General features: G+C 49.1%; 4 protein-coding genes and 2 pseudogenes across 6 annotated transcripts; 3 read left to right on the forward strand and 3 right to left on the reverse strand.

The window, feature by feature from the left end:
* The first annotated feature begins 10439 nt into the window (after positions 1 to 10439).
* Positions 10440 to 10742, forward strand: LOC136549033 (uncharacterized). The gene has a single exon (XM_066540348.1). The coding sequence runs from the start codon at positions 10440 to 10442 to the stop codon at positions 10740 to 10742; it is 303 nt and encodes a 100-aa protein (XP_066396445.1).
* Positions 10743 to 24598: 13856 nt separating this feature from the next.
* Positions 24599 to 29255, forward strand: LOC136552500 (uncharacterized). Of its 3 annotated transcripts, XR_010782828.1 has the most exons (3): positions 24599 to 25883; positions 27701 to 27820; positions 28908 to 29255. XR_010782828.1 is itself a non-coding variant. In XM_066544075.1 (2 exons), exon 1 carries the CDS (start codon positions 24675 to 24677, stop codon positions 25869 to 25871), a length of 1197 nt encoding a protein of 398 aa, XP_066400172.1. In that variant the 5' UTR covers positions 24599 to 24674; the 3' UTR covers positions 25872 to 25897; positions 28908 to 29255. The 3 variants fall into 3 exon arrangements, 2 of the variants coding, with proteins under 2 accessions (XP_066400172.1, XP_066400173.1); XM_066544075.1 differs by lacking the exon at positions 27701 to 27820 and having other exon boundaries at positions 24599 to 25897; XM_066544076.1 differs by lacking the exon at positions 27701 to 27820.
* A 2301-nt stretch (positions 29256 to 31556) lies between these two features.
* Positions 31557 to 34950, reverse strand: LOC136552501 (probable mixed-linked glucan synthase 8; annotated as a pseudogene).
* A 1480-nt stretch (positions 34951 to 36430) lies between these two features.
* Positions 36431 to 36898, forward strand: LOC136549034 (peroxidase 45-like). Its single transcript, XM_066540349.1, has one exon. It carries the CDS (start codon positions 36431 to 36433, stop codon positions 36896 to 36898), a length of 468 nt encoding a protein of 155 aa, XP_066396446.1.
* An 8104-nt stretch (positions 36899 to 45002) lies between these two features.
* On the reverse strand, positions 45003 to 45881 carry LOC136549035 (uncharacterized). The gene has a single exon (XM_066540350.1). The coding sequence runs from the start codon at positions 45879 to 45881 to the stop codon at positions 45003 to 45005; it is 879 nt and encodes a 292-aa protein (XP_066396447.1).
* An 18776-nt stretch (positions 45882 to 64657) lies between these two features.
* On the reverse strand, positions 64658 to 69050 carry LOC136552502 (mixed-linked glucan synthase 4-like; annotated as a pseudogene).
* Positions 69051 to 72089: the final 3039 nt, after the last annotated feature.

Here is a 72089-nt window from a genome sequence, read left to right on the forward strand (position 1 = left end):
CAAAAGCACAGGAAGAATTGCTTGACCGAGAAAATAAAACTTATCTTGAACAGACTAAGTCCAGATTCAAAAACCGATCCAAAACTCGGAACAAATCTCAACCAATTAAGCTCAGAAATTAGAGGGGGCTTCACAAGTTCATGTGGCATCCATCTCAAATGAAAACCTCTTCCAGAGAACAAGGATTTGGTGATAATTTTAGACCAACCGACGAACCCTAGAACAAAATGGGTTTGGGGAAAACTTGAAATTAAAGGTGCCTCCTCACATGTCCTAGCACCGTTGTCCTCCAAAAATCCACACAAAAAATCTGATCAAAATGCGACGGACGAATTTCCGAGAAAATCCCAGAAAAAAGGAAAAACGAGGGAGAGGACAAGATGAGCTCGAATTTCTGAAATAAATTGATTAACCAACTATGAATACATTTGTACAAGATAGTAGCCTTCACCCATCTTCCTCCCACTAAGAAATTGAAAAACTAGAGCAAGAGGTGATTACCCTAGCCTCTCTCCCTTCTAAGCATTTGGTTAAATCTAGAGAAATGAAATTAGGGTTGCAAATAAGATGCTTCTAACACCAGCCACATCTAGTATATATATTGTCATGACTAATTACTAAAGTATCCCTACTAGCTAATAATGGATATACACCCCCGAAGGGTAAAACCGTTCAAATCTTTCCTCACGCATCTGACGGTCCCGACGTCTTCACGACCTTGCTTCGCCTTGACGCAAGCTTCATGATGCACTTGTTTGTCGATCTGTTACTCCTCGGTTTTGAGGCCAGATCGGCAGACTTGCTGCCCGCGTTTTTGAGACGAAATCGACAATCCATCTGGAGACACGTAGCCACTACCCCTTCTCCATGATGTCGAGGTGCGTCTCGTTCGTCCTTGGCCGGCTGATCGGCAAGTGCTTGCTCGCCCACCTTGACTTGGTCCAATACCTGTCTTGACTTCGATCACTATTGTTTTCACTATCATCCTCGCATCTCGACACTTGCTTGTCGACGTGTCCAAGTCTAGCCATGGTCCATCCTTCGGCCCTTGGTCCAAGACTTTGTATCTGTCCTTCACCGTTTCCAGTCCATCACGCACAGACTTCTTGTTTGATCCTCTCCGTTGCTGTCAACCGTCTCATGCTCAACACCTGCACATCCACACAAGCTAAGAGACATGTTGCACTGATAACTCATGCATCGGTTAGAGCATCTCCAAGAGTGCCCCATATTTTTCTCCGCAAAACTCAATGTTTTTCAACTCCCAAAAGGGTATTGGGAGAAAAAAGAAGGCCATCTCCAAGAGTGCCCCATATTTCACTTCCAAAAAATCAAAATCTTGGTCCCACACACTTTTTCCTACGTGTTTTTTTCCTCGCGAGGTCGCGAACCCCATCGCATCTAGATCGCGACCGCTTCCCTTCATCTTCCTGCCAATCGACAGCCTTCAGCAGCCGCTGGCAGCCAGCCACGGCAGGCACCCTGCTGGCCGTCGGGCCTTTCTAGCCAGCCGTCGGGACCTACCAGCCGGCCACCAGTCTCAGCAGGCAAGCCACCCTTGGCCAGCTGCACCGGAGAGGCACTGTAGGCCGCACAAGATCGCCTAGCTGTGATCAGTAAGCCACAGCCGGTCGGTATCCTCTCCTGGCCGCCTACAGCCAGCCGACATCCTCTTCCGACCGGCCAGAATAGGCTGGGGGTGTCTCCCCCAAGCCAGTGCTGGCTGCCGTCATTCACAGACAGGCTAGACGCCATGAGTGCTTCCAAATCACTCCTTCAAAGAGAATTGGATGATTCATCTTCAAAAGATGATGATCATTTGATCTTGTCGACTGCTCAAATTATGGAAACATTTTCGAATACTAAAGGAAGACAGGGTGGTTCTATCCTAGGCCATCAAGTTATTTATCGAGATAAAGAAGGCGGCCACCAAAGGATGTTTCAAGATTATTTGGCATCCGGCATACGGCCCTCATTTATTCTGTTGGAGGTAGGCGTGCTCTCACTTGTGATTGCTACACCCTATGTAGTTAATTAATATATGAGTTGTTTAATTTTTTTGTTTGTTTCAGGTGAGTAGGGAGCTTTTCCTACCTATAATGAATGTTGTAAAATCATACGATGACTATTTTGTGTAAAAAAGGAGTGCGACCAATGTACTTGGATTAAGTTGCTTCCAAAAAGTCACTACAACATTTTGTAGCTAACATATGGGGTTCTAGCTGATGCTACGGATGAGTATGTTTGCATTGGAGAAAGTACCGTAATTGAGAGCCTACATAGGTTCATTGCTGCAATAGTTGATATATTTGAATATGAATACCTAAGATTTCCTACTGAGGCTGACACCACACGATTACTGGCACTCGACGAGCAAAATGGTTTTCCTGGTATGTTAGGGTGAAAGGTCCTAATGGCTAGAGGGGGGTGAATAGCCTATTAAAAATTTCTACAACAACACTAAGACAAATGATTAGTCAATAAGATGGCTAAGTGAATTTTGCGCTAGCACTATACTTGGGGTTGCAAACCACCTACCCAATTCTTTTTTCTATGATCTCTAGTTTATCACAACAAAGCTATATCTCGAATTAACACCTAGGTGATCAATCTAGCAAAAGTGATACAACTAAGTACTACACTATCTAGTCTTGACTACCACAAGCTCTATACAAATGAATGTACAATGAAATACAAGAGAGTGGTAGAGAGGTATACCGCCGTGGTAAGTGATCAATCAATGAATACCAATGAATACCAAGGAGACAATCAAGGCACAATGATTTTTCCTCCGAGGTTCACTTGCTTGCCGGCAAGCTAGTCCCCGTTGTGGCGATACACTCACTTGGAGGTTCATGCGCTAATTGGCATCACACGCCAAACCCTCAATAGGGTGCCGCACAACCAACACAAGATGAGGATCACACAAGCCACGAGCAATTTACTAGAGTACCTTTTGGCTCTTTGCTGGGAAAAGGTCAAGAACCCCTCACAATCACCACGATCGAAGCCGGACACAATCGCCAACCTCCGCTCGATGATCCTCACTGCTCCAAGCCGTCTAGGTGGCGGCAACCACCAAGAGTAACAAGCTAAACCTGCAGTGAAACATGAATACCAAGTGCCTCTAGATGCAAACACCCAAGCAATGCACTTGGATTCTCTCCCAATCTCACAAAGATGATGAATCAATGATGGAGATGAGTGGGAGGGCTTTGGCTAAGCTCACAAGGTTGCTATGTCAATGCAAATGGCCAAGAGTATGAGCTTGAGCCGGCCATGGGGCTTAAATAGAGAGCCCCTACGAATAGAGATGTTGTCTCCTCTGTCTAGTGAAACACGGGCTGATCGGACGCGCCGGTCAGGTTGACCGGACGCTGGACCCTAGCGTCTGGTCGCTTGATGCTCGCCATGTGTCATTAGCCTTAAATGCTGAGCATCCGATCTTAACGGCTAGTCTGCTTCACGCCACATGTTAAGTTGCGACCGAACGCACTGCTTAAATTGACTGAATGCTCCATCACTAGAGTCCGATCATTTCCAGTAAGGTTCCAGAGAGGTAAAATCATGACCGGACTCATTCGATCACAGGTGACCGGACATGGCTTAGGGTCCGGTCCTCACTGGCTTGTTCTGATGCTTGCGTCAGCGTACGTCATAGCCTAACCGGATGCACCCCCAATGCGTCTGGTCCTATTTCTTCTCAGCGTCCGATCAAAGAACTTAGAGTGGCCTTCACCGTGCACCACTAACCGGGCGTAGGGTCAGAGTCCGGTCACTGCCCAAGGCAGAGTTTGATCAATACGAAATAGCTCCTTTTGACCCCAAACTTCACCACCCTTGATCAAATGTGCCAACCACTAAGTGTATCACCCTGTGCACATGTGTTAGCATATTTTCACAAATGTTTTCAAGGGTGTTAGCACTCCACTAGATCCTAAATACATATGCAATGAGTTAGAGCATCTAGTGGCACTTTGATAACCACATTTTGATATGAGTTTCACCCCTCTTAATAGTACAGCTATCGATCCTAAATGTGATCACACTTGCTAAGTGTCTCGATGACTAAACCAAAAAGCTCCTATCAATTTCACCTTTGCCTTTAGCTTTTTGTTTTTTCTCTTTCTTCTTTTCCAAGTCCAAGCACTTTATTATCACCATGGCATCACCATCATCATGATCTTCACCACTGCCTCACCACTTGGAATAATGCTACCTATCTCATGATCACTTAGATGAACTAGGTTAGCACTTAGGGTTTCATCAATTCACCAAAACCAAACTAGAGCTTTCAATCTCCCCCTTTTTGGTAATTGAGGACAACCCTTACACAAAGATATGAATTGAAATTTAATTAAATCCATGTTGCTTGCCCAAGCATATTTACCATTTGTAAAAGGATATGGACAAGTTTCATGAACCCCGAATGGTAGCAATTGCTCTCCCTAGATATGTGCTAAGAGTTTGGATTGTAGCTTGCACATATGTTTAGATAGAAAATGTAGGAGTCAATGTCTACCAAATGATGCTAAGGTATAAGAGATGGACCTTTGAAGCATGATACCAATCAGAGTGCACCAATATACCATCCTTAGCACCATTAGTAACAAGACATCCACAAAAAAACTAGAATACCCCGTGAGATAAACATTAGAAGTAAGGGTCTAGTTTTCATAATATGAGCATGAGTCTAGTTACTTAACCTATGCATGCTAGTTTTTTTATTTCATCATTCAAACCTACAACTAGCATACACCACATAAGCATGGATATTGAAATTTAAAACTTGTGTCATGCAAGCAAATATATGAAATGCACATTCAAATGCACCATACAAGTTTATGAGCTTGCTCCCCCTACTTGTGTGCTTAAAATTTTAATTGATCCCCTTACTTTGTCATATCTCTCCTCCTATGTCAAATATTCAATTTCTCCCCCTTTGTTATCTTTTCACTATCTTTGTACACTATTTCTCCCCCTTTGTCATCAATGACCACAAATGTTTAATTTTAAATAGGTTGAGATTATCAATGTCAATTAATGGGGCGATGATCATTTTCTCAAATTTGGTTCAATCTAGAATATTTGTCAAAGATATTTAACTCGGTTTGATCAAGAACAAGCTTCTTCACACCTCCAAATAAGGGTTATCTTGTACCATATTGAGTTAAACACTTAGAGCTTATTTTCTAGATCAAACACTAGGTTTATAAGCCCACAAACATGTCATATGCTACCACTAGATCAAGTCAAACATAGAAGCAATAGTGGTACCATACAATCAGCAAATTCATTTGATTTTCATGAATGAGCCTATTTAATATGAAAAATGACTAGATGCACTAAACATGTCTTTAGCAAAGGATATATGCATGCCAATCAATTCATCAAAACCAAACTGGAGCTTTCATAGAGTCCATTGATTGTATGCATTAGGCATAGAAGAATTGTCCTATACAATCGCAAGGTCAGTACAAGGGGCATATGGAGGATCCCACTATTATTTTAGAGGTTGTTGCTTCGAATGATCTTTGGATATGTCAAGCCTTTTTAGAATGCCTGGGTCTCATAATGATATCAATGTGCTTCATCGGTCTCTGTTATTTGACTGTGTTTGCACAATTTTTTTAAATAAGACGAGTGGTCAAACTTGAGGTAAAAAAAGTCAAATGTCTTATAATTTAGGATGTAGGAAGTAGATGAATAATTTTTAGTCCATATATAAACATCTAAACAGGTGAACTAGTTGTTAGTCCACTAGTCACGGGCTAGTTGTTAGTTCCCTAGTCCATTTATAAGAGCTAATAGGACAAGTTATTAGTCCTAATCCATCGAACGGGCCCTCGGTCCACTAAACAAAAGTTTTTTTAGCAAATGCCACTAAGCCCTTGTTTAGTTCCACCCCCAAAACTCTACACCCTGTCACATCGAATGTGTTGGACACATGCATGGAGTATTAAATATAGACTTAAAAAATAACTATTTGCATAGTTTGTGACTAATTTGCGAGATGAATCTTTTAAGCCTAATTAGTCCATAGTTTGATAATAAAGTGCTACAATAACACATGTGCTAATGATGGATTAATTAGGTGTCGGGTGCCATAGAAAGAGGTCCCCTAAGCAACAACCGAAAAATCGCTTAGACCCCATGAAAATCAATGCCAAGAGATAAACTATTGGCTAACCCCCGGCCTTGATCGAGGCCACCAACTCTCTACCTCGCTCAAGGCCTCGCACGAAAGGCCTCGGATGGCCCACCGAATCTCCGCCTCGCTCTAGGCCTCGCACGAGAGGCCTCGGACGGTCTACCAATTCTCCGTCTCGCCCGAGGCCCCGCGCGTAAAGCCTCGGACGAGATGTCGATTCTCCGTCTCACTCGAGGCCGGCTCGGCAATAACCCCATCGCCTCTGCCTCTACCGATCTCCCCAATAGAGCGTCGCGTCTAATTAATGTGACCAACCACTCCCACGACATCAGACGGACGACGGCTCAACACAACAGAGCAGCCGATGAGACAGGAAGTTGCATCAGCACCATATCATCTAGGACAGGACAGGGCAGGGGTTACCGACCACTGTGCTCGGTACTGTGCCCACGACCGGCGCCCGTACTGCACTGTGCTACCTAACCCCTACTCTAGGAACAACGCGGTGTGCGAAATCAAGTCTAGGTTACTATAGCAACAGAATCAGTGTATAGGACCAACTGCTCCCTCCATGCCTCGGCAATCTACTTCAGGGTCTCGGCAACCTTGGGATTCGCGCCCACCGAGCCCCCCCATGATGGCTTGGCCTCGGCACCAACTGAGCCTCGGCTCTTCACGTGGTCAACACACAGCGACCAACACGTCGCCCGCCAGGCCCTGCGTCAAGCTATCACTAGAGCTCCCATGTCGCACAGGATCAGATGTGACCGGCGCGTTGCTCTAGCACTTCAAGGGCAGGACCACTCCATCAACCATGCCGCCATAGTAACAGGCTACAGGGCTCGGACGTGCCGCCTTTGTTCGCATGACGCCACATAGCTAACACATGTATCACCTCTGTCCCCCCCCCCCTTGACTATAAAAGGGAGGGACCGGGGCCGTTTCTGAGGGAGGCCCAAGCGCACGAGATGGATGAACACGTATAGGAGGATAGACTTACTCTCACGCTCGCACACACCCAGGCATATACAGGTTCACGAGGTAGATGAACACACGCTCAACACTCTGTAACACGCACGCTTCCTCGCTGCCTGAGATCAACATCTCAAGCAATCCATGCCGCTCCACGCAGAGACCTAGGACTAGCTCCCTCTCTCGCTCTGCTTGTAACCCCCTACTACTAGCATTTCGGTGCAAGGAATACAAGATTGATCTCTCAGACTGGACGTAGGGCACCTATTGTCTAAACTAGTATAAACCTTGTGTCTCTTTGCATCACCATCCGGGATTAGGGGCACACAGTACATTTTTACTAGTTGGTTGAGGGTCCGCCGGTCCAAAACACCGACAGTTAGCGTGCCAGGTAGGGGGACTACTGCGTGTCATCTTTGTCATCCCGGCAAGTTCTGGATGGTAGACCCCGTGCGACCACTGTGTCTCGGCATGATAATCTGGTTCAAGAGCCTAGAGTTTATGTCTCTAGGACATGAGTACGATATGGTACTCCTCTCACCTAGAGTCCCGTTGACCATCGATGATGTCACGCCCCAGCAGCCTAGGCATAGACAGCGCCCGGGCGGCCGCTCTCATCATGCTCGCCAAGCACGACGTGAGTGGGGCCACCCCGACACCGCACGAGCTCATGGCGATGCACCGTATTCTGCCGGTATCCCATGCCCAGCTGTTGGCATAAGGTCCCTAGTTGGGGACCTATCTAGCCTAAGCCTAGACATAGGAAAGGCACCGGTGGCACACGGCGGCGCCCCGTCGTCAAGCTCTGCCCCACCACCTCCTGAGGAGTCGACTCTGGTGGAGCAAGGCCCAGCGATGGCACCATCCCCGTACCCCTTTGGGCTAAGGAATGCCGCCGCCACCTATGCTTCCGCCTATGCTTCCACACACATGGAACCCTTAGGACGCCACCGGCACTTTGCCCTTGACCTTGACTGCACAACCTCGACTCACACCTATGCTAACTCCTCGGAGGAGGACGAGGCGTGGGCCGGAGCAGACCTCTTCGGACTCTGAGACCCAGAAGCCATGCGCCGCTTCCTAGCCACAAGCGACTACTGCTTCGGCTACTCCAACTCTGACGATGAAGGCACTTATGATCCTACCCACGAGTGCTTCCACGTCGGACTCGAGATGCCGAGCACATGCGATGAGGACGCGGGGATAGGCAACCGTTCCCCACTTCGCTAGGGAACAGGCGACGCCACACCTCCACGTGTTGTCCCAACGGTAGCATGGAATAAGAACCTTGCCCCCAGACAACTTCGATGCTCAGACCTAGAGCAGCTCTGTGAGCTTCAGGCCAAGGTTGAACAAGACCGACTCCTCCTACAGCAGCTTTGAGACACTCTCGAGCAGGAGCAGCAAGGTCGCGGTGATGGCAGAGGAGCCCGGCAGAGGGCCCGCGACGTCCACCACCGCATCAATGATAATGAAGGGGGTGAGCAACCCCCAATCTTCAATTGTGCTAGCTAGAACGTCACGGCTGTGGTGATGCTAGTCCGAACGATGCCCGAGCCCTCTACCACGAGGGGTGACGGGTCTACGACGAGCTCTAGGATCTCCTCGAGACCGTCGTGGTGCAGTAGGCCAAGAGTTCCGCCTCCCGACAGCATGGAGGCACCTCGAACCTTCCCATAGCACCACCTTGGCAGGATAGAGAGGCCTCAATTTGTCCTGAGCCCGCTCGGGCACCGACAATCAATAGGGCCCCCTTGCTGCACGACCGCCTCGGCAACCGACGCGAGGCAGAGGGCGACCATGAGGTGGTCAGCAGGCGATGGCGCCACGATAATGAGGGGCCTACCTAGGGCTACCATCCACACCGAGGTGGCCACTATGACAGTGGGGAGGACCACAGTCCTTCACCGGAGCCGCCTGGCCCTTGAGTTTTTAGCAGAGCCATCCGCGCTGCTCATTTTTTGGCTCGGTTTCGGCAACCGGCCAACCTCATGAAGTACAGCGGTGAGACCATTCCTGAACTTTGGCTGGCCAATTACCGCCTGGCTTGTCAGCTAGGTGGCGTGGATGATGACCTGCTCATCATCTACAACCTCCCGTTATTCCTATCAGACTCGGCGCGAGCCTGGCTCGAAGACCTCCCTCCCTCATAGATCCACGACTGGTGCAACTTGATAAGGGTCTTCATCGGGAACTTTTAGGGCACATACGTGCGCCCTAGGAACTCCTAGGATCTCAAAAGTTGTCGCCAAGGCTCGGACGAGTCTCTCCAAGACTTTATCTGGCGCTTCTCCAAGAAATGCGCTGAGTTGCCAAGCGTTGGTGACTCAGAAATCATCCAGGCTTTCCTCTCTGGCACTACCTGTCGAGACCTGGTCCAAGAGTTGGGCTAGAATGTGCCAACCTCGATGGCTGCACTCCTCGACATCGCCACCAACTTCGCCTCGGGTGAAGAGGCCATTGGGGCCATCTTCCCCGACAACGACGCCAAGGGGAAGCGGAGGGATGAGGCCCCTAGGGCCTTGGCTCCCCACCTCCCCAAGAAAAAAAGAAGGGTCGCTAGGGGAAGCAGGAGGTCCTTGAGGCCGGCCTAGTCATGACCGCAGAGCGCAAGAATCCTCGAGGCCCTAGAGGCCCTGGGTTCTTTGACGACATGCTTAAGAAACCATGCCCTTACCACTAGGGCCTGATGAAGCATGCCCTCGAGGAGTGCACCATGCTCCGGTGTTACTACGCCAAGCTTGAGCTCCCTGACGACGATGCCAAGAGGAAGGGCACCGGCGACAGGGACGACGACAAGGACAACGGGTTCTCCAAGGTGCACAACGCCTTCATGATCTTCGGTGGGCCTTCAGTGTGCCTCACGGCACACCAACGGATGAGGGAGCGTCGGGAGATCTTCTTGGTGAAGGTGGCCACTCCCCAATACCTCAACTGGTCTCGGGAGGCGATCACCTTTGACCAGGATGACCATCCCGATTATGTCCCAAACCCTAAGCAGTACCCACTTGTCGTCGACCCCATCATCGGCAACACCCGGCTCACTAAGGTATTGATGGATGGAAGCAGCGGCCCCAACATCCTCTACGCCAACACCCTGAAGCTCCTAGAGCTCTACCAGTCGTAGCTCTAGGGTGACGCCGCGCCTTTCCATGGCATTGTGTCAGGGAAACGCACACGGACCCTCGGGCACATCGACCTGCCCATCTGCTTCGGTACTCCTTCCAACTACCGCAAGGAGGTCCTCACCTTTGAGGTGGTTGGGTTTAAGAGAATGTACCATGCCATTCTGGGGTAGCCATGCTATGCCAAGTTCATGGCGGTCCCCAACTACACCTACCTCAAGCTCAAGATGCCAGGCCCCAACAACATCATCACTATCGTGTCCACATACGAGCATGCATATGACTACGACGTCGAGTACATTGAGTACGCCGAGGCTATCATAGAGGCCAAGACCCTCATCGTTAACCTCGACCGACTCGGTAGCGAGGCGCCCAACTCCAAGCATCGCGCCAGGACTTTTGAGCCTACAAAGGCCATCAAGCTCGTCCTGGTCGACCCTACCTGTCCCGACGACCAGGCGCTGAGGATCAGCGCCACCCTCGATATCAAATAGGAAGCCGTGCTCATCGACTTTCTTCAGCACGAATGTCAATGTGTTCGTGTGGAGTCCCTTGGACATGCCGGGCGTACCGAGCGAGGTCACCGAGCATGCCTTAGACATTCGGGCCGGCTCTAGGCCGATGAAGTAGCGCCTACGCCGATTCGACGAGGAAAAGCGCAGGGCCATCGGTGAGGAGGTGCAGAAGCTTTTGGCGGCTGGATTCATGAAAGAAGTGTCCCATCTGGAGTGGTTAGCTAATCCTGTATTAGTTAAGAAGAAAAATGGGAAGTGGAGAATATGTGTAGACTACACCGGTCTAAACAAAGCATGTCCAAAAGTCCCTTTCCCATTACCTCGAATTGACCAAATCATTAACTCCACTATGGGATGTGAAACCCTATCCTTCCATGATGCATATTCCGGTTACCATCAAATCATCCGACTAGCTCGCAACTTCTTTCATCACACCATTTGGCATGTACTGCTATGTGACTATGCCGTTCGGCCTCAGAAACACAGGGGGCACGTACCAACAATGCATGACCCATGTCTTTGGTGAGCACATAGAGCAGACCATCGAGGCCTACATGGACGACATCGTGGTCAAGTCCAGGAAGGCTAGTGATCTCATCAGTGACTTGGAAATAGCCTTCAGATGCCTCAGGGAAAGGGGCATCAAGCTCAACCCCGATAAGTGTGTCTTCGGGGTCTCCCGAGGCATGCTCTTAGGATTCATAGTCTCGGAACACGGCATCGAAGCCAACCCGGAGAAGGTCTCAGCCATGACCAACATGGGGCCAATCCGAGACCTCAAGGGAGTATAGAGAGTTATGGGATGTCTTGCGGCCCTGAGCCGCTTCATCTCGCACCTTGGCGAAAAAGGCTTGCCTTTGTACCGCCTCTTAAGGAAACCGGAACGTTTTTCTTAGACCCCCGAGGCTGAAGAAGCCCTCACCAAACTCAAGGCATTGCTCACCAATCCCCCCGTCCTGGTACCACCAGCCAAGGGCGAGGCCCTCTTACTCTATGCTGCCGCAACGACCCAAGTGGTCAGCGTGGCCGTAGTGGTCGAGAGGTAGGAAGAGGGGCATGCTCTACCCATCCAACGACCTATTTACTTCATCAGCAAAGTGCTCTCCGAGACCAAAATACGCTACCCCCACATCTAGAAACTGATCTACGCCATAGTCTTGGCTCGACGCAAGCTGCGTCACTACTTCGAGTCCCACCAGGTGACCATGGTATCGTCTTTCCCCCTGGGAGAGATAATCCATAATCGGGAGGCCTCGGGTAGGACAGCCAAGTGGGCCATCAAACTCATAGGGGAAGCTATGTCCTTTGCGCCTCAGAAAGCAATTAAATCTTAGGTCTTGGCTGATTTCATGGCAGAGTGGACCGACACCCAACTGCCACCTGCCCAAGTCCAGGTGGAGTGCTAGACCATGTACTTCGATGGGTCCCTGATGAAGACCGGGGTAGGCGTGGGTCTGCTCTTCATCTCACCCCTTAGAGTACACATGTGCTACATGATTCGACTCCACTTTGCCGCCTCCAACAACGCAGCCGAGTACGAAGCCCTCGTCAACGGCTTGTAGATCACCATCGAACTTGGAGTACAACGTCTCGACGTACAGGGCGATTCGCAGCTCGTTGTCGATCAAGTGATGAAGGAGTCGAACTGCCATGACCTTAAAATGGAGGCGTACTACAAGCTGGTACATCGCCTTGAAGACAAGTTCGATGGTCTTGAACTCAACCACATCACATGTAAATTCAACGAGGCCGCGGACGAACTGGCAAAGATGGCATCGGTGCAGGCCCTGGTCCCCCCCAAATGTCTTCACTAGAGACCTCCACAAACCTTCCATCGACTATGCCTCGGTGGCAGAAGAGGGCCCAGTGGTCGAGCCCCCGCAGGGCTCGAGGCCCCCTCTGTCACCGAGACTCCCTCGGCCGAGCCTGAGGTCATGGAAGTCAACACGGAGCCTCCCGAGGCCAACCAAGGCACGGACTGGTGAGTCCCATTCCTTGATTGACTCGTCCAAGGAGAGCTTCCCGCTGATAGGACCGAAGCTCGACGGCTTGCTCAGTGAGCCAAGACTTATGTTCTTAGCGACGGCAAATTGTACAGGCGAAGCCCATCTAGCGTCCTCCAACGATGCATCACTACCGAGGCAGGTCGAGCCCTACTTTGGGACTTACACGCGGGAGCCTGCGGGCACCATGCAGCACCTCGGACGCTCGTTGGAAATGCTTTTCGCCAAGGGTTCTACTAGCCAATGGCTGTTGTTGACGCCACCAAGCTAGTACGCTACTGTGAGGGATGCCAGTACTACGCATGGCAGACGCATCTCCTAGCCCAAGCTCTCCAAACCATCCCCATCACATGGTCGTTTGCCATGTGGGGGCTTGACATGGTTGGGCCTCTACAGAAGGCCCCTGGGGGCTTCACCCATCTGCTGGTAGCAATCGATAAGTTCTCCAAGTGGATCGAGGCTCGTCTGATCAATCGAATCAAGTCTGAGCAAGCGGTGCTTTGCTTCACTAATATCATCCACAGGTTCGGGGTTCAAAACACCATCATCACCGACAATGGGACGCAATTCACTGGCCATAAGTTCCTGACATTCTGCGACGACCACCACATCCATATGGCCTGGTCGACCATAGGACATCCTAGGACAAACAGCCAAGTAGAGCGTGCCAACGGCATGATCCTACAAGGCCTTAAGCCAAGAATATACAACCGGTTGAAGAAATTTGGCAAGAAATGGCTTGCCGAACTCCCATCGGTCATCTGGAGCCTGAGAAACACCCTGAGCCGAGCCACAGGGTTCACACCGTTCTTCCTGGTCTATGGAGCCGAGGCCATCCTCCCCACTGACTTGGAATACGGTTCCCCGAGGCTACAGGCCTACAACGAGCAAAGTAACCGCACCGCCCGCGAAGACGCCCTCGACCAACTGGAGGAAGCCCGAGACATTGCGCTGCTACATTCGGCCAAGTACTAGCAAGCCCTACGACGCTATCAAGCCTGGTGCATTTGAAGCCGAGACCTAAAAGTGGGTGACCTGGTGCTGAGGCTAAGGCAGAGCAACAAGGGCCACCACAAGCTGACCCCACCATGGGAAGGACCGTACATCATCGCCCAAGTGCTGAAGCCTAGGACCTACAAGCTAGCCAACAAGAAGGGCAAAATCCTCACCAACGCTTGGAACATAGAACAGCTACGTCGCTTTTACCCTTAAATTTCCAAGCATTGTATATATTGTTTCTCAAAATACAATTAAGAAGCGTTCTTTAGTTGTTCCAATTTTTTGAGAAATCCCTTGGGCCCATCAAGGGCCTCAGCGATACAATAACTCCATTAGGGAGACTTGGCTCCGCCTCTACAGAGGTGCCCACTGCGGAGCTCGAACAAGACACATCTCTACCTCTGTAGAATCGAGCCTCCCTCAGGGGCTAGAAGGGGGGCTCCCCCCTAAGTCCCACGCACCATTTTTAGTCATTTTTTGAAAACATTTCCACGCCAAACCATCTAGCACGCTCTAACAAATCAATTGTAAAGAACCTAAGGACTGAAAGTCTGTCTCAGGGCCAAAAGGCCGGATGAGTCGTGAGACAGCCTACGCCTCCGGGCTACGGCACTCCCTCACCACCTTTTTGCCCTAGGGACAACTTAGGCTCCGAGGAAGTTTTTTGCAAATGATATGTTCAGAAACAAGACAGAGGGCAGAGGCTCAGAAATACAATAAAGAAAAATGATTAAGAAGCGTAGACGTATAAGTACTTCAAAAAGGCCTCGACAGGCCACCAGTGTTATGATACGGTAACGTAATCCCTAATTTATTTACATGGCCTCTTGGGCCTAGGTCAAGGCTCAGGGACTCCAGTGTTAGCGAACGGCGTGGGAGGGACCACCTCCTCTTCAAACAGCTTGGCCAACGCTGTGGCGGGGCCCTCAGCTGCCTCCATCAGCTTCACAACCTCCTCGTTGGCCTCCTCATCGTCCTCGAGCAAGATGTAGCCGTCACTGACGGCCTCGAGGTCAATGCCGGCGTAGTGCGAGGAGACGACGGCCAGGGCGCGCTTGACGCCCGCGTGCAGCGCCCCCTGGAGTCGCTCGTGCACCTGGCCGCTCAATGTGACCAAGCGGCTCCTAAGGGAGCTGCCTGACTAGGCTCCCTCAACCTCTAGGGCCTCGCACATGGTACGGGCGGCACTCTACAGTGCGTTGTGCTCCTCGATCTCGGCCTCGAGCACCGCCTGCACTACGATAGAGGCCTCGGCTGCCTGGGTGACTCACTCTGGGCATAATTAACCAAAGACCGAAGATCGAACCGAAAAGACCGAGACCGAGACCGAAAAGACCGAGACCGAAAAGTTTGGTCATGAGTTCGGTTCTGGCTCCCAACTAACCGAAGTAACCGATAGAAGTTCGGTCATATGTATCGGTTAACCGAAGTGACCGAACTGACCGTAGTTCTGTAGACTTCATTCGTAATGTGTGATTGTGATTTGTGAGAACTAAGAAAGTTGTGTGCTAGAACTTGTCATAATAATGTGTGGTTTGTTTTATATATTGTGTTGTTATTTTTTTGCCTTCAAATAGCAAGCATGCGGTTGAAAATTGCTATAGATTCTGCTATTGTTTGTGGCTGCTACTCAGGTCCGGTTAGTTCGGTCATGACCGAGACCGAACCAAACTAACCAAGACCGAACTTCCTCGGTCTTCGTTTTTTGCAAAGACCGATCGGTCCTAGGTTTTTAATGACCGAACTGACTGAATGACCGAGGAACCGAACTGATCGGTTCGGTCTGACCGAATGCCTAGGGTGATGGGTGACCTCCTTCTCCAACTCTACGCCAAAATAAACAGAATGGAGTTGAGTGCAAAGGAAAACAAGTCAAATAGGGCGGAGGCCTACAGGACTCACCCTCGGCTTTCTCCTCCCAGCGCTGGGCCTTGACCCGAGAGGCCTCGGCTTTCTCCTTCCAGCATTGGGCCTCGACCCGAGAGGCCTCGGCTTTCTCCTTCCAGCGCTAGGCCTCGACCCGAGAGGCCTCGACTTTCTCCTTCCAGCCCTGGACCTCGACCCAAGAAGCCTTGGCCGCCCTAGAAGCCTCTTTCTCTAGCTCTGCATCACACTAGGGAGTTAGGAGTCAAACATAAGAAAAACAAATAAAACAAGGGGAACAGGACTCACCCATGACCTTTCCCTTCCAAACCACAGCCTCGGTCTAGGAGGCTTCGGCCACCTTGAGGGCCTTTGCTAGGGCGCCCTTCGTCAGTAGGTGCGCACCCTACTCCGCCCCTAGCTGCCTAGCGAGGGCCTTGGCAGAGGCCATCGCTTCTTTAGTCTAGGACCTGAAGGTGTCCCGATCGCCGGCCACCCAGGTCAGCTCCTCCTCCAGCTCCTTGACCCACGTCGCCAAAGGGGCAACCTGCTCCTGAGCTGAGGCTGGCTCGGCCTTCATATCAACACAACGAAGGTGGAGGTCCTCCACCTCCGTGCTCCATGCCGACAGAAGCTCGTTGGCGTCGGCGAGCAAGCCCTTCTACCGCTAGAGCTGGACCCAGACGCCCCTCTCTCGTTGGAGGAACAATGACTTCCCAAGGGACCAAGTCTCGAGCTCCTAGATAGGCAAAACAGGGGTCATTCACTATGAGAAAACTCGTAAAAAGATGACACCACATGAGAAAAGAAGGCACGAACCTGGGTGACCCTGGGCAGATCGTCAGCCATGATGGACAGCGCTGTCCGTAGCGACCGCTCCACCAACTGGCGGTATTGTTCAAAGGTGTCCCAGCGCTCCCCCTCTACCGCGTCCTCAAGGGCAAACAGAGGCTCCCCCTCAGGGTCATCCCAGCTCTACCACAAGACATGCGGGTGATCCCACCCACGGGGCTCGGGTCGTACCCACATGAGGGCCGAGCTTCCCTCGCCCGAGGTCGGACCCGGCTACTCCATAGTGCTGGCCACCTCGGCATTGACCACCTCCTTCACCCAGGAAGTATCGTCGAAGGAGATCGAATGGACCTCCACTTCTCGGGCGCTCTCCTGCAATGGCTGCGGGCCTTGGACCAGCGGTGGTATTGAGGCTTGCCCCGCCTCCGCCTCCACTTCCTGGGCTACCGGCTTCGCCGCTCTCACGATGACTCCTGCCACCCTAGCCTCGGTGGTCTCGGGGGCTCCGGTCCCTGCCACCCCAGCCTCGATGGTCTCGGGGGCTCCGGTCCCCGCCACTTCGGCCTCGGCGGTCTTGGGCGCTCTGGCCTCCGTCGCCTCTGCCTCAGAAGTCTAAGGGGCCTCTGTCTTGCCCTCGGTGGCCTCAGCAACTGAGGGCACCTCAGCCCCATCTAACTCACGGGCCTCGGCCTCACAGGGTGTAGGCGTTTCCTCCCCCGCTCGCTCTGTGGCCACCCCGGTAGCCTCTCCTTGGGTGACCAGCTCCTTCGGGTCGGCCCTCGCCGACACCACGCCACGCTGTATGGCAGCCTACACCTCCACCACCTGTTGAGCGGTGGAGCCCGTGCTCACCTTGAGCGACTTACGTGGCACCAGAGTAGGCACCTCCGCCTGATGCTTTTGGCTAAAGGCAAAACACCCACTTGGTCAGAACATGACCATAAAGCGAGCGAGAGATGATACGAACTCCGCTGAAAAAACACTCACCTCAAGTGGGGATGCAACCGCTTTGGCACTGCGACCCTCCTCTGCAACGGTGGTGGCGGCAGTGACACAGCCTCTATATCCGCTGGTGCTGGCCGGCCCTCGCCAGACTCCAGTGCCCCCTTGATCCTCTACGGGGGCAGTTGCGTCGCCCCCACCGCCACTTGCTCCACCTTTGCCGTCGAGCCCACCGGGCTGATGGTGCATTTTCCTAACGCCGTGCCTTGGGCATGTCAGGCCTCGGCCTCGGGGCGGGTGGTCATCGGCCCCGAGGCATCCTTTCCTCCTCCTGGAAGCGCCGGGCTACTCATCGACGCCCCGAACGCTGTCTCCCCGATGTCGGGGAGATGGTCTAGGGGACCCCGCCCCATCTCGCTCTCGTTATCATCACCCAAAGAGTCCGACGATAGTGACGGCGATGGAGACGCCTCCACCGAGAGACCATCCTGCCTCTGTTGTCGGTGGCACTTCTCTAGTCCCTCGCGCTCAAAGATCTTCCTCGTGCACTTTGCCTCCTCGGCATCCTTCCACTTCTTCTGCACCTCGGCGTGTGCCCGGTTTGCCGCCCGCCACGCTGCGTCCTTGGGAACAGGTGGTGGGGAGGCTCGCACGTCTCTCATCCCCTGTAGGAATGGTGAACACAAATAAGGGACCAGAAAATAATGAGGAACAAGGAGGCCTCGGGGGCCGCAGCAGCGTGTGACTTACCAGAGAAAGGTACCCCCATGATAGGCGCATCACGAATGGGGTTAGACCACCGATCTTTAGCCACCCCTCCACCGTCTCTCTCACCCGACGAAGAATCTCCTCATCGGAGAGGGCGAAGGTGGACATTTGGATGCCCTCGATCGGCTCATCCGGTCTCATCTCGAACAGGCGCCGCCGCCGAGCCATCAGCAGCAGCACCCTCTGGTGGTGGAAGGCCGCCACAACCACAGCAGTCGTGAGGCCATGGCCGCGTAGCCTCTCCAGTCCCTCTAGGAGCGGTTGCAACTTGGGCTGATCCTCCTTCGGGACGCCATACCTCCACTTCTCCGGCTGGCTCTCCACGACCCATCTGGTGTAGGGGGGAAGTCCGCCGTCGTCGTTGTAGAGGTAGAACCAGTTGGTGTACCAACGGCGATTGGTTGACGCGAGCTAGGTCGGGATGTAAAGGTGCTGCTGGTCCTGGTGCACTTGGAGAGTGCAGCCGCCGACCCTCACCGCCTTCCTCGTGCCCGTCGTGCCCATCGGCTTGGTGGTATGCCCCGCCCGGAAGAGGTGGAGCCATAGCTCCCAATGGGGGACAATCCCTAGGTACCCCTCACAGATGGCGACAAAGATGGCTGCCTGCACGATGGAGTTGGGGTTGAAGTTGTGGAGCTCCACGAGATAGTAGTGTGGGAGCGCCCGCATGAACCGATCCACCGGTAGGCCGAGACCGCGCTCATGAAAGGACACGAAGCTCACGATGTAGCCATCGCGCAGCCTCGGCTTTGACTCGCCCGACGGAGCAATCCACTTTGGCCTGTTGGGGTCGGTAACTAGACGGAGAAGGCCGTCATCGACAAGCGACTGGAGCGTCTCCATGGATACGTCGGACCGACCCCAAGCATCCGCCTCAATGACAATAGTGCCGGCCATGAGTGCGGTGGAGAATGCAACTATGGTGGTAAGCCTCTCTCTCTCTGCCTTGCCCTTCTCCCTTCTTCTCCCCGGTGCTCTCTGTTCCTAGCAACGGCTCAAGGGCGGCAAAGGCAAATGTAGGCAAGGTAAGGAGGGGAGGGGCGAGGCTCGTCACATATTTATGCAGGAAGGGGGTGAAACAGGCGGGCGATGAAATCGGGGAAGTTTCCCTCAGATCTGGGCACAGTTAATCCAGATCCGATTTAACCGCCCACGCACCCACCTTTTCCTTATTAATCGCGTGAACAGTTATGTCCCATCCACTGATAGAGCATCACGTCCGACCGTAGCAGCGGCAGGCGTCGTTCTGCCTCCCTGAGAAAATCGCCTCAAAAGGCGCGCCTGCTGTTGTCAAGGCGATGGGGGGGGGGAATATCCCCCACCCGATTCCTTTCAGAGGAAGGAACTGGGCACCAAGCCCGTTACGGTCCAGGGGTTCGAAGGCTAGGCCCCCGAGGGTTTCAATAGCCGCCCCAGGGCAATAGAGTCAGGGACGACTATGGGCGAGCCCATACGGGGCCGAGGCCTAAGCAAGCGAAATGCTTGAGATGCCCTAAGTCGTGTCTGAGACCGGCAGGGAGGTCTCCGAATGGGATCCCACCATAGGGAGGCACCGAGCCATCGGGCCCATCGAACGGCCCCGACACCCACTAGAGAAGCCCTCTGGTACTCTTGGAGTGCATCTCTGGACCGCTAGCCAACCCCTATCGAATGGGGCATAGACCTCCACTCGAACTTACCCGATAACAGCTCACCAGAAGTGTCACCGCTCGCACCCACCGAGGGTAGCCTGGCATATTCCACCCCTCCTTCTGAACGAAAAGGATGCACGAGGGTCACACAAAAAGCCAGGGGAACCCCTGACGGCTCTCTTGCTCCATACAGAGGCTAGGGGGCTCTTCCTGTAAATTTGCCGAGACCTAGCGACCCAGGCTCAGACGCGAGGGCTCGGCAAACAACCCCTCCTTTCAAATGAAAAGGATGCGCGAGGGTCACACAAAAAGCCAGGGGAACCCCTGACGACCCTCCCGCTCCATGCAGAGGCTAGGGGGCTCTTCCTGCAAACTTGACGAGACCTAGCGACCCAGGCTCGCATGCAAGGGCTCGGCAAACAACCCCTCATTCCGAACAAAAAGGATGCGCGAGGGTCGCACAAAAAGCCAGGAGAACCCCTGATGGCCCTCTCGCTCCATGCAGAGGCTAGGAGGCTCTTCCTACAAATTTGCCAAGACCTAGCGACCCAAGCTCGCACACGAGGGCTCGGCAAACAACACCTCCTTCCGAACAAAAAGGATACGCGAGGGTCACATAAAAAGTCAGGGGAACCCCTAATAGCCCTCTCTCTCCGTGCAGAGGCTAGGGGGCTCTTCCTACAAACTTGCCGAGACCCAGTGACCTAGGCTCGCACACGAGGGCTCGGCAAACAACCCCTCCTTCTGAACAAAAAGGATGCGCGAGGGCCATACAAAAAGCCAGGGGAACCCCTAACGGCCCTCTCGCTCCGTGCAGAGGCTAAGGGGCTCTTCCTACAAACTTGCCGAGACCCAGCGACCCAGGCTCACATGCAAGGGCTCGGCAAACAACCCATCCATCCGAATGAAAAGGACGCGCGAGGGTCGCACAAAAAGTCAGGGGAACCCCTGATCGCCCTCTTGCTCTGTGCAGAGGCTAGGGGGCTCTTCCTGCAAACTTGCCGAGACCCAGCAACCCAGGCTTGCACACGAGGGCTCAGCAAACAACCCCTCCTTCCAAACAAAAAGGATGCGCGAGGGCCGCAGAAAAAGCCGGGGGAACCCCTGACGGCCCTCTCACTCCATGCAGAGGCTAGGGGGCCCTTCCTACAAACTTGCCGAGACCCAGCGACCCAGGCTCACACGCAAGGGCTCGGCAAATAACCCCTCTGTCCAAACAAAAAGGACGCACGAGGGTCGCATGAAAAGCCAGGGAAACCCCTAATCGCCCTCTCGCTCCATGCAGAGGCTCGGGGGCTCTTCCAGCAACTAGGTCGAAGACAAGCAACCCGAACTCGTAGGAAAAAACGCGATAAAGGGCACCGAGCCCGTTACGGTCTAGGGGTTCAAAGGTTGAGCCCCCGAATGTTTCGATAGCCGCCCCAGGGCAACAGAGTCAGGGACGACTATAGGCGAGCCCATATGAGGCCGAGGCCTGAGCAAGCGACTGCTCGGGATGCCCTAAGTCATGTCCGAGACCGACAGGGAGGTCTCTGAATGGGATCCCACCGTAGGGAGGCGTCGAGCCACCAGGGCCCATCGAACGGCCCTGGCACCCGCTAGAGAAGCCATCTGGTACTTTTGGAGTGTGCCTCTGGACTGCTAGCCGATCCCTATCGAATGGGGCACAGGCCTCCACTCGAACTTACCCGATAACAGCTCATCGGAGGTGTCACTGCTCGCGCCCACCGAGGGTAGCATGGCACCCTCCACCCCTCCTTCCGAACAAAAAGGATGCATGAGGGCCGCACAAAAAAGACAGGAAAACCCCTGATCGCCCTCTTGCTCCGAGCAAAGGCTCGAGGGCTCTTCCTGCAACCAAACCGAGGCTCAGCGACCTGAACTCGCACTCATGGGCTCGGTAAACGCAATAAAACCCCTCGCACGACGTGAGAAAAAGCCCCTAAAGGAATCAATCCATTCCTCCAGGGCCTCGAGGGCTACACCCAGCGGGTGCGCTCGCGTGCACCCACCGAGGCCTCGAGTACGAAACACCATCCCGCCAGGAGCTCCCACGAGCTGAGTCTCATCAAAACTTCAGGGAGAGCACTCACACTCTCCCTGAGGCTCGGGGGCTACTATCGGGTACCATAGAAAGAGGTCCCCTAAGCAACAACCGAAAAAATCGCTTAGACCCCGTCAAAATCAATGCCAAGAGATAAACTATTGGCTAACCCCCGGCCTTGACCGAGGCCACCAACTCTCTGCCTCGCTCAAGGCCTTGCACGAAAGGCCTCGGACGGCCCACCAAATCTCCGCCTCGCTGGACCCGAGGCCTCGCGCGTAAAGCCTCGAACGAGATGCCGATTCTTTGTCTCGCTCGAGGCCGGCTCGGCAATAACCCCGTCGCCTCTACCTCGACCGATCTCCCCAATAGAGCATCGCATCTAATTAATGCGACCAACCACTCCCACGATATCAGACGGACGATGGCTCGACACAGCAGAGCAGCCGACGAGACGGGAAGTCGCATCAGCACCATACTGTCTAGGACAGGATAGGGCAGGGGTTACTGGCCGCTGTGCACGGTATTGTACCCACGACCGGCGCCCGTACTGCACTGTGCTACTGTCGGGTATCATAAAATGGGGTACCCCAGGTGTACATCAAAAGGGGCACTTAAATCGCATCAACGACAAAGTTAGAGGGTAAGCCATGGGCTCATCACCAGCCCCGTCCGAGCCTACCCGGCTCTCCGCATCGCCTCAGGCCTCTCACGGGAGGTCTCGGCGTCCTAACGCAATTTCCACCTCGCGCGAGGCCTCTCACGAAAGGCCTCGGCAAGGAGCCCAATCTCCATCTCGCGCGAGGCCTTATTCTCTGTATCGCTTGAGGTCGACTTGTCCATAGCCCGTTGCCCCCGTCTCGACCGGTCTTCCCGACAGCACGTCATGCCCCATTAATACGTCAACCACTCCTGCAATCTCAGCCGGACGACGGCTCGACACCGCGGAATGGCCGACGGGACATGAGGTCGCATCAGCACCATACCGTCTGAGACAGGGCACGGCGGGGATTACCGGCCACTGTATTCTGACGCTGTGCCCATGATCAGCGCTCGCACTACACTGTGCCCCATGATCCCTGCCTCGAAAACAACACGACATGGGCAGCCTGGCCCAGGTCATCATCGCCTCCGAACCAGCACACCAGATCAACCGCTCTCTCCGGGCCTCGGCACTCTGCACCAGGGTCTCGGCTATCTTGGGATTCGTGTCTACCGAGACCCCCACCGTGGTGCGGCCTCGGCACCGATCGAGCCTCGGCCTCACGCACAGTCAATCCACAGTGACCCGCACTACCGCCCCGCTGTGAGACAGCCCTAGAGCTCCCATGACGCACAGGATCAGATGTGACCAGCATGCCGCCCCAGTGCTCCAAGGACGAACCACTTCGACGACTACGCCACCACAGGAACAGGCTACAGGGCTCGGACACGCCGCCTCTGTTCGCACGACACTGTATAGTTAGCACATGTACTGCCCTTGTCCTCCCTTCAAACTATAAAAGAAAAGGACTTGGGCTATTTCGGGGGGGAGGCAGGTTCTCACGAAGAACAACACTCTGTAACATGTGCACTACCTTGCCGCTTGAGAGCAACGTCTCAAGCAGCCCGCATCACTCCCCGCCGAGACCTAGGACTGGCTTCCTCTCTCACCTAGCTTGTAACCCCCTACTACAAGCACTTCGGTGTAAGGAATACAAGATCAATCTTCCAGATTGGACGTAGGGATCGAATTGCCCGAACCAGTATAAACCTTGTGTCTCTTTGCATCACCATCTAGAATCGGGAGACGCATGATAAATTCACTAGTTGGTTGAGGACCCCCGGTCCAAAACACCGACAGCTACCTAACCCCTGCTCCAGGAACAACGCGGTGTGCGGAGTCAAGTCCAGGTTACTATAGCCTCGGAATCAATGTACAGGACCAACTGCTCCCTCTACGCCTCGGCAATCTACTTCAGGGTCTTGGCAACCTCGGGATTCGCGCCCGCCGAGCCTCCCACGACGGCTCGGCCTCGGCACCAACTGAGCCTCGGCTCTTCACGCGGTCAACACATAGCGACCAACACGTCGCCTGCCAGACCCTGCGTCAAGCTATCATTGGAGCTCCCACGTCGCACAAGATCGGATGTGACCGGCGCGTTGCTCTAGCACTTCAAGGGCAGGACCACTCCATCAACCATGCCGCCACAGTAACAGGCTACAGGGCTCGGACGTGCCGCCTCTGTTCGCACGACGCCACGTAGCTAACGCATGTGGGTTCACGAAGTAGACGAACACACGCTCGACACTCTGTAACACGCGCGCTTCCCCGCTGCCTAAGATCAACGTCTCAAGCAATCCACGCCGCTCCACGCAGAGACCTGGGACTAGCTCCCTCTCTCGCCCTACTTGTAACCCCTACTACGAGCATTTCGGTACAAGGAATACAAGATCGATCTCTTAGATGGACGTAGGACACCTATTGCCCGAACCAGTATAAACCTTGTGTCTCTTTGTATCATCATTCGGGATTAGGGGCACGCAGTATATTTTTACTAGGTGGTTGAGGGTCCGTCGATCCAAAACACCAATTAATAAATTCGTCTCGTTGTTTACTAGCGGATTATGTAATTTGTTTTTTTATTAATATCAAACACCCCGTAAAACACTCCAATATAATATCTGATCCGACGTCCCAAAATTTTACGCGTCTAATCTAAACAAGACCTAAACAAAAGTTGTGCAACGCAAAACTGCCTGCCAGGCCTCATCGGTCATCGCATGAACGCCGTCACGAAGCCCAAAGCCAACCTTTCCATCCCACTCCCGAGACCTCGATCCTCAGTCCCCGTCCTCTCTTCGCCGGTGGCCGGTAGGATTACCCACTATGGCGTCGAGGGTTCGCCTGACCCTCCCCAACCCCGAGGCCGCGGAGCCAGAGCGGCCGCCGCCGGACCTAACCAACGACCTCCTCGAGGAGATCTTCCTCCGTGTCGCCTCGCCTGCGGATCTCGCCCGAGCCTCCACCGCCTGCGTCTCCTTCCGCCGCCTCATCGCTGACCACTCCTTCCTCCGCCGGTACCGCTCCATTCACCCGCCCCTACTCCTTGGCTTCGTCAGCTCCTCTGGCTTCGACCCTGTCCAGGCGCCCCATCCCTCCGCTGCTGTCGCCCGGGCTGCTGATTTTTCCTTCGACCACCTCCCTCGCCCCACCACCGAATGGCTCCGCTGGCGTCCGTGCGATGTCCTCAACGGCCGTGTCCTCGTCGGGTGCCGTAGCATTAAAGGCGCCGCCTACTGGGACCTCGCGGTGTGCGACCTGTTGTCCCGGCGATACCTGCTGCTGCCTCCCATAACCGACGACCTACTCGCCTCCGTCGAGCTCCAAAACCACAGTATTTTCCATCCCATGGCCTCCTTTATCCAATCAGGAGGCCCTTCAGGAGGCATAGAGGGGGATACATCATTCAGCGTGATCCAATGGATGCATTCCCACACAAGGTTGGGGGTACTTGTCTTCTCTTCAGTCTCTGGCTGCTGGAGTGTCAGTATGTCTACCAATTGCAACGATCTGGGCTTGAACAGAGTTGGTGTTTTGGTTTCAGGCCAATGTGCCTATGACTGCTTCTATTGGAAATTATACAACATGAGCACGTTGATCAAGCTCGACATGAATACTATGCGGTTTTGCACTGTTGACCTCCCGCCTGGCCATGATGAGCGGGAAATCGTCATGGTGGAGTCAGGGGAAAGCAAGGTTGCGATGTTTAGTCTGAGTTATAAAAGCACATCTGTCGATTATTACACCTTTTCACAAAATGGCAGTGAGAAGTCCCAGGAGTGGCATATGATGAGTACCATCCCCTTGCCTGCCCATTATACTAGTAAATGCTACATTGGTGGTCCAGCTGAAGGATACATTTTCATAGAATGCATTCGAGATGGAGAGAGTTCAACATATTCAACAGTTTTGTCACTTGAGATTAAGTCTTTTAATATTGAGAGGGTCAGTAGGACAAGTTTTCCTGGCCGTGCCTATCCATATTTTGGTTTCCCACCATCTATGTCACCAAGGAGGATTTGAGGATGTGGAGAGGTACACTTTTTACAGTAAGTCTTGCCTCTTGCATTTCACAGATTTGTACATTTGGGCACTGGTTGTGTGAATCAGCGATTAGTAAGCACCCAGCACAGTCTGCTTGCATTGTTGGTCTACAACTCTACATCAAGAGGGCCTGTTGAGCGCATTTGTCATGAAAAAAAAAGTGGCTCGTGAGATGGGCTTAAGATGAGCCAAATAAGCCTTTGTTTATAATGGCCTTCAGCCAGTTCTTCTAATGCATCTGTACATAGTTCATGTGCTGTTTGACAATTTGCTTCCGTTAGAGATTTGCAGGCTGTTCTTGTTAACATGGTTTTTCTTGTCCTGTGTATTCTCTGGTGTAGCAAAGGTAAAGCGCACTCAGGAATTCACTCATGATCTGTTTGCTGTTTCATCAAGTAGTGGGTATGTAATAGCGTCGTACTATGAAAACTATATGGGGAAAATTGGTTCTATAGCATTGAAAGATTGCAAGAATCGGAAAATACCATCGAAAGAGCTCTGTTACGTGAAATACCATCGAAAGATGGAAACTTTACCTGACAATAGCATTCCGTCACGTTCGGAAGTAACATCGTCAGCTCCATCCGCATCCACGCAACTTGAATTGAAAAGATAAAAACAAAAAAAGAAGCCATGCCGTCGCTGATCTCCATGCCCAGGTGGTTCCTCTGGGTGGCAAGCCTCTCGGCGCTGTCGGCGGGGAGGCACTCGCAGCGAGTCGAACACCGCGGCGAAGTACCGGAGGCTGGCCGTGAACGGCGGAACCACGGAAGCAAGCCTGAGCGTCGTCTCGACGTGGCATTGCCGCCGGCGGCGGCGCCGTCTTTCTACCAAGAGCACGTTGATGGGAGCGGATGCGAGCCAACGCGCTGGACGATTTTTCTCTTGTGCTCGTTATCGATCTCTGTGCTGCTGGGAACACCAGGTTGACAACCACGGTCGCGTCGCTGTCGACCTTGATGCGTTCATGGCAGCCACTGTCTGGAGTCTGGACCATCCACGATGCCTTCGAACTTGAATCTTAGGTTGGGGCACTCGCTCGCGAACCGCGCCAGCCACGCCTCGGTTTGCCTCAGCTCGTCAGAGTTCGTGCCGAGGCCGGTGATTCACAGGGAAAATGGCTCGTCGAAGTTGCTGTCGTCGTGTGAGCTGCTGCTCATGCTCGCGGCGGCGGCGTCCGACAGGGACTGGATTGAGGAAGAGCTTGGCGAGCGACCGGTGTTTCTCGAACCCGGGAAGGAACACGCCGGAGAGCCTGTTCATCGAGAGCCGCAGGACGTGCACCGCCGGAGACGAGAAGTTGAACACGCGGAGCACTAGGAGGCCCAGGAGGTCGATCACTGCCGTTCCGGGACTCTGGCGGTCTGCCCAGCCCGCCGGCGAGCACGTTGGCGCCAACATCGAGCACCTCCAGGGTCCGGTCGTCCGGAGCCGGAGCAGCCCCGCGGGCAGCGCGCGACGGATCGCGTTGCCGGAGAGGTTGAGCACCCGGAGCGCGGCGAGGCTGGGGAGCGACGCGACCACCTGCCCTCGCAGCTTCCGGTTGGGCAGCGCCAGCCCGGCGATGGCGACCGCAACCTCGGCCTCGCCGCACATCACCCCGGTTCAGACGCAGCACCCATTGTCTGACGCAGAACCCGTGCAACGCGGCGAGGTCGCCGGCGCCGCACGGCTGCACGGCGGCGCCGCTCCTGGACTGCGACAGCACGGTCGCGCATAGCACCTTTGCTCTGCTCGTAGATAGCTAGCTAATGGTGATGGTAAGCAAGCGTCATGCAGTCTCTCACATGTTGGTTGTCTGCAAACAGTTCGGCCGATGAGCTGTAGATGGATGGAGGAGGAAGAAGGAGCGTCCCAGGCTCCCAGCTGGTGGAAGTGGACGCCATTACCTCCAAACCTGACATAACGTGACGGAATGCTATTGTCAGGTAACGTTTTCATCTTTCAATGGTATTTTACGTAACAGAGCACTTTTGATGGTATTTTCTGATTCTTGCCATCTTTCAATGCTATAGAACCAATTTTCTCAAACTATATCTCATGGAGCATCCATCCCACAGTATTCAAAAAATCATGAAATAAAAAAAAAAGATAAGCACTAGTTTATCGACAAGCTTCTGGGCATTTGTTTCAAATATAGAAAGGGTTTGTATGCTTGTGACTTTGTGAGGATGTGACCTTGTTCACATATGATTAGTCTGGGTACTGTTTAATTACTAGTCTGGGAATTGTTTAATGACTAGTTTCGGTAATGCAGGGCTTATATCTGTTCCCTCCTTGCCTCCCATCTCATGCTTATGCAAATATCCTGAACTTTGGCAAATGCTTCTTTCTATTGATCTATTCACTTGGCATAACTTTATGAAACTTCATGTTCTCTAGTGTTTGTATTTGTGACTGTGATAGGCTCACCTGGTTGCAGTTTAAAGTTGCTAATTATATTATGATCCATTGGAGCAGCTGAGCTGAGTGGTACTAGTTCTGTAGTGTTTTCCAAACAGCATTGCCGGTCTACAAAAGTATAGTCTTTTGATCAGTTTGCTGTAAAATTCAGGCTTATGAGACTAGACTCAGCTACATAGGCCTTTCAGTTAGAATGAGCTTCTGCCTATTCTAGTATTGTTATAACTTCTTTGGAATCCCAGATCTTGTTCCTTGTTAAATCTAGTTAGGCCTGGCTGCACAAGTCAATTTGTTGGGGAGCTGTACCATTTCAACTTTTGTCATCTTTTTGTACCTGCAAACTGAAACCGATGCTGTGTAATGGGTGTGTTTTCTACATCAATGTTTACTGCAGTAAGATTGTCAGCTCAGATACAAAAAAAAAAAAGCATGTTAGTGTTATATGCATCTTTACTTTTTCAGCCGAAACTTTGCCTGAACCGTGAGTAGTCCACCCTTCAAATTATGCCTTAGCACAGTAACTGTGGAAAGCAATTAAGTAAACGTTTTGGATGCATTTTCTTTCTGCAGTGCTGGTTTGATGTTCTAATAACTGCATCCATTTGGTTGCAGGAATAGGTTCAGCCTGTTCGCTTGCTCGTAAACGATCGTAAATTTCCAGCCGGGAACAGTGTTTTTCTCTCACACCAAACCAGCCAGCAGTAAATAATCCACGATACGATACGGCCTCCCGAACAAGCTGCAGATTGGAGCATTGGAGGCTTGGAGCGGATGCAGTCTTTTGTATCTCACCATCTGTCTTCTAATATGCATGTGGTTGCCCTGGGTTTTCTTGTGTCTAATGACCGGTGTTGTGAAATGCTGCTGCCTTGAGTTGCATGTATTATGTAGGAAGCACCAGATCATACACATGTGGTGTTATATTTCAGCGTTCATTGTCTTGTAACTTAACTTTTAGCGTTTGGATATATTCAGTTATATCTAATGATCGACCAAAAGAAATCTTGCCGTTATTGTAGACCGTGTCGTGCTAGACACGGTGCAACTGGTGGTGTTTGGGGCCGTCCACCTGCTCTCTTTTTTCACCGTACGCGGTCTAGAATTGGCTCCAAACAGGGCTAAAGGGGCTCGTGGCTTGTGTTTTCCACCAGTGCTGTGCTGAATCCTGGATCCTGGGTGCAAACCTGGCGGGCGCTGCTGGGCGCGCTCAGGGTCTGGGTCTGGCGCGGCCGTAGCTCAAGAGGGCAGGCGGTGTGGCATCAGACAACAGGCGCGCTGTGCGGCCGAGTCCCTGTTAGCAGCTCTCTATACGATGGAACACAAATTACTCCACACAACAATAAGCACCAGCGCTATGTAATCCAATACAGTAGGGAAGAGTTCAGGGAAGGAAGCAGGAGGGGAAATTAGAGTAGATCAGAGGCTCGATCAGAGGTACATCGAAGAGAGCTTCAGATAGAAGGTTGGCTGAAGAAGAAGACCGAGGAGGAAGAGTGGGATCTGGGGAAGGAGAGAACCTTGTTGGGATCTCTGAATAATTCCTTCATGCCCCGATCTGCTACTGCTGCCATGTTTTTATTGCTCCCGTTCTTGCTGGGGTTTGTGTGACAGCACGCGCTGGTCCATTAAGCCCGACGTTCCCCCCCTTCTTTAGCTTCGGCTTGCCGTAAGACGATGATGAAAGTACTGAAACATGTCCTTGAGCCATGGATGTCAGCAGGTTGTCCAATGTTGAAGCCTCCACCTTGGTAGCTTGAACAAAATTCACATTCCTGTAACTGAATTCTTCCCATGGCAATTGTTTTAAGAACACCACTGCATCTGCAATTAGGAGGTATCTGGAACTGAGTAAGGACCACAATGTTGGCAGCAGCTTAGCTCCATCACACATGATCTCCGGTTGAGCTCTGGTCATGACCACACGAGCAAGAACAATCAATTTGCTGGCAACTGAACCTGTCTCAACCAACTTGCTATTAATGTTAGTATGAGGTATTTCAGGAGGTGGCCATGGCTGCAACTCAATGCAGCAAGTCGTGGACCCATTCACTCCAACCTTGAATAAACAAGTGGTGGCCAAAAGCGTGTCCAACATAAGTATTGAGGTCAGGTTGTAGTCCAACAAAGCCTTCATTTCAATCTGTGTGACTTCAACAATTTCCCTCTCATGTAGCAACAAACTATTGGCCATCCATCTTGCAGAGCCAACAGTCAATAAAGGAGCAACTCCGGCACTTCCATTTAGCAGTAACAGGGAAGTAGAAACCCATTGGGAAAACAAATTTAACAGCCAGGCAGGTTGAACCAATTGCTAATAGATGCAATATAGGTACAGAGAGAATGGAGCACACAAAGTTCAGATGGAGCAGTAGTTGATGGTTGCAGGAAATCACCCCTAGCAATCCTTATCTCGAGTCGAGTAGCTTATAATCAACCAGCAGCTCAAGATCAAACAATGGCGCACTAACCAACCGACTCTCTCCAACAGGTATTATACAATTTGGTGTAATTAGTGCATTGAGAGATCCAAACTGCATCTCAGTAAGAGCATCTATCTGCGTGGACCGAATATGTGTGGAACAACACTATGAACACCGCGATTCCAGAAATATGGGAAGGATAACTCTTCCATAACCAATTTATGCAGCAATGGCTTCCTTTCACTGCTATGAACATCCCATTCACTTGATTCTAGAACTACCAGAATGATGACCATGATACTGGTCGCAGGTCAGCCCCACCAGCACAGGTTGGCCGACCGTCTTTGGACTCAGATATCAACTCGTAGTTCGTGTTCTTATTCTTCTGTTCTTAATAGAGCAGGCGTGACGACGTTTAGATTTTGGACTCAGATATCGACTCGTAGTTAGTGTTTTGCTGTTTCGTGTTACGTTCGGAGGAGTTGATGCACCATAGACGTTCGGTTTCTCACTGGACGCCTTAGCCCTTAGGTTTAGCACGACACTGGTTCACTCCGAAGGAAAAAATTAAAGGAAAACAAAGGGGTAGGCAATATGCATGGCCTGTTAGCTCATTCAGGCTTCCCCAGATTTCCCAATCCATGATGGGGAACGTGAGAGATGAGCGTGCAGCTCGCATGCTCCTACGAGTCACACACACTTGAGCTGAAGTGTGCAGGAGCAGAAAACACAGGCGAGTAGATTTATTTTTCCAAATTATGATGTAACCCAGGGCTGTCATACTCAGCAATTACAACCACTCACATTCAGACAGTTTCTTACCCCAAATCCAAGTTCCCGGTCCAAGAAATCAGACCACTCACATACCAGTACATGTCAAAATCAAGGCAGCAATTTTCTTTCACTTTACCACCATTTTTTGTCCCTTTCCCATACAAATGGCTAGCTTTCCATACACTGAACAAACTTGTAAAATAAATGCACGATTTACATCATGTAAAAACTCCACATAGAAGAAACTCTCAGCTAATGGAACAAACTGCAACCGATGCCACTAACCCCTGATGAACACAAGCTAAAACCCCCAGCTTGTAGGGAAACTAGCACCGCCTGAATGTCTGAAATGGAACCAAACAGAACCAGTGCGCGCAGCATGGATGGCAACAACCACCGCCGCTACTACAGCAAACCCAATCATGAACAAGATGAACAGTATATGGGGCCTCTTGCTCCACCGCCCCATGATCCCGAGCGCAAACAGGTAGATCAGCAGCAGGATCCATGCGTTGAACAACAGTCCGAGGGACGCATTGGCCATCTGCAGGAGCGACCATCCGTCCCCAACGATCGCCTTGCCAATCGCCGCCCCAATCGCTCCGTCGTTCACGGCGATCACCACTATTGTGGGGATCAGCAGTGGCGGCCTGGTGCAATGGTGAGAGCTGTCTCACTGAGTCACCAGGTTGCGGGTTCGAAGCAGCCTCTCCGCAGATTTTACGGGGGGAAGGCTTGTCTCGGTTTTTCCCTTCCCCAGACCCCACTCATGTGGGAGCCTCCGGCACTGGGTCTGCCCCCCTTTTTAGCAGTGGCACCCACTGCACTACGTACATCTCAGCATACTTCTCGTTCACGGTGCTTGTAGCCTGCTTGGCTGTCAGCTTGAACGAAACACCATTCCTACGAAGGACTAGCTTCAGCACAATGTGCAGCGTTGCTAATGGGTACACGGCTGTTGCCCCGATGATGTAGAACTGCTCGTTGCGGATCCAGTCCAACAACGTTAGGCCAGCCCACTTGATCTCGACCATGCCGATCAGTTCTGTCATCGCTATGATGACGACGAGGTACAGCACATATGTGGGGAACGGCTTCTGTATGTAGAACTCGCCACAGAAGATCCATATGATGGAGAAGAGGAGATAGAAAACAAGGAAGACTGATGAGATTGGGTACGCTGTCATGTTGGTGTAGGCGATTCGTTGCATGAAGTTTAGTCGACGGCCAGCAAGGAGTGGGCAGTGTGAGAAGAACATTTCAAGGGAACCGCCTGACCAGCGCAGAATCTGGTAGAGGCGCTCAGTGAGGTTGATAGGTGCAGTGCCACGGAAAGCATCTGATTCTATGCGGCAGTACATAGATCGCCACCCTGTCCGGTGTACTCGGAAGCCGGTCACCACATCCTCCGTAGCAATGTTGTACACCCAGCCTATTTCCTTTCCAAACTCAGTACCATCCTCATATGCACACTTCATGACATTATTCAGCTTTTCCATGACAGACTCCTCATGTGCCGGTGGTGATGTCATGGACCATTCTTGGTTCGCAGCTAATGGTATGGAGTTGATGAAGGGCATTGAGTTGCCAAACTTGTTGGGATTGTCCACAAGCTTGAAGGCATCAGTTCTCCAATGAGGTGGATCAATACCATAGACAGCAATCCGACAGAACATGCAACCGGTGCCAACATAGGAGGGTCCCTGGATGCCATTTAGACTGAGCAAGGTGGCATCAAAGAAGACACGGTTGTTATTGCAGTACCTGCTAGATAAATCTTCTGCATCCCTTGTGTGAATGCGCAGCAGGTGAAGGCGGTGCCGAAAAGGGCTCCTTGCTGTTGCACTGTAGCAGCTGCAGGGGCAGACGCTGAACGGCTCACCTGTCGCACTGTAGCCACAACAGGGGCAGGCGCCAAAGTTAGCCCTGCTGTCATATCTAGTAACTGTAGCAGCATGACAGCTGTATTAGGACTAGATGGGTAGAGTTCTATATATAGTTTGCCACTGCAACTCAGTAAAGAGAGTTCAGGTTTGTCATCTCCTATACAGGGCTCCGACCAACGCTGGTTTCTCTGCTGTGTGTGTATGCTCTGTTCTCCCTCACTTCTTCTACCTCTAGCCATAGCGTGTGGTCGGACAACGTTTGTCGTGGTCGGCAAGACTGGTGAGTGGTCGACTCACCTGAGCCGGTGGTTGGCAAGACCGGTGACAGGTCGACTCACCTGACCTGAGGGTCCAGCGGACTAACAGTACCTGTCTGTTGGGTCGACATCATCAAAGCGTTGTGGGAACTGAACAAAAGCAGTGTTGTCGCCATCACGCCGGTCCAGCATGAAGCACATTGCAGCTCGGAAGGCTTGGGAGTTATTGACGTAGTGGTCACCATCAAAATTGATGATGAAGGGAGCATTGGTCAGAAGTGCAGAGACCCGCGGCTGCACGTTCATGGTGCCTGTTTTCCTTTGATGGTCAGCTTGGATTCTTCTCACGGGATATATAGACGAGCATTGGGAGCCGCACGTCAACAGCACTGAAGTCCAGAGGGGTTTCAGCACTTGCTGGTCCACCAAACCGAGGTTCATCGCCCGGGTGATTCAACATAACCTGTTGAACAGCCAAGTTAGGGGTAATAGATTAATACACTTTCTTAGGTAACAAATGCAAGACTATGCTAACTATAAATCGCCACTACCAGAGACTAAGTTTTATCCACACGAAGAAAAAGGGCTAGCAAAATTGCATACCTTAACAATTCCAGCATGTTGCCCTTTCTTGTGGTTTTCAGCAGGGTCAAACCATGTTCCTGGCCATTGTGTTCCATCTGCCATCCAGGTTGCCTTTACACCTTCTTTGGCCTCTGCATTGTATGCATCTGAGCGCTCAGGGATTTTAGTAAAAAGTGCATCCAAACACACCTTGAACTCATCATACTCCTTAGACATGCGCCTATGATCATCAACAAACTCATCTGGTACAGTTCCTGTGTACGGGCGTGACTTCACAGCAAAATAGCCCTCGGCTCAATGCTATGTTTTCGGCAAAATGGAACCCAAAGTTTTGCGAAATTTGCAGTCTCAAGCATGCCCTCATAATGGATTATGGACCCTCCATCATCCGAGAGGTAGGTAGCAGTCCTATCAATTGGGTAATCTACGGCAAGAATGGATAGGATAGAGTTCATAGTGTATATCATAGGCTCATTTATGGGATCAACAGTGTTGATAAAAACATGAAGCCTGGGGAGATTAGAGTTGCCATCAGGGAGATCGAATTGTTGTCTCAAGAGGGAAAGGTCTGGGACACGCTTGATGGGGTTGAGCTTTGCAACTTGGTTTAGCCACCAAGTGACACCAAACCAGAAATCTCCAACAATGGATATCCACCAGGGCCACATGCCACCGGCGTACGGGTGCCTGATACGCCATATGAAGAATAGGATGATAGCAATCAATCTCAGCAAGGTCAACAACCTGTTGCAGATCAACCGGAAACAAATTAAGAACATGTAGTCAGAGAAAACTGCTAGAAGTCCTAGCATTGAAATAGGAACTATGACTAGTGACACTACACGTAAATACAACACTTTTGTATCATATTTCAAAATTAGTTACAAGTTGTCAGTAACAAATTGCAAAACAAAGCTGCAGAAGTGAATTAATCCATACGTAATGAATTGGAGTCCTCGGGATGAATGAAATCTTCAGTTAGGCACATAGCAGACTCGGATTGCACAATGCGCATGGGGGCATCTCAACTCTCAGCAACAACTCATTGCAACGCAGATCTAGAAATGAGAGAAGTGACAACGCGACACAACTAGTGAGATGCGCCACGAAGACGGAACGCCAGCCCAGCGCTCCCCGGCGACCCGTGCGAGGCGGTGCTGCGAGCAGCTGAGGCGGGTCGGCCTGGAGAGCTCCTGGGATGTGCAGCGGAAGCTGGGATACGGGACCGCGGGGCGAGCGCCGGAGGCACGGCATCGCCGCCCCGCCATCGGTGATGGTGGGGTCGCTGTCTCGTCGCCGTCGGTCATCGCCGTGTTAGCCCGGCTGGGATGGGACGAGGGAAGGGGAAATTGGCGTGGACCGGTGGACACGGCGTGGCTCCGCCCATTTTCGCATTGCAGCATGCTGGGCCTTCGGCCCATCTTGGGAATATGCGCTTCCACGAACAAGCGGGCTTCTACATCTGTAGGCCCAATATTACGCCGCATAGATATCTGCAAGCTTTGCTAAAAAAACAAAAAAGATAAATGCAAGCCCATATTGTTTATTACACCAAGTAAAAGTTCTTTTTTTTTAATTAGTACACACCAAGTACAAGTTCGGCGTACCATTTATATATAGTATTCCACTACTAAGAACCACTGACAGTGCTAAATAAAAAACTAGAGAACCCCGGTCTCTCCTAAGAAAAATGTGTACAGTGTTCCCCTCTCTCTAAAAAAAACCGAGTCCTTTTAAAAGGCCGCAGACAAGTAATTTAGTTTCGGCAGCGAAGGAAATAAAATCCCTACCGGTAGCTTAGCATGTACAGTAGCCCTTTTAGAAAGAGTGCAATTTTACTACTTGACTTTAGTAATAATATATAATTTTACTACTAGGCAACTAGCTGAGGAAAATAGTCGTGCGTACGTAACTGATCGTTGACACCCCCAAAATGGTAATCACGATTCAGAGCCATGGCCAAAAGTAGAAACAGCGATTGAGTAAAGCATGTGCGCGTGTCAATGAGGCCCGATAGATGTACTTGCGCACCTGGATTTTTTTTTTATTTTTAACACTTTTTTTTGTGAACTAATTATAAATCTAATATTGTTTTTTTTTTAACTAACACTTTTGGTCATGCCTATTGACATGGCGCGGCGAAACGCCTGTGCCGCGCCATGCAATTCTGGCGCGTCGGGAGGATGACGTGGCGACGACCGGGACGCTAACCGATGACGTGGCAGGGTCTGCTGCACCATAGACCACGGCGCGGCACTGACGCGCCGAGGCTCACGACGCGGCAGGACCTGGACGCAGACAGAAGACCAGCCTCAATTGCAATTGAACGGGAGCTGCTGTCGGTGAGGATCGGTAGCGACGTGGCCATGGACCCCGGCTTCGTGTCGCAGCTGAACGGCACCTGCAGCTCCGACCCCAACGCCTTCGCTTTCCTCGATCCCTCGCCGGTGGACTTCGACAACGCCTTCTACCGGAACCTGCAAGTCGGCAAGGGCCTCCTGGGCTCCGACCAAGTGCTCTACTCCGACATGAGGTTGCGCAGCACGGTCAACTACTACGCGTCCAACCAGGATGCCATCTTCGGCGATTTCGTGGCGACGATGACCAAACTCAGGAGGATCGGGGTCAAGACGTCGGCCACTGGTGGTGAGATACGTCGGGACTGCCGGTTCCCGAACTAGTTGCTAGTTAGTCTCACCGGTAGTGCTGCCGCGACGCATTGAAACGAATATGAAGCAAATAAATGGAGTCCATGCGCAAGTTAACAAGTTGCCACATAACATTTTCATTGGTTCATGAGCCTGCAGGTTTCGGATGACAATATTTGTTCGACATAACCAACTAAGTTCTAGGAGTGTAAGGATCCCTCGGGCGCCTCTATCTCTTCGGATTTGTAGGCAACATATTGGGAGTGTAGCCAACATCGGTGTGGTCGTGTTGCCGGTGCGTACGGTTCGTACCCTGCAAGTATATGATATACACGATTACTTATAATCTTTATGATCGTTAGTTCATGGAGCCTACGTATTTAAAGAAACTACCTTTGTTACTACCCGTGAGGCTCCTTAGGGTTAAGCGGGGCACCACCTAGCTGAGACATGCCGATCTCGTCCTGCTGTCAATCATCCCACTTGTAGTGCTGTATGCGGAAGCCTGGGGGTCGTCGTCGTCCTCATCGTCCTTGTTTGCAGGGTTCTTCCCAGCGCTATGATGTGGTGGTGTACGCACTGTGGAAGCGGCACCTGTCACCGGCCGAGAAGAGCCGGCTGGTGTCCTCAAAGAGCTAGAAGACGTGCCACCCGACTGCGTCGGGTAATCGGGTTCCACCCAAGGAGTGTCCATGCAGCTCAACTTCTGAGCTAGCTTCATGTAGCTCCGCTTCACCTTCTGCATAAATAGACGTTAAAGTTAGTGCATTTTCCAAACGCATATACACTAAAGAAACATTTTCAGAACGGACAAGTTTATGTTTACCTCCACAAAAGCCTCGAGAACGCCTGGCCCGTGCCCTCTAGACTCATGAAGCCAAAACACTGCTTCGTTGGACAGCCTTAACAATTGTGTCGCCTGGGTACAGAAACATGGTTGGACAGTTTTAGTACACATACTTAATACCAAATGGATAACAAATTATACCATTCGAGTATCTTACCATGTATCTTTGAAGCGGGGCTCTCTGTAGTTGTGTGTCATCCCTAGTGGCAACGTCGTATACATCTTCGATCACATCTTCCTCGTCGTCCTCGTCAATCGCCTCCTCAGTGTACGGGAGCTTGATATGTGTCCTCGTACACTTGTGAAGCCACCGCAGGTACTCATCGAAGGTGCGCTGGTCGTGTGGGGGACTCGCATCGACCGGCTACCGGTCCCTGGTCTGCAACAACTGAATGTACGCGTTGTATGTCACGCGCCAATCCTTGGTCTTGTACCTCTTCCTGCGGTCATACCTGCAACAAAACGATTGTTAGTTATACCATACACACCTCTGAATTGTAGCTTTGTTATTAATCGATAACGCACCCATGCAATTCTTGGTTGGTGGAGTAAAGCGGTGGTGGGTAGCCTGTCATTCTTCCAAACTGCCTGCAAAAACCCTGATGGGCAAGTGAATCTCGACCACGTGGAAGAAAATAAGAGGGACATTGCAGCGATACTCGTCTGACTCATCCCTAGTGACAAGACTGAGATAGTACTGGAGCTTCAGAGCATCCTAAGGACACCAATGCACCTAAATATTTTGTAATTGAGTTAGGTTGTGATCAGTGTTTTCCTAAACGCTAAACGGTAAACAGTCGGTCACATACCGTTTAGCCATTACTCGGGCAAAACGTCCCATTAAACAGGCTAAACGGCCAATTAAACGGGGGTAAACGGATGATTAAACGGAAACGGCGCACCACCGTGTAGCGTTTACACGGTGTTTAAACGGGCTAAACGACCGTTTAGGCAAACAATGGTTGTGATATAGTGTACATCGAACAAGACACATGTATGATAGTAAAGAGAGCGTAACCTGGTTTTATGTCAGGACGTTGAGACAGTCCGTGTACTCCTTGTACTTGCGCCTTACATTCCCTCTAACTAACTCTGCTTGCGTCTAGATATACAGAGATGTAGAGAGTGTATCCTACCCGTTCCAATCCTGCATTGAACACGATAATGAATTAGTCATTAATAATTTTATCATATGTAACTGCCTCGAAGAATATAGTGAATCGAAGTACTTACCGATAAACCAGTAACAAGGGGCCTCCCAACGGGCCATCGTTCCCAACACCAAACCTGGAGTAGGTAGGAGCAACCCCCAAGGTTCGCATACCCTGAGGTGCGACGGTAGGTAACGCATAGCTGTCGATACGTCTATGCCAGGACTGCGCTGCCCTAGCTGTACGTCGCAATGTTATCCCACGACTGGCGTAGTATGTCAAGAAAGATCCAGCTGATGGTGTTGCCCGAGGCGTCTGAGAATAGGAAAGCACCAAGGAAGTGCCAGAGCCACACTCTAGCGAACCTATCGATCTGAGCCTCATCAGCCTATGGGTCCAAGTAATCAAAGCGCTCTGTGATCCACGACGATGAAACACCGGAACTTTTTCTAAAATTCACCAAAGAAAATGAGACCCGATGGCTACAAGAAAGCAATTCAAATATTAAATAGGCTTGAATTGCTCACTTAATTTTTTTGAAAACCTCGTCGTCCGGTGGAAGAAAGCCAGTGAACTGAGCCACCAACTCCCTCTAGTGATCGTTGTCAACTATACCTGTCATTGGAAGTCCCCCCCAACCGAAGGACAAAGATAACCTTCACGTCCTGCATGGTCAAGGTCATCTCGCCGCAAGGTAGGTGGAACGTGTGGGTCTCAGGCCTCTACCTGTTATAAGAATAGAACGACTGTTAGTTGCCTCAAATTTGTTATAAGAATATTTACATACGAAGGCACTCGCACCTGTCTACAGCTGCAGTAAGTAGTGCTGGGTCAAGGGGCGAAAGACTGTAGTTGACAACACGGACAAGCTCGAGGAAGCCGGCACGCCGTATGTATGGCGTGTAACGCTCGTCCCACTGGTGTGCCCTGTTGTGCGTGCGGGGCCTCAAAGAAGGCAAGGGCACCTCTACATCGGTGTCAGTCAAGAAGTGTGCTCGGTGCGGGTCATCATACTCCACTTCAAGAAGGGGATACAACTGGTGTTGCGTGGGAGGGGCCATCCTGTTATAAATTGATAAAGGGTTAGAGTATTCAGATTAACAATATTCAAATTAACATTATGTAGCATTTCAAAATTTGAACTACTTATTATGCAATATGAACACAATATGAAAGCACATGTATATATTCAAAGTAACATTAACAGACATATTAAACAACTTCACTAGGAAAATAAGCATTTGACGAAACTTCATCAAGTCATCCAAATTGCCGTATCACGCACTACTAACTACCGACACTTGAAAACTAGTATTTATACTGACAACCTTTACTACTATAAACTAACTAAATAATAAATACCTAATCACTTCCTAAACCCAAAATCCTAACTAACAGTAACCTAAACCCTAACTACCTAACCAAACCTTAACTATACTACAACACATGCGCTCAGCGCTCCTCCCCATACGGCTCCTCCCTCTCTCCCCTCCAGCGGCGGCGGCGAGTTTCGGCGGCGTCAGTGCCGACGAGGTAGGCGGGCTCCTCCTCCTCCTCCTAGATGTGTGCCCACTGGAGGCGAAGACGACAACGGCGGTGGCTAGGATTCCGGTGAGCCTCTGCTCTTCTTTCTTCTCCAACTCTGGCGGCTATAGAAGGGACCGGCCGTGGGGAGACAGGAAGGCCAGACAATGGGGATGGTGTCCAGACGGTTTGGGGGCCCTAGTAGTGGTAGCGGCGGCCGGGCCATGTCAGAGCGGGGAGTCTCGCCGGAGTTGGAGAAGATGGCGGCGACCGAGCTCGCCAGAGTTGTGGAAGAAAGCGGCAACGGGAGGAGGACGGGGGAGGGGAAGAGGGTGCCCACCGTGGGCATGGTAGGGTATCGTCGGAGCTCCGGGGCCGCGGCCGTGGCGGCAGAGCTCCGACGAGACCCTACTGCACCGCAGCGGGCCGGGGCGGTGGACGGAGGCGGGGCTTTGGAGGAAGATAAACAATGGGCATCGGGAGGAGGAAGGAGTGTGAGCCGTTGGATGAGGTGATCGACGGTCCAAAAATCGAGTGCTGGGAGAGGAAGAAACACCCCGTTGCTGGATAGTCATCTCCTATATTATTTGCAGCCATAGCTGCAGCATTTGTAACACATGCGAGGACCAAGAGAATAACATGATTTGTTAAATTAATTACCACCCTTTTTATCATGATTTTTTTGTATTCAGAATTTAATCACGCAAATCAGCAAATGTCTAATATATATTCCGAAATGAAAGTTGGTTATACCAAACAAAATGCATGCCAGCAGACAGATATAGATCGATCAATCAATCATGTACGTATTCAAGTAATTCCAGCCAAGATGGCATCATCCAATTAAACGGCGCGCTTGTTTTATTTTTTCTTAGCAATTATTCTGAATTGCAGTCATGTAACGACGGAGACGTGCATGGAGGACGATTGATGCCGCCTAACGGATCGAAGCTAGAAAACAAAAGCCTCGCTTTGGAGAATGCAGATGGTGGCTTGGATTATTAGCGATCGTCCATGTGCCGCAGATCCCTCGTCGCCACGCATACTGACATGGACTGCATGCTCCATCTGGCATTCTGGCCGCAGCGGCAACCCATCGAACGTCGTCGATCCCCTGCTGTGTTTTTAAGGCCTCGTTTACTTCGAAAAAGTTTTTCTAAAAAGTACTACAGTAATTATCATATTAAATCTTATGATACATACATGGAGTATTAAATATAGATAAAAAACTAATTGCACAGTTTGATTGGAAATCATGAGATGAATATTTTGAACCTAATTAGTTCATAATTAAATACTAATTACCAAATAAAAACGAAAGTGCTACACGTAGCTAAATTCCCAATTTTCATCATTCCAGGCCTAAGTGCAGGTTCACACCGACACGCGCGCCGCAGACCACAGGTAGTACTTCTTCAGATGCAGCACGTGCGTAGTGTTGTTTTGTAGTACTAGGCCCGGTTTAGTCCTTGTTTAGATTGAAGATTTTTTCAATCCGATAAATAGTAGCACTTTCGTCTTATTTGGTAAATATTGTCTAATCGTGGACCAACTAAGCTCAAAAGATTCATCTCGTGATTTCCAACTAAACTGTGCAATTAGTTATTTTTTTTACCTACATTTAATGCTCCATGCATGCGTTCAAAAATTGATGTGATGGAGAGAGAGTGAAAAAACTTGGAATTTTGGAGTGATCTAAACAAGACCTTAGTTCCAAAATTTTTGGTAAAATAGGTATTGTAGCATTTTCGTTGTTATTAGTAAATAGTGTCCAATCATAGTCTAATTAGGCTTAAAAGATTCGTCTCGTGGATTTCGTCTAAATTGTGTAATTAGTTTTATTTTTTATTTATATTTAATGCTTCATACATGCGTCAAAGATTCGATGTGACAGAGAACGTGAAAAATTTTGCAAACTAAACTGGGCCCTAGTATAACGGCAGAGCTGCATGCTGTAGCCTGCTGTGCTGTAATTGCCAGTTGCCGTGCACCGGATCCCTGAAATTTATCGGGCTCCGAGCTTCCACGTGAGGGCGTTTAGATCTATTTTTTTTTTTGTCGGACTACCGTAGCACTTTCGTTTATATTTGACAATTAGTGTCTAATTATGAACTAATTAGATTTGAAAGTTTCGTCTCGTGATTTCTTATCCAATTGTGCAATTAATTTTTTTTTTATCTATATTTAGTACTCTATGCACAAAATTCGATATGACGAATAGTGCGCAAAATTTTTTAGAAACTAAACATGCCCAATCTTTACCGACCCTGTAGGACGGCTGAGACTGACCCTCTAGGACGGCTGATCAAATTCTTTTTTCTCTGCCTTTCTACAAAGATACGCAAACTTCTTGAGACAAAAAAAAAAGAGTTGCGATTCTAGGGAGTTAAAATTCCTGTCGGTTCATGGTATATTTGTCTCTCCCCGTCCCATCCAAGTAGACAGCAGGCAATTTTGTCCATACCATACAGTACAGGGTGTCAGTAACAGTAGACAGCAGGCAATTCGGAGATTGTTGCAGAGAGCGGACTCTGCGTGTCTCTCGCCCATGTCTTATGTTTCCGTGTTCGGACATGACATACACTCTCCTTCCAGATCTAACCCAATGTACGTACATGTTTCTATAGTTGTATACTGTGGCTCATATACTAATACATATACTCCCTCCATATAAAAAAAATAACGTCCGGCTCCTCCCCTGCATTGCGATTAAAACGTCGTTTTAGCCATGCAGCCGCTAAGCTGGACTTCTTTGCCCCTGCCTCATCGATCTATGCGCGCATGCAGTTACTCCGCACTGCGCGTGGGTCGCTCGCCTCAATTCTCATGCGCCGCACAGCTCTCCCTCTCGTATGCTCGTCCGTGTTCGGTATCTTAAAGCCGCTCGCTCGCATCGCAGCTCGCCGCGCCGCTCGTGCTTGCCGCTCGCGCTCGCCTACCTGCTCGCCGGTCCGTTCACCGCGCCTCTCCGCTCGCCGGTCCTCGCGCGCATGACTTCATCGCGTTCCAGGGATGCGGCGCCGGCGGACTCAACGTCGGAGGAATCCTGTCACGGTAGGTAGCTAATTAGTAAGATGGCTCATCACTGACCCTACACGGTGTTTAGAAATGTGATGTGATAAGCAGCATTTGGATCGTCCACACGTTGCCCACCTGGAGTGTGGGCGCCTTGGCATATTGAAGAAACCGCAGCGCCATGCAGAGGCACGCGCAAGATGGCTAGCTAAACTTTTTAGATAAGCTAAAGAAACGCTTAGCCTTTCGGATAAATTATTACCATGGCTCGATTATATATATTATAATTATAATGAAAACCACAGAACTAGACTACTAGTGGTATTATAAAGGTCAGAGGTCATGGTGGTATTGAGGCCATGGGTTTTATAGACATACATGATGACATTTTATTTATTACTTATATAAGTACGGGAAACCACGGTTTGCAACCATTGCAAAGCAGCTTCATGTATACTCAGCCAGCCAAACTACACTAATAAAGAATGAAGTGTGAGAACCAAATGGATCATCGCTCTAGCGGAACTACTTGTCTGTGTGCGTGCCATACTCCCTTTGCTTGCGTCCCCTTCCCTAACTGAAACAGAGCATGTGACGGACAGGAAGCACATCCGCGTCGACGCCTCGGCGCTACTTAATACTAGCACACGACGGCGGATCGGATTGCCCATCCGCATCACTTCATTCTCCGTGCCCGGCCGGATCGGTCAGAGCAGACGGTCCGTCCACATCTGCAGATGACAAATATATATGCTTGCGTTGGGGCCGCTGGACAGACCCCCCCACGATCCAAACGAGCGTGCATTACATACACTACTAGCTAGCTATGGTGCGCTAAGTGCTGAGAGCATATCCGGCGGCCAGCTTTGCTCGCTCTCACCGCCGATCCATCAGTTGGGGTGCGTGCTCGCCTAGTCGCCTTGGACGATAAGCTGCCTCTGATGGTCGATCCAAGTCCCAACTCCAAGGTGTCCAGTGTCCACCACAGCAGCACCGCCGTGGCCTCGCCTCGTACGTCTTGCTGCGTCCACTAGTCTGCTCGCTCGCCGGCGCGCGCCCGCCCTCTAGCGCGCTAGATCGATCGAATCCTGGTATTCTGTTGTTCTTCAATCAGGCCGATGGATTCCTTTTGTGCGAGACAAGCTGCGCGCTGGCATTACCGTAAGCTGCAGTTGCAAAGTGTCGGCGAGGCGATTGGGACGAAGGAGATTATCCAAGTAGCAAAGGCCCCGTTTAGATCCAAAAATTTTTTAGATTTTGGCTACCGTAGCACTTTCGTTTGTATTTGGTAATTAGTGTCTAATTATAGACTAATTAGGTTCAAAAGTTTCGTCCCGTGATTTCTCACCCAACTGTGCAATTAGTTTTTTTTCGTCCATATTTAGTACTCCATGCATGTGCCGTAAGATTCGATGTGACAGGTACTGCGCAAAATTTTTTGGAATCTAAACGGGGCAAAAATCGAATGAGCCATGCCAAAGTTGGGGCCCGGGCTAAGGGCCATGATGAGCCTTCCGTGTGTAGTATCCTGGAAGGAGGTGCCAACGTCCGGACCGACGGGTCTTAGACTGACTCCAACAAAGGAACCCAAATACGATACTCATTTCGCTGTTATAGGTCGTCCACAGTACAAAAGGTCGCCACCTACATCTCTCCGCTCCAACAGACAGACACCCACATCCACGCGGCCGACCCACATCCACGCGGCCGCGCCCAGGAGCGCCGCCCCGAGCACCCCGTCCAACCCCGCGGCCGCGCGGGCCGTCCCCGACGCCGGCAGATCTCGCGCCCAGGAGCGCGGCGCGGGGACGGGGCCTCCTCCCCCGGCCGAGCTCGCGCCCGCGCCCGGATCTGGCCCCCCCTCCCTCTCCTTCTTCCCCGACGGAGCTCGCCCCCGGCGGAGCTCGTGCCTGGCGGAGCTCGCCCCCGCGGCCCGGCCGAGCTCGCGCCCGTGCGCGGCGGAGCTCGCGCCCGTGGCTTGGCGGAGCTCGCGTCCGTGCCCGGATCCGGCCCCCCTCCCTCTCCTTCTTCCCCGACGGAGCTCGCGCCCGACGGAGCTCGCCCCCGGCGGAGCTCGCGTCCGCGCCCCGGCCGAGCTCGCGTCCGCGCCCCGGCCGAGCTCGCGTCCGCGCTCGGATCCAGCCCCCCTCTCTCTCCTTCTTCTTCCCCGACGAAGCTCGCGCCCGACGGAGCTCGCCCCCGGCGGAGCTCGCGTCCGGCGGAGCTCGCGCCTGGCGGAGCTCGCCCCCGTGGCCCGGCCGAGCTCGCGCCCGCGCGCGGCGGAGCTCGCGTCCGCGCCCGGATCCGGCCCCCCTCCCTCTCCTTCTTCCCCGACGGAGCTCGCGTCCGCGCCCGCTGGCTCGGCGGAACTCGCGCCCGGCGGATCTCCCTCTCCTTCTTCCCCAACGGTGCGGGAGCGGGCCACCTCGGACGCGAGCGAGCGCGGACGATTTGCGTAGCGAGGAGAGAGGCGATGCATTTTTGCGTATCGATTGCTTCGGTAGGCAAAATGGGTGACGGGTTTGGGTCGGCTGTTGGACGGTGTTTTCGGATAGGCAAAGCACTGTTGGGGACGCATTTTGGGTTTGCCTCTCGGTGTTGGAGATAGTCTTATACTGTGTCGCGCACTGTTTCCTGCGCCTCCTCCCACGTCGCCCTGCCGGCACCCTCCACTCACATACGGGAACTGCCCGATTCCCGTGCGCACATGGGGACCGCCTGCACCCTGCACCGTATCGAGCACACCGAAACTGCATGTGCCTGCACCGACTATTTCCCGCGTCCGCTTCACATGGGAACCGCATGCACGGCGGCCTAGCAGCTGCAGCAGGTGCCCGCTACAGGTGGGTCTCATTGCAATATGTGCAACACTCGATATGATTTACTTTTGCAACATCCAGATGATACGCCAAAAAACAACTGAAACACTTGTACATAGACGTCTGAAACACTTGCAACAAGCAACATACATCTGAAACACTTGCAACAAGCTGAAACACTTTCAAAACGCCTAAAAACACTTGAAAGCTATTACAAGCATATGCAACATCCATATAAAACACTTGCAAAATATGCGTGAAATATATAGAACATTCAGATAAATTCTTACAGCATACGTCTAAGAAACATATGAAACATTTGGATTAGACTCAACATGCGTGTATAGCCTTGCAACATATGCAACATCCCGATCTACTTTTGCACCATCCATGCGAAACACTTGCAACATAAACATCTAGAACATTTGAAACATACGCTTGCAACATGTGTTTTTGCGCAACATCTCCTTGCTACCTATTGCTCTGAGGGAGCGCAGCTACGCACGCAGCCCTGCCGCGCCAAGCCACCATGCCGCTGCCCTCCAAGATCATCCACGAGCAGGCCAGCCATCAACACAGGCAACGAGAAAGACTACGTGAGGAGGTGGTAGAGGTGCGTCAAGGCAGCCGGCACAACACTGCGCCATAACAAAACAAGAGAGGAGTTCATCTACTATGCGCCGTCGGTGGAGGGTTGTGCCATGGGGTGGTGTAGGAAGTGGCCGGAGGGGCAGCCACATCTTGCACCAAAGCAAGGCGAGGGCGACACAAGGCCCAGGAGGAAGACGGACGTCTGCGATGGGCAGGAGGCGTGATGGAGAGGGAGGAAGCGGGTGGCCGCACTCGCGACACAGTGGAGATGCTGGCTGGCGAGCGCCTAGACGCCAAAGGCGGCGCAACGGAGCACGATCATGGCACTGCGTCGTATATGTACCCTACACCCTATCTTATAGGCTCGTCCACTTGTTTGTCCAGATAAGATAGGATGGGGAAATGAGTGAACGAGCAAGGATAGGATAGGAGGGGACCGTTGGGTTCGGCGGCTCACCAACCGGAGCGGCTGGATGGACGTACACCCTACAGAAAGTATTCCCGATCTTGGAAGTGGCCGAGGCAGGGTTACTGAAGCAGATGAGTGATGGTGAATTTTATTCATGCACTTTTATGGAGACAGGAGCTGAGCTTTGTCATCCGAAATCGATCATCAAGGGGCGGAAAATACATAGCTTCATGTCATTCCCAACACTGACGCACACCTGTGTAACAGAACCGACCAAATCATAAGAACATAAGTACAAAAATAATCACCGAAGCGATCAAATTCCTGTACTTAAGCTCCCATAATTCCGGTAGTTCGGAAATCACGAAGGATTTCAACCAACTCTCGACATACAAACCAAGATCGTAGTGATTCAACACAACACATCATTCGTTACAATATTTCACAAGTAGCATTCGAATTACATCAATCAGAGTTCAAATAACATATTACAAACCAAGTTTGAGTGTGCGAAAGCAACATAGTTTAGTACAAAACATCATAGTTTTCAAATACATTGCCAAGTCTGAGTCATGTCCCACAAAAGCATTTCAGGTACGAGAACTAGTAGAAACCGCGCCCAATGGTCTAGTCTTCATCCCTAGCTGGGAGAAGGCAGTACTTGCAGCAACCAAAGTAGAACTGGTCATCTGTAACAGGTGGAAGATAAACCCTGAGTACGAGAAGGTACTCAGCTAGACTTACCCATCAAAACTAGAAATCAAAGACACCAAGGATCATGCAAGGCTTTTCAGGTGGGCTAGCTTGACACAGTTGCATAAAAAAGCTTATGATTATAGTAACCAATTTAAACTGAGCATCAAGCTTATCATTATTTACATGTCCACTAGATTAACACCTGTACTAGAGCACTCACTTATTAGGAGCAAACAATATTAACCATAGCAGGTATAAAAAGGCTGTCATCATCATATCATCATTTTCGAACCATTATGTTATTTAGTGTATCTACTTTGGAGATAAGCCCGTCAAGTTCTCACTAACCAGGAGAGACGGCGACTCGAATCGAATTACAACTCAGCTGAGGGGGTATTCCTAACTCTCACCCTGGCATACTTAGCAAGGGTAGCTGTGGGTTACCTTTGGGACAACTCAGGAACCAAATTCACGGGTTTGATCAGCGCCAGCGCTCTCAGGGATTACCCTTCTGCCAGGACAATCAGGACTTTTAAATCACCTGCCCTTGGACTCATGCCTACGGCTCCCTTCCAAGGCGTACTTTATACTTATCGACTCCTGGCCTGAATTGAGCTACTCGGCTTCGCGGTCGGTCTTCGGACATGGCCAACTAAGAGAGAGGCATGCATTCAACATGAACAGGAAAGGCTCCACGATTCAGTCCTTAATCGACACAGACGGAGTCACTGCAAACCGGCAAGCCTCCATCCGGTCTTCATTTCAAATTAAGACAGGTTCTTTTCCACGATAGCAAATATAGCCAACCGTGCCATATGTATCTTCCTATATCTCGCAGGTGACATGAAATCACCTGACTTCTACCATGTTTAAGCAGATCTAAGCACTACACGAGCCTGAGCTACATAGGATTCCGAGTAACAATATCTGAACAAGGATTGGATAACCAATGCAGCAAGTGTTTGCATCCAACACCTAAACTTAATGCAACAATATATGTAACAATAATACTGTAACTGCATTTCGGAAATTAGGAGGCTTAATATGCTCCGGGGCTTGCCTTTCATAAAGTTGCACGGACGGTGATCCGGGCACTCAACGACGACCTCGTCTGGCACTTCTCCTGAAGGCTGCACCTCCTGAACCTCCGGTGTCGGCTGCTGCTGCTCGCTCGGTTTCCCGAATTCTAGCAGTGTTACTCCCTCTGGTACACCTATTGCATGCCGATGCATGAGATAAATATCATGGATGCATAAGGAATGACATGATGCTCTTGATGAATGAATCACAGTAAATGTTTAACGAAAACATCACTGGACACCCGTTTACCGAGTAGAATAGCTCTATTCACATCACTTTAAGCATGTATCTAACTTAACTTAAAGAACAAGATCAACTTACCTAACTTGCATAACCTAAGATAAAGATGCTCATCTTCAGTTAAAGGCCTAACACCTAGGAACATTACCACAAACTTAGAAATAGTAAAGGCATACATAAATTAACATTTAAAGTTTTATATGCATACAAGTAGTCCCTTAATTCAATCACAACCAGAGTTCTACAATTCCAAATGACTTGCATAAGGACATTCTGCAAAGCTTATGAAATTCTCTACAAAACAATTATAAACATCACAGCATGATTCTTACGTTAACCAAATCGAATTCCAGTAAATCTAGAATCTGTCCAGAAATGACAGGGCTACTAACTTAATTATTTAATGATGAAGCAAAAGCCTAATTTGACCAAACCAAGTTTACCAACTTGTTGCACATACTAGAGGAACACTAGAAAGTATAGTGCCAACTTCTAAATAAATTATTTAATGTCATTTTCCAATTTATTTAGTTAATTAGGTGATTAAAGCAACATATAGTAAAACTATTCATAAAAATCTACAAAAATTATAGTAGCTATCTCATGCTTCACATAGACTACCATAAAAATTTCAAAGCCATTGGGCAAGCAAAACTTGCTGTACCCAAAATAATAGGTGGCATGTCTATTTTTAGCATAATTAGGAAACCCTATTGAAAAGTGTCAAGCAACAGATTTCTCATTTTTCCTAGCCTCGTTCTAGCATAAGAAGAACACTCACCAATTTTTACCTTTACTGGATCTATACAAAAATTATGAAAATTCACACAAGATCCACCCATGCAAACAAGATAATTTTGTATCTCCTACAAACAGTGTCCAAAATTTATGAAAATTTAACCACAAGATATTCATGATATGTGCAGTACACCATAAAAATTTCATGCCATTTGGAGCTACCTAGAAAAAGATATAATTACCCCTATTTCTTGCATGATTAAAAGGGATAAATAGTAACTCCCATTTTCATAACAGAACATGGCATGGATTATATTTTTAGTAGAAACTAGACATCATCATGAACTCAACAAAATTAGAACCACATCATTTGGATCTACCATCAAAGAGCTACATATTTTTGAATATGTACACAAATCTGTGAAATAATAAAACAAAACAAAATAAGAAAACCTATTCAACTACTGGTGGGCCGGCCCGAAGAAACGGCGGCCCGCGAAGCAGGCGTAGGCGTGGCCTAGAAACGGCGTGGCCCAGCCAGGCTCCTGCCTCAGCCACGGCGACTGACGCGCGGGACCCACGCAACAGAGAAACAGGCAGGGGAGGAGAAGGAGACGGCGGCGTAGCTCATCGCTGGTGGCTCCTCCGGCGAGGTCAGCGGTGCTACGATGTTCACCATGCCCATGCGCATCTAGCAGTGTCCTCAATCGCTGCTGTTACCGTGGCTACCGGGGTTGGCGACGAGCACGGCGGCGCGCGGCCACGGCATGGCCGGCTCCGGCGAGACTACGGCACTATGGCTCGAATGGGTGATTCTATGAGCTTCAGCAGCGCTCCTAGGACCTAGCACGAGAAAGGGATAGGACAGGAAGGCCACAGTGGTGACTGGCCGCATGGAGCAACAACACCGGCGAGGTCAGCCATGGCGACGATGGAAGAAAACTACGATTTCGCCCTTACCAAGGCACAATTGGACCGACGGTGGGGTGGAGAAGGTAGAGGGGATCATGGCGAAGCCACAGACGAGCTGGGCAATGTGTTTTTGTGGTGACAAGTGTGCACGACAACGGCGACGCTTGGTCGGGAATGGCGGACAGCTGTGGACTCGGCGCTGCGCGCGGAGAAGGTGAGAGGGAAGCGAATGGGGCAGGCGGTGCGTTCGGGCAGGCACTGGCCCTCTTCTGGAGCGCGGACGTGCGATGTGGTGGCTTCGGCCGAGCATGAACGCCACACAGCAAGCGGCTCCTGCGCCGGTCGGCCATGACGTTCACTGAACGTTTTCTGAAAATCGCGATTCAGTGATCATCGACGATGACTGATAGAGCAAGTTTGACGGTGATTAGCTCCTAATTCGTGATGATTTAGATCATGCCATAGTTAACAAAGTTGATCATCTATATGTGAACTACAACTCTTATCATTGGAGCTCGAGCTGGTTTGGCTTTGTTAGGGAGATACAAGGTGAAAAAGTTGGGTACACGAAACTGCAAAACACTTAAGGACTTAGAAAATTTCTAAGTATGAAATCAGCATGAAATTCTGACTTGTGGGCCATGTTTGAGCTTGTTCTAGCCATTTTCATGAGATGATCATAAAATGACTTTTGTTCCTTGATAAATTAGCTACAACTTTGGTAAAGAGTGCATAGCCATGCAAAGTCTCTAAGTTGGTCTTTTGAAATAGTCAAACAGTGGCACTCAAAGGGTCAATTCAAGTCAAACCTCTCCCAAAGGGCAATTTTGTCATTTTGATCTACATGAACAATGTCCAAACAATTACCCTAAGTGTAGTTAAGGTGTATTAGACCATGATCAACCACTTTACACAATTTTCATACCATTTCAATTGATCACATGTGATGAAACAACAAAACAAGCAATTCACCCAATGTTGCAATGCAATGTTTCACATGTTTCATGACCTTGTTGTCATTTTATACTTGTCACATTACTACCATATTGCCATGTTTCAAGGTATGAGAAATCCATGTTGCATTCACATGTTGCACTACCACCATTCATAAGCAATAAAGTACGAAACAAACAGAATATGCGAATGTTGCATATGTATGTTTCAATGATAATGGCATGATGACATAGATGATGCATATGTTTATGAGATGAAATGCAATTAGTGGAAGCCAAACACCTAGGGGGTTACAACCCTCCTCCCTTAGAAAAATCTCGTCTCAAAATTTGGAAAGCGTACCAATCAGCATAGAAAGCCGGATAGTTTTCCTTTAAATAATCTTCCCGCTCTCAGGTTGCATCCCGTTCGCTATGATTACTCCAAACTACCTTGTATAACTTAACTACTCATGTACGAGTCACTCTTTCTTGAGTATCTAGAACTTGCACGAGCTTCTCCTCATAAGAAAGATCAGATTTCAAGTTGACTTTTCTTGTTGCTATTCTTTCCTCGGGAATACGAAGACACTTCTTTAGCTAGGACACATGGAATACCGGGAATATAGCTCCCATCTCACATGGTAGATCGAGCTTATATGCTACTCTTCCACTTTTCTCGATAATACAGTAAGGTCCAACATATCGAGGCTCAAGCTTCCTTTTAATTCCAAAACGCTTGACTCCTTTCATAGGGGATACATTCAGATAAACATGATCACCTCCTTCAAACTCAATAGGTTTTCTTCTCTTGTCAGCATAGCTCTTTTGTCTAGCCTATGCGGCAGTCATATTCTTCTGTATAGTTCGAACTTGCTCTTTGGCTTCTTTTACAAAGTCAATACCATATAATCTTCTTTCCCCGGGTTCTACTCAGTTTAAAGGAGTTCTACACTTGCGGCCATAAAGAGCTTCAAAAGGAGCCATTTTGATACTCTCTTGATAACTGTTGTTATAAGAGAATTCAGCGAGAGGTAACCAGTCCTCCCAAGAGCCTTTGCAAGAGATAAGACAAGCTCTAAGCATGTCTTCAAGAATTTGATTAACACGCTCAGTCTGTCCTGATGTTTTCTGATGATAGGCAGAACTGCGGATTAAATGAGTGCCAAGATTCTGATGTAAGCACTCCCAAAAGTGAGCCGTGAATTGTGGTCCTCTATCTGAAACAATGGATTTGGGTACACCATGGAGACGTACCACTTGTTGAAAATAAATTTTAGCATAATTGTGCGGGTGATAGGTAGACTTGACCGGAATAAAGTGAGCGGATTTAGTTAGGCGATCTACGATAACCTAGATGGAATCACAACCCTTTTTGGTAGTGGGTAATCCAACAATGAAATCCATGCTAATTTCTTCCCACTTCTAGCCAGGAATAGAGAGTGGCTGCAATAATCCGGGCCTTATGTGAATAGCCTTGACTCTACAACAGTTATCACACCTTGCCACGTAAGCTGTGATTTCTTTCTTCATCTTGGTCCACCAATAATACAGCTTGAGATCTTGATACATTTTACTGCTACCAGGATGGATGGACAATTTAGAAGAAGGGCTTTAGCCATAATTTGATTTCTAAGTTCTTTGTCTTTAGGTACCACAAGCCTATCATTAAACTAGAAAATTTCTTTATCATCGACCCTAAAGTGCTTGGTCTCTTTCTCCTTCATCTTTCGCTTGATGTGAAACACACCCACATTAGTCTTCTGGAGTTCGATAATTCGACTTCTAATAGAGCAATCCACAGTGATATTGTGGAGTACTACAGGATGAAGGAGGTGTGGCAGATGAAAGTCTTCACTAACTAAGGAATTGCAATGGGCCTTTCTGCTTAAGGCATCAGCAACCACATTTGCCTTACCAGGATGGTAGTGCACTTGAAGGTTATAGTCTTTGATTAATTCTAACCATCACCGTTGACGCATGTTCAACTCGGGTTGAGTAAAGATATACTTGAGGCTTTTATGGTCAGTATAGATGTTGCACACATTACCCAGCAAGTAATGTCTCCAAATTTTTAGGGCATGAACAACCGCGGTTAGCTCTAAGTCATGGGTAGGATAGTTGACTTCATGTTTTCGAAGCTGGTGTGAAGCATAAGCAATGACTCGGCCCTCCTGCATAAGAACACACCCCAAACCGGTGCCACATGCATCACAGTAGACATCAAAAGGCTTCTCGATGTCAGGTTGTGCCAATACAGGAGCAAAGGTTAGTAAGGTTCGCAAAGTGTGGAAAGCCTCTTCACACTTCAGAGTCCACACAAACTTCTCATCCTTTTGAAGTAGTCGAGTCATGGGCTTGGTGATTTTTGAGAAATCTGGGATAAAGCGACGGTAATAGCCAGCCAATCCTAGGAAACTTCAGACTTCTGTGATCGTAGTAGGTGCCTTCCACTCAAGGACTTCTTGCACCTTAGTAGGGTCAACCAAAATTCCATCTCTAGATAACACATGACCCAGAAAAGGTATCTTGTTCAACCAGAATTCGCACTTGCTGAACTTAGCATAAAGCTGGTTGTCACATAACTGAGTTAAAACAATTCTTAGATGTTTAGCATGCTCTTCTTCATTCTGAGAATATATAAGGATATCATCAATAAACACGACGACGAATTTGTCCAATTCTGGCATGAATACAAAATTCATTAGGTACATAAAGTGTGCCAGAGCATTTGTCAACCCAAAGGACATGACGAGGTATTCGAACAAGCCATAACGAGTAGAGAAAGCTGTCTTTGGTATATCTTCAGGATAAATTTTGATCTGATGGTAGCCAGACCTCAAATCGATCTTAGAGAATACCTTAGCTTTGGAGAGCTGATCAAACAGAATATCGATGCGAGGAAGAGGGTATTTGTTCTTGATAGTAACAGCATTAAGGGGGCGATAATCCACGCACATGCGTAAAGACTCGTCCTTTTTCTTCACAAATATAGCCGGACAACCCCAAGGAGAAGAACTAGGCCAAATCAAACCTTTCTTCAATAGCTCATTCAATTGACTCTTCAGCTCAGCCAACTCATTGGGCGGCATTCTATAGGGCCTTCGAGAAATAGGAGCCGTACCCAGAATGAGTTCTATCTTGAATTCTACATCACGGTCCAGAGGTAATCTAGGCAAGTCATCAGGGAAGACATCTGGAAACTCATAGACAACCGGTAGATCCTCAATGACTTTGGCTAGGGTAGCGTTGGCTGTATTGTGGATAGAGATATCACGAGGTAACTGCACTAGAAAACCCTTCTTATCCACAGGATCCCTCAACATCACCACACGGGTTGATGTATCGATCAACACTCCATTCCCGCTCATCCACTTTATTCCTAGGATTACATCGATTCCTACCCTCGATAGAACTACAAGATCTATAAGGAACTCTTGATCCCCAATCTCAATCTTTATATCTTTAACTACTTGGTTAGTCAGGATATTATTTCTAGCAGCACTAATACAATAACCACCCTTGACAATTATAATCACATTCATATTATGCTTAGATGCAAAAGTAGAACTCATAAAGCAATGCGAAGCACCCAAATCAAAGAGCACAACTGTAGGGTGATCATTAACAAGGAACTTACCGGTGGTGACCACTTCACCAGCAGGAATTTCCTCCATAGTCGTGTAGTGAACACGCCCCTGACGGACGTTTCCTTGAGCATTCTACTTGGAAGGATAGGGACACTTATTTGCCCAATGACCTAGCTGGTTATAGTTCCAGCATGGCCTGTTAGCTGGTGGGGCATTGGAGCTGCCCTGCCTAGAGGTATTCTTTGGCAAGGAAATTGTGTACCCTTTGCGGAAACCAGTTTTAGCTTGATTCTTTTTCTGAGGTGGGCGGTACCGGACATTAGCATTGGGTGGATGGTACTAGGTCTTGGATACCATTGGAGCCTTAGACTGAGAAGCACCAGCCTCAAAGTTTCTTTTACGGTTCTTAGAAGCAGCATATATCTTGTCATTATTCTCCTGAGTTAGGGTGTCACTGATAAACTCATTAAAGGTGACACACTTGCAGTTGCCCATAGACTTTATTAGTTTAGGGGAAAGTCTCCTCTTGAAGCTAGCTATTCTCTTGGCATCAGTATCGATGAACTCAGGAGCATACCTCGCCAAGTTGTTGAATGCCTGGAGGTATTTATTAAGACTCTTGTTGCCTTGGGTTAGCTTCATAAACTCGGTATGCTTAATGGCCATGAGACTAGGAGGGATAAAGTGTCCCCTGAAAGCTGCCTGGAACTAGTCCTAAATGATCTCAATGTTAGCAGGGAAGGTGGTCCTATGATGGGTCCACCAGATGCCTGCAGGGCCTTAGAGCTGGTGTCCTGCATACGAAGCCTTCATGCCTTCTGTCAAATGGAGCAATCCAAACCTTTGCTCTATCGTACTCAACCATTCATCAGCTTGTAATGGTTCTTCTGCCTCTCTAAAGATAGGAGGCTTTGTGTCCATGAAGTCCTTAAAGCTGTTGTACTGGTTCGGCTCGGGTCCCTGGCGGACATGCCGATCCTCACGGTTATCCATCTGGCGCATAGCCTCAGCTAGCATGCGCTGACTTTCCACGACTGTCTGCATTAGCTCAGCTAGTGTGGGCGGTGGAGGAGGTGGTTGTTCCTCATCTCCCATGCTATGATCGTGATGAAGGTTATAAGCCATCTGTAAAATGTATAGCCAATGAGCACTGACGATGTGGAAATTTTTTTAGATGAATTGTATAATTATGCCAAACTGAGTCCATTGGAGAGAATACATTTATATAATCAACAGAGGCACAATTATTCATCACAATCACACAACTCATCAAGCACATCAATTGACACATAAATGCGATGAACTTAACCAACAATCAAGATCCATAGACCGCAAAGACGAAATTCAGCAAAAGCTCACATACGTGGAGCATAACACGTTTGATAAGTTACATCGAAGCCATAGAGGTTCCAAACTTACATCAAGGGTAACATAGGGTTCGATATTACATCCCAATGATTAATTTGATACAAAGCTACTCGTTCATGCATGAGGATCAACAAAAGACTAGCTCTAGCACATTAGCTAAGTAGTAAGCTAACTATGCATCGTCCTCGGAGTCAGTGTCGAAGATCTCTCTTCCATCTTCATCACTAGCAGGCTCTAACTCCTCATCTTCCTCCTCATCAGGTGGAACGTCCTCAGGTCCATTGACCTCAATGCCATCATCACCTTTAGCCATGATGACACCAGAGCCCATCTCATCCTCATCATCAGGTGGCAGGAGAGGGTGAAGTTGATTGTGTAACAGGTGAACCTCCTCATGGAGATGGTCATTGTACTCTTCGGCAACTGCCACTTGCTGCTCTAACTCCACCTATCGCGCTCTCAACACATTCTCTTCGTGCCAGGCTTCATTCCGTTGGTTCATCACGTGAATCAACATACATTCACAATTGCGATGAGCAACTGTCAACCTCTAAACCTCTAGGGTCTCTTGGTCCCGTTCCTGTGTTACTTGCTCCAAACGATGCTGAGCCGCATTCCTCTCAGTAGTCACTCGGGCCAGCTCTATCCTTAGCCTTTCCGCCTCAGTAGGCTCAGGACGGGGCTCACGAGGAGCTAACCGATGACGAGGCGCCCTGCCTCCAGCGGACTTGCGAGCAGTAAGTTTCGTGCGCGCCATCTGTAGCAAAAAGTTGCAACATAACTAGAGAATCATTTAAGGGATACGAAATTTAATTAGTCGAGACAATCATATTTTAAGGGAGGGAGTAATGCAAGAAATGTCACGTATGCTTGAACATGATGCATGCACGATCCGTACATCCTCATAAACCTAGAAAAATTTAAAGGCTAGTGAAATATACGGTGGCATACATACGTTCTCTCGTATACGGTAGCTAGTCGATCTACAATGATACGTTGTTAGTGTACCTGCAGAAAATTTTATTTCAGCCCAGTAATTTCCCAAAATGCATAAAAAGCAAGCAGTAAACTAAATACTTTCATACATGCATCCCCTGATGCATATACTCTAGTATCACAGCTACCCGTCAGAGATACCCACATTTAAGTACTCTCATAGATACATGATTGAACATGTAAGTATGCGAGCAACCACAACTACTCTTCCCTAGACCGACGGTTGGACGGTCATGCTCTCACAACTCCCACTTACCGGAGTATAGAGGTATTTTGATCCATACATTACCACCCAAGCGGATGGCATCCATACAATAGCACGCCATATAGACGACGAAACAGAAACAAGCATGAACCCCCAAGTTAGTACTTTAATAAGCCACCTAAGAGTCCTTATTTGGGCATAAGGGATATGACCACTGGCAATACTTAGTATTTAATTTAGGATTTTCACAAATACCTTGTTTTAAATACACAAATGACATGTTTAGTGTCGAATCTTGCTCTGATGCCAGCTGTAACAAAACCGACCAAATCATAAGAACGTAAGTACAAAAACAATCACCGAAGCGATCAAATTCCTATACTTAAGCTCCTATAATCCCGGTAGTCCGGAAATCACAAAGGATTTCAACCAACTCTCGACATACAAACCAGGATCGTAGTGATTCAACACAACACATCATTCGTTACAACATTTCACAAGTAGCATTCGAATTACATCCATCAGAGTTCAAATAACATATTACAAACCAAGTTTGAGTGTGTGGAAGCAACATAGTTTAGTACAAAACATCATAATTTTCAAATATATTGCCAAGTCTGAGTCATGTCCCACAAAAGCATTATCAGGTACGAGAACTAGTAGAAACCGCGCCCAATGGTCTAGTCTTCATCCCCTAGCTGGGAGAAGGCAGTACTTGCAGCAACCAAAGTAGAACTGGTCATCTGCAATAGGTGGGAGATAAACCCTGAGTACGAGAAGGTACTCAGCTAGACTTACCCGTCAAAACCAGAAATCAAAGACACCAAGGATTATGCAAGGCTTTTCAGGTGGGCTAGCTTGACACAGTTGCATAAAAGAGCTTATGATTATAGTAACCAATTTAAACTGAGCATCAAGCTTATCATTATTTATCTGTCCACTAGATTAGCACCTATACTAGAGCACTCACTTATTAGGAGCAAACAATATTAACCATAGCAGGTATAATAAGGCTGTCATCATCATATCATCATTTCTAAACCATTATGTTATTTAGTGTATCTACTTTGGAGATAAGCCCATCAAGTTCTCACTAACCAGGAGAGATGGCGACTTGAATCGAATTACAACTCAGCTGAGGGGGTATTCCTAACTCTCACCCTAGCATACTTAGCAAGGGTAGCCATGGGTTACCTTTGGGACAACTCAGGAACTAAATTCATGGGTTTGATCAGCGCCAGCGCTCTCAGGGATTACCCTTCTGCCAGGACGATCAGGACTTTTAAATCACCTGCCCTTGGACTCACGCCTACGGCTCCCTTCCGAGGCATGCGTTCAATATGAACAGGAAATGCTCTAAGATTCAGTCCTTAATCGACACAGACGGAGTCACTACAAACCGACAAGCCTCCGTCCGGTCTTCATTTCAAATTAAGACTGGTTCTTTTCCACGATAGCAAATATAGCCAACCGTGCCATATGTATCTTACTATATCTCGCAGGTGACAGAAAATCACCTAACTTCTACTGTGTTTAAGCAGGGCTAAGCACTACACGAGCCTGAGCTACATAGGATTTCGGGTAACAATATTTGGACAAGGATTGGATAACCAATGCAGCAAGTGTTTGCATCCAACACCTAAACTTAATGCAACAATATATGTAATAATAATACTGTAACTGCATTTTGGAAATTAGGAGGCTTAATATGCTCCAGGGCTTGCCTTTCACAAAGTTGCACGGACGGTGATCCGGGCACTCAACAGCGACCTCGTCTGGCACTTCTCCTGAAGGCTGCACCTCCTGAACCTCCGGTGTCGGCTGCTGCTGCTCGCTCGGTTCCTCGAATTCTAGCAGTGTTACTCCCTCCGGTACACCTATTACATGCCGATGCATGAGATAAATATCATGGATGCATAAGGAATGACATGATGCTCATGATGAATGAATCGTAGTAAATGTTTAACGAAAACATCACTGGACACCCATTTACCGAGTAGAATAGCTCTATTCACATCACTTTAAGCATGTATCTAACTTAACTTAAAGAACAAGATCAACTTACCTAACTTACATAACCTAAGATAAAGATGCCCATCTTCAGTTAAAGACCTAACACCTAGAAACATTACCACAAACTTAGAAATAGTAAAGACATACATAAATTAACATTTAAAGTTTTATATGCATACAAGTAGTCCCTTAATTCAATCACAACCAGAGTTCTACAATTCCAAATGACTTACATGAGGATATTCTGGAAAGCTTATGAAATTCTCTACAAAACAATTGCAAACATCACAGCATGATTCTTACGTTAACCAAATCGAATTCCAGTAAATCTAGAATCTATCCAGAAATGGCAGGGCTACTAACTTAATTATTTAATGATGAAGCAAAAGCCTAATCTGACCAAACCAAGTTTACCAACTTGTTGCACATACCAGAGGAACACTAGAAAGTATAGTGCCAACTTCTAAATAAATTATTTAATATCCTTTTCCAATTTATTTAGTTAATTAGGTGGTTAAAGCAATATATAGTAAAACTATTCATAAAAATCTAAAAAAATTATAGTAGCTATCTCATGCTTCACATAGACTACCATAAAAATTTCAAAGCCATTGGGCAAGCAGAACTTGCTGTACCCAAAATAACAGGTGGCATGTCTATTTTTAGCATAATTAGGAAACCCTATTGAAAAGTGTCAAGTAACAGATTTCTCATTTTTACTAACCTCATTCTAGCATAAGAACAGCACTCACTAATTTTTACCTTTACTGGATCTATAGAAAAATTATGAAAATTCACACAAGATCCACCCATGCAAATAAGATAATTTTCTATCTCCTACAAACAGTGTTCAAATTTTATGAAAATTTAACTACAATCTATTCATGATACGAGAAGTACACCATAAAAATTTCATGCCATTTGGAGCTACCTAGAAAAAGATATAATTACCCCTATTTCTTGCATGATTAAAAGAGATAAATAGTAACTCCCATTTTCATAACAGAACATGGCATGGATTATATTTTTAGTAGAAACTAGACATCATCATGAACTCAACAAAATTAGAACCACTTCATTTGGATCTACCATCTAAGAGCTACATATTTTTGAATATGTACACAAATATGTGAAATAATAAAACAAAACAAAATAAGAAAACCTATTCAACTACTGGTGGGCCGGCCCGAAGAAATGGCGGCCCACGAAGCAGGCGTAGGCGCGGCCCAGAAACGGCACGGCCCAGCCAGGCTCCCGCCTCAACCGCGGCGACTGACGTGCGGGACCCACGCAAAACAGAGAAACAGGCAGGGGAGGAGAAGGAGACAGCGGCGTAGCTCGTCACCGGTGGCTCCTTCGGTGAGGTCAGCGGTGCTACGACGTTCGCCATGCCCGTGCGCATCTAGCAGTGTCCTCAATCGCTGCTATTGCCGCGGCTACCGGGGTTGGCGACGAGCACGGTGGCGCGCGGCCACGGCATGGCTGGCTCCGGCGAGACTACGACACTATGGCTCGAATGGGTGATTCTACGAGCTTCAGCAGTGCTCCTAGGACCTAGCGCGAGAAAGAGATAGGACGGGAAGGCCACAGTGGCGACTGGCCGCGTGGAGCAACAACGCCGGCGAGGTCAGCCATGGCGGCGGTGGAAGGAAACTGCGATTTCGCCCTTACCAAGGCACAATTGGACCGACGGTGGGGTGGAGAAGGTAGAGGGGATCACGGCGAAGCCACAGACAAGCTAGGCAACGCGTTTTCGTGGTGGCGAGCACGCACGACGATGGCAACGCTCGGTTAGGAATGGCGGACGGCTGTGGACTCGGCGCTGCGCGCGGAGAAGGCGAGAGGGAAGCGAATGGGGCAAGCGGTGCGTTCGGGCAGGCACTGGCCCTCTTCTAGAGCGTGGACGCGTGACGTGGTGGCTTCGACCAAGCATGAATGCCACACGGTGAGCGGCTCCTACGTCGGTCGACCATGACATTCATTGAACGTTTTCTGAAAATCGCGATTCAGTGATCACCGACGATGACTGACAGAGCAAGTTTGACGGTGATTAGCTCCTAATCCGTGATGATTTAGATCATGCCATAGTTAACAAAGTTGATCATCTATATGTGAACTACAACTCTTATCATTGGAGCTCGAGCTGGTTTGGCTTTGTTAGGGAGATACAAGGTGAAAAAGTTGGGTACACGAAACTGCAAAACACTTAAGGACTTAGAAAATTTCTAAGTATGAAATCAGCATGAAATTCTGACTTGTGGGCCATGTTTGAGCTTGTTCTAGCCATTTTCATGAGATGATCATAAAACAACTTTTGTTCCTTGATAAATTAGCTACAACTTTGGTAAAGAGTGCACAGCCATGCAAAGTCTCTAAGCTGGTCTTTTGAAATAGTCAAACAGTGGCACTCAAAGGGTCAATTCAAGTCAAACCTCTCCCAAAGGGCAATTTTGTCATTTTGATCTACATGAACAATGTCCAAACAATTACCCTAAGTGTAGTTAAGGTGTATTAGACCATGATCAACCACTTTACACAATTGTCATACCATTTTAATTGATCACATGTGATGAAACAACAAAACAAGCAATTCACCCAATGTTGCAATGCAATGTTTCACATGTTTCATGACCTTGTTGTCATTTTATACTTGTCACATTACTACCATATTGCCATGTTTCAAGGTATGAGAAATCCATGTTGCATTCACATGTTGCACTACCACCATTCATAAGCAATAAAGTACGAAACAAACAGAATATGCGAATGTTGCATATGTATGTTTCAATGATAGTGGCATGATGACATAGATGATGCATATGTTTATGAGATGAAATGCAATTAGTGGAAGCCAAACACCTAGGGGGTTACAACCTGCACCTCTGGTTGACTGCTTCAATGGCTTAGGCATCTCAAGTTTTTTTTTGATAAACATCTCAAGTTTTGCTTGGATGTATTAAGTTCCTGATTTCTTTGATTCTTTCCCTACAAGGGCGGTATAGTCGGCAGCTGTAGTTGGTAGGCCTTTGCAGTGCCTCCATGGTTGTGGCTGCATGCGAACTAGACATGCGTTTTGGCCCATTACTAGGCAATAGAAACAAGCAACCCATAAGGACAAAGTACAACCCTGATAACGATTCGGCGGCCCAGTGAGGTAAACGATTCGGCGACCCAGTGAGGTAAACGATTCGGCGACCCAGTGAGGTAAAGCCCATCATCTCAGATTGGGCCTCCATGGCAGTCCACAACACAGGGCACCCAGAGGAATTTATTTTACCTCATCGAACTATTGTGATAGTCTTATTTTTCTCATCAAACTCTAAAACTATACATCCTCGAACTCTCAGGACCGTTCATGGTTTGAAGTGGTTTTGTCTTTTTATCTAGTTATAATTTTTTTTGATAAATACTTGACAAGGTTTTTGAACCACAGAAAATGTCTCTGTCCTTCTGAAAATTCTGAAAATAAACTTATATATATATAATGTTTTTGTTATGTAACATAAAAAACATAGTATAGAAGAAAAATAGATAGATTAATATAAAAAGGAAATAGTAAAAAAAAGAATAAATGGGTGAAAACTAAAAGTAATCGAGCAGACTCACTCACTGGATACAGTGTCGGGAGCGACTCGCTCACTGGACAGTGTCGGGAGAAAAAAAAGAGAAGTGGGTCCTGTTGGGTACCGCCGTGCGTCGAGGCGCTTTGTTCCGGGGGCGAACGTACAATCTAGATTTGCGATTAGAAGCTTGATTAAGTAAGAAAACATAGGACTTGGTAGGAAAAGGATGGTTTTCTAATGGTTGAATTTGTATTTTGGCATGGATTTCTAATGGTTTTCTATCCCTAACAGGATAAGTCCACTCACCCTAAAAATATAAGGGCCAGAAACGAATCATACCAAACAAATCAATCTGCTCTCTTTATTCTTATTCTCTTCTTCCAACCTTGATATGTTGTTCATCCTTCATGTCGACAATCAGAGATGGCATTCTAGGTTTGCTGACTGCCGGAGTCCCTCCTAGGCGATAGTTCGACAGTCTCTTTGCTCCTATAAACTAGTCGTTTGTCGCTGTATAAACATGATAGTTATCCTTGTTTTTTTTTCGTAAACCTAGCCATTCCTCACCGTACAAGTGTGACAAACATCATTCTCCGCACGGATTCATCGATCATCAAGCCAAAGACATGTCAAAACCAGCCTAGCTGAACATGCCGGTTTAAGCTTCCCTTTCTACTCTAGTTAGGCGCAGCCTCTAAAGCTTCTAAAACAAATCTTTTCAAGCTAGTGGAAACTTTGGAAAGATTAGTTGATTGCCAAAGGCTACTGGACTACTGGAGCGAGTAAACTAATATCACAATCATGATTAGAAGCTTGATTAATTAAGAAAACAGAGGACTTGCTTGGTGGGGATCGGAAGGGATGGTGCTGGTATAGCATGATTAGAATCAGTGACGACAGCCAGGGTCTTGTTTGATTTCGTACCAGTTACCACGGTCACATAAGTTCGAATACAAAGTAAAGAGACTTCAACAATCTTGAAAATGTTCGCGTGAACAACAAACACTGGATGGATACAGCCCTTACTTGAGCCAAGATTCTCAAGAGTCAAAACATCCAAATTATTACACCAAACATACAGTGGCATAAAAAAATGATGATATCTACCCCGATGACCCAGCTGCAACCACCGATTCCGCTTTGCCAAGAGAAGAAGCTGCCATGTCTGACCATCCTACTGGGTACGTGGCACGGAAGCTGATATACACGACAGCGACCGTACCAATGGCCATCACCAGCAAAACGAACAGGATGGCCGGTCTCTTCCCCCACTGTCCCATGATCCCGAGCGCAAACGGGAAGAGAAGCACAAGGATCCAGACGTTGAGCACCATCCCAAGCACCGCGTGCTGCGCCTGCTCCGTGAGCAGCCCCCAGGTCGCCGCCTTGCCTACCGCCACGCCCACCGCCGAGACGTTCACGGCCAGAACGGCGACGGTCGGGACCAGCAGCGGCACCCACCTCACGACGTACAGGTCGGCGAACCTGTCGCCGGAGCAGGCTTCCGTCTGCTTGGACGTGAGCCTGAAGTGGATGCCCTTCCCCGTGACGAGCTTGAGCGCCATGTACAGCACCGCCATCGGGTACACCCCCGTGGCGCCGATCATGTAGAACTGCTCGTTGCGGCACCAGTCCAGCAGCGTGATGCCCGCCCACCGCACCTCGAACATGCCGATCACGTGGATCATGGCGATGATCGCCACCAAGTACATGATGTAGGTGCCGAAGGGCCTCTGGATGTAGTACTGCTCCGAGACGAGCCACATCAGCGGGAACAGGTTGTAGGCCAGGATGAAGATGGTGACGATCGGGTAGGTGGACATGTTGAGGTACGCCACGCGCTGCAGCGGGTGCATCCGGGCGCCCGCGAGGAACGCATTGCTGTGGGAGAAGAACATCTCGAGGGAGCCGCCCGACCAGCGCAGCACCTGGAGGAGGCGCTCCGTGAGGTTGATCGGAGCGGTGCCGCGGAACGCCGCCGGCTCGACGGAGCAGTGGATGGAGCGCCAGCCCTGCCGGTGCATGCGGAACCTGGTCACCACGTCCTCCGTCGCGATGTTGTACACCCACCCGGTGTCTCTTCCCCACGTAGTCCCGTCCGCACGTCATCAGCGACGCCACCTCGCTGCTGACCGTCTCTTCATCGTCAACGAACACCGGCGTGACGACTGTTGGGGTTTAGTCCCACATCGTGTAGCGATGATGGGGGAGCACAATATATAAGACGGAAGAAGCCTCCACCTATGAGGCTAGTCTTTTGGGTTGGGAAGGCCCAAAGACTTTATATGTTGTAGCTTCGGTGGACCTGGGACCTATGGGAGCGCAGGCTCGTGGTAACGAGCCGGGCCGGCTGTAAGCCAGCTGCAAGATCGTGAACTCGGTGGTCACCACCGGTATCTGAGCCCATGGTCAGAAAAGCTAAACCCGATAAAAAAAATTTCGAACGTCACATATGGCGGGGGCATCCCGATGTGTGATTAAGGAGGAGATTGTTGGGGTTTAGTCCCACATCGTGTAGCGATGGTGGAGGAGCACAACATATAAGGCGGAAGAAGCCCCCACCTATCAGGCTAGTCTTTTGGGTTGAGTAAGGCCCAAAGGCCTTATATGTTGTAGCTCCGGTGGACCTGGGACCTGTGGGAGTGCAGGCTCGTGGTAACGAGCCGAACCGGCTCTAAGCCAGCTCAAAGATTGTGAACTCGGTGGTCATCACCGGTTCCAACAATTAACCTGTAGGAGTGCAGGCTCGTGGTAACGAGCCGGGTTCCAACAATTAACTTGTGCAAGCGTAGGCTCGTGTTAACGAGCCGAGCTAGCTATAAGCCAGCTTCAAGATCGTGAACTCGGTGGTCACTACCGGTTTCAACAATTGGTATCAGAGACATCCATGGTCAAAAAAGGTAAACCCAATAAAAAATCTCGAGCGTCACACATATGGCGGGGGCACCCCAATGTGGACTAAGGGGAAGATTGTTGGTGGAGGAGCACAACATATAAGGCGGGAGAACCCTTACCTATTAAGCTAGTCTTTTGGGTTGGAAAAACCCAAATGCCTTATATGTTGTAGCTTCGGTGGACCTGAGACCTGTGGGAGTGCAGGCTCGTGGTAACGAGCAGGGCTGGATGTAAGCCAGCTCCAAGATCGTGAACTCGGTGGTCACCACCGGTTCGAGCCGGGCTGGCTGTAAGCCAGCTTCAAGATCGTGAACTCGGTGGTCACCACCGGTATCTGAACCCATGGTTAGAAAAGCTAAACCCGATAAAAAAAATCTCGAGCGTCACATATGGCGGGGGCACCCCGATGTGTGACTAAGGGGAAGATTGTTGGGGTTTAGTCCCACATCGTATAGCGATGATGAGAGAGCACAACATATAAGACGGAAGAAGCCCCACCTATGAGGCTAGTCTTTTGAGTTGGGAAGACCCAAGCCCTTATATGTTGTAGCTCTAGTAGATCTGGGACCTGTGGGAACGCAAGCTCGTGGTAACAAGCCGAACCGACTGTAAGCCAGCTCCACCACCGATTCCAACGACGACATATCGGTCTTGGTTCGCGCCGTCTAACATTGAGTTTATGAACGATATTGTTGGCCCTTGTTGTCGTCTGTCACCTTGACGACGTCGTCAGCTGCTCTCCACCGCGGTGGCTCCATGCTGTACAGCGCGGCGTGACGGAACATGGTTCCGGTGCCGAGATAGGAAGGCCCCTGCAGGCCGTTGAGGGAGAGCATGGTGCCGTCGAAGAAGACGCGATTGTGGTTGGCGTACCGGTCCGTCGGGTCGACGTCGTCGAAGCGCTGTGGGAACTGTACGAACGCCGTGTTCTGGCCGTCGCGTGGGTCGAGCATGAAGCACATGCTGGCACGGAAGGCCTGCGAGTTGTCGATGTAGTGGTCGCAGTCGAAGTTGATGAGGAACGGCGCGTTGGAGAGCAGAGCGAACACCCGGAGCATCGCGTTCATGGCGCCGGCTTTCTTCTGGTGGTTGTAGCCAGGGCGCTTCTCGCGGGATAAGTAGACGAGCATGGGAGGCGCCTGTCAGTGTTGCTGAAGTTGAATGGGTTGTCAGTGCTTGCTGGTGAACCGAGCTGTGGTTTATGGCTCGGATGGTTTAGTACGACCTGTCAAATAAAGAGCATGTTAATTAGTATTAGATCAGAGTTTGTTTGATGATGAAGAATATTTGAAAGAAAATAAAGTCAGTGTGATGGAATGTTTACCTTAACAATTCCAGCGTGTGCTGTCCTTTTCTATGGTTCTCAGCCTGCTCAATCCATGTCCCAGGCCACTGCGTACCGTCAACCATCCACGTCGCCTTCGACACACCATCTTCGCCTTCGGTATGCTTTCTGTTGTACGCTTCAGATCTTTGGTAGATGGTGCTGAAAAGAGATCCTATCCGCACCTTGAACTCTTCATATTCTCTGCGCACGTGCCTGTGGTCACTCGTGAACTCCTCCTGCATGCTTCCCGTGTACGGCTGCCTCTTCACTCCGAAGTAGCTCTCCGGCGCTCTCGGCTCCACGCCATGCTTCCGGCATAACGGAACCCATAGCTTGGCGAAACTTGCAACCTCGAGCATGGTTTCGTAGTGGACCAACGCGCCGCCGTCGTCCGAGAGGTAGCAGGCGTACTTCTCGACTGGGTAGTCGGTGGCGAGGATGGAGAGGACGGAGTTCACCGTGTACAGTATGGGTTCGTCTACCGGGTCGACGGTGGTGAGGAAGACGTCGATGCCGGGGAGATTGGACTCGCCGGAGGTCGAGGACTCGTGCTGGTCTCTGATGGCGGCGAGGTCCGGGACACGCTTGATGGGGTTCAGCTTCGGGAGCTGGTTCAGGCAGGACCCAGGAGAAGCCGAACCAGACGTCGCCGACCATGGACGTGGCCCAGAGCCACACGCCGTCGCGGTTTCGGTTCCGGATGCGCCATATGAAGAATGCGATGATGGCGATCAGCCGCAGGAGAATCACAAACCTGACAGAAAACGGGCAAACGCATTAGTATATCGATCTTGCATGCCGTGCGCAAATTCAGTCAGAGATCAACAAATTTCGGTTGCAGTCAGTTTTTATATATAATAGCAACTGATGACTGATGAGTAGTGGCAATGTTTCTGCCGAGTTAGGATTATTCATTGGTGCAAACCGTTGGTACCTAGCTACGGACAGTCTTGCATTTTGGACGGCCAAAATGGCAAAGCAACCTGTAAGGATGCAGGATGCTGCCCTTGACCTTCATGGTCCGGAACAGCAGGGGCTGGCTGGAGTTGCCTGCAGGCATGTCTCCCTCCTGGACGGCCACCTAGACATCGTTGTCCTTGGCGGCGGCGTTGATCCGCTTGGCCACTGCCGAGTCGTCAGCTGCCGAGCTGCTGCGCCTGCTCTCCTCGTCGGCGCCGTTGGTCGCCTCGACGTGGAGGCTGGCAATGGCATTGACCCGGCGTGTCACTGCCGCCGCGGCCATCTCGAACGGTGAGCCACAGTGCCACACCTAGTTCGTGTTGTGGCGTTGGTGCATGCGGCTTGCCGACCGGGGCTTATATAGGGCGGTAAAGCAGAAAAGCTGGAAGACGGAGAGGAGGGGACTGAATAGAGAGGGTCCGTCCGTTATTGAGCATAGGAAGGAGCATCAGTTCAGTTTTTTTTCTTCAGCACGGTCAAAATACAGCAACTGGGCCTGGGAAGCCGCCATTGCCGTATACTTTTGCATTCTTGGGATCAAGCTAGTGCACTACAGCACAGAATCACGTTCTGACAGATCAATGTTCTGTTCGTTTTGCTGATAAACCATGGCTAAAAATATTGTTAGCTGATTTATTATGAAAAAAAAAATAATATTTGTTAACTGAAAAAGCATGGCTTATAAGTTAAGCGAACGTAGCGTTGCCGTGTCTCAGCGGGCCAAAAGTCACCGTCTCGATAAAGAAATGTTTCTTGGCTTGCGTGTCTCAAGTTTCAAAAGGAATATGACATCTTTATGAAAACGTGTACGCTACCCTAGTGGTAACAACGAGTGGTTTGTTCGATATACATATACTATATGCCTCCAGCTCCAGGTGAGAATGAGACCATCAGACTAACAACAGCTGGGCTGAAAGCCACGGGCGAACGCGGTGTCCATGTTTCACTTGTGTAGGGATCAGCAAGTTTGCTCGGTTGACTGGTTCGTATTGTTGTTGGTTCGTAAAGAAGTACTGCTGGCTGATTTGTGTGAGGGAAAAATACTGTTTCGGCTAGAAATTTACGATCGTTTACGATAAGCCACAGCCAAACGAACATGCTGTTGGTCTGTGGACTGTGGATGCTGCTGCTGTTCCTGACCTGCTGTGTGTTGAAATTTGGGAAAATTTCTAGAACTCTTCACTCATATATATATATATAGGGTAGTAGTTCTATATATATAGGGTAGTAGTTCTACATATATTGTAGCCAGCTATAGGGTAGTAGTTCTATATATATATATATATATATATATATATATATATATATATATATATATATATATATATATATATATATATATATATATATATAGGGAGAGGTTATTCAGTAGCCGGCTACAAAATAAGTTATTCTGTAGCCACCTCCATTTACTATAATTTTATATACTAATTTACCATAATGTCAATACATATTTACGATAGTTGGGTTACTATAACACATGGGGATATTTACCATAACATTATATTAAACCACTTAGTAAGGAGTTACTATAATCTCGTAAATTAACATAGTAATTATCATAACTCAAAGTGGCTACAGAATAAGTTATTCTATAGCCAGCTACAGGATAGTAGTTCTATATATATATATATATATATATATATATATATATATATATATATATATATATATATATACCCTATAGCTGGCTACAAAATAACTTATTTTGTAGCCACTTTGAGTTACGATAATTACTATGTGAATTTATAAGATTATAGTAACTCCTTACTAAGTGGTTTACTACAATGTTATGGTAAATATCCCATGTGTTATAGTAACCCAACTATCGAAATATGTATTGACATTATCGTAAATTAGTATATAAAATTATCGTAAATGGAGGTGGCTACAGAATAACTTATTTTGTAGCTATATATATATATATATATAGCCTTACACACTTATGCACAGATAAAAGTCCAACACTCCCCTTCAAGATGGGTGATAGATATCTATCATTCCCATCTTGTTACATGCTAAATTACATTCTTTTACTCCTAAACCTTTTGTTATACAATCAGCTATTTGACCACCTGAGTTTACATGACTTAACTCCAATATCCCATCATCTAATTTCTCCTTGATGAAGAAGCGATCTATCTCCACATGCTTGGTTCTATCATGCCGAACAAGATTATTTGCAATACTGATTGCAGACTTGTTATCGCACCAAAGTCTCATGGGTCTTTTCTTAGGACATTCAACTCTGACAAAAGATTTCTTACCCATAGCATTTCACTCAGACCATGAGACATAGCTCTATATTCTGCTTAGGCAGTTGAACATGATACTACTGATTGCTTCTTACTCCTCCATGACACTAAGTTCCTCCCAACAAATATGTAATAGGTTGAAGTTGATCTCCAATCATCAAGACCCAACACTCCCCTTCAAGATGCGTGATAGATATCTATCATTCCCATCTTGTTACATGCTAAATTACATTCTTTTACTCCTAAACCTTTTGTTATACAATCGGCTATTTGACCACCTGAGTTTACATGACTTAACTCCAATATCCCATCATCTAATTTCTCCTTGATGAAGAAGCGATCTATCTCCACATGCTTGGTTCTATCATGCCGAACTAGAGTATTTGCATTACTGATTGCAGACTTGTTATCGCACCAAAGTCTCATGGGTCTTTTCTTAGGACATTCAACTCTGACAAAAGATTTCTTACCCATAGCATTTCACTCAGACCATGAGACATAGCTCTATATTCTGCTTAGGCAGTTGAACATGATACTACTGATTGCTTCTTACTCCTCCATGACACTAAGTTCCTCCCAACAAATATGTAATAGCCTGAAGTTGATCTCTGATCATCAAGACAACTTGCCCAATCAGCATCGCAATAGCCTTCCACATTTAGGTGACCGCGACTCTTAAACAGGAGCCCCTTTCCTGGACTATTCTTCAAATATCTTAGGATTTGGTAAACAGCATCCAAATGACCACTTTTTGGGTCATGCATATACTGGCTCACAACACTCACTGCATAGGATATGTCAGGCCTTGTATGGCACAAATAGATAAGGCACCCAATAAGCCTTTGGTACCTTTCTTTATTTACTGGATTACCTGATTCGGCACATAACTTGTGATTTAAATCAATCGGTGTTGATACCGGTCGACATCCAAGCATGCCTGTCTCACTTAGCAAGTCTAGAACATACTTTCTTTGTGAAAGAACAATATCTTTTGGATTCCGTGCAATCTCAATGCTAGGAAAGTACCTGAGTTGCCTGAGGTCCTTGACCTCAAATTCCTTACGTAGATTTTCCTTGAGTCGTATGATCTCTCTTTCA

Source organism: Miscanthus floridulus, chromosome 4 (assembly GCF_019320115.1).
Source record: "Miscanthus floridulus cultivar M001 chromosome 4, ASM1932011v1, whole genome shotgun sequence".
In the NCBI taxonomy this organism is placed as follows: domain Eukaryota; kingdom Viridiplantae; phylum Streptophyta; class Magnoliopsida; order Poales; family Poaceae; genus Miscanthus; species Miscanthus floridulus.

What these genes read in the sequence shown, in the direction of transcription:
- LOC136549033 (XM_066540348.1), top strand. Translation starts at nt 10,440, where the DNA reads ATGGCGGTCCCCAACTACACCTACCTCAAGCTCAAGATGCCAGGCCCC.
- LOC136552500 (XM_066544075.1), top strand. Translation starts at nt 24,675, where the DNA reads ATGGCGTCGAGGGTTCGCCTGACCCTCCCCAACCCCGAGGCCGCGGAG.
- LOC136549035 (XM_066540350.1), bottom strand. Translation starts at nt 45,881, where the DNA reads ATGCATCGCCTCTCTCCTCGCTACGCAAATCGTCCGCGCTCGCTCGCG.
- LOC136549034 (XM_066540349.1), top strand. Translation starts at nt 36,431, where the DNA reads ATGACGTGGCAGGGTCTGCTGCACCATAGACCACGGCGCGGCACTGAC.